Genomic DNA, 72,089 nt, shown 5'->3' with positions numbered 1-72,089 from the left:
GGCAGGTATATCACCTACACTGTGCATTGGGTAAACCTGCTGACGGCTGCCAAGCATGGAATGCGTGGCTCTGCAGAGGAGTTGGTGACACCGCAACGACTTGCAGGCAGGCCTGCTGCCACCTCCTCTACTCCTCCTACTCCATCCTCTTCCATAACCTCCTTGGCTGAGTCCTCTTCTGCTGCTGCATCTTGCTCCACATCAACGGCACCCCCCCTGCTCCCCAGGTACTGTTCCACATGCCGGATACGGCAGTGTCACGCCGTCTTGGGGTTGACTTGCCTGAAAGCAGAGAGTCACACCGGACCAGCACTCCAGTCTGCCCTGAACGCACAGGTGGATCAGTGGCTGACTCCTCACCAACTGGAGATCGGCAAAGTGGTTTGTGACAACGGAAGAAATTTGTTGGCGCCATTGCATTTGGGCAAGTTGACACATGTGCCGTGCATGGCACATGTGTGTAATCTGATCGTACAACGCTTTGTGCATAAGTACCCAGGCTTACAGGACGTCCTTAAGCAGACCAGGAAGGTATGTGGCCATTTCAGGCGTTCCTACACGGCCATGGCGCACTTTTCCGATATCCAGCGGCGAAACAACATGCCAGTGAGGCGCTTGATTTGCGACAGCCCGACACGTTGGAATTCAACACTCCTAATGTTCGACCGCCTGCTCCAACAAGAAAAAGCTGTTAACGAGTATTTGTATGACCGGGTGCTAGGACAGCCTCTGGGGAGCTGGGAATGTTTTTGCCACGTTACTGGACGCTCATGCGCAATGCCTGTAGGCTCATGCGTCCTTTTGAGGAGGTGAAAAACCTAGTCAGTCGCACCGAAGGCACCATCAGCGACATCATACCATTTGTTTTCTTCCTGAAGCGTGCCCTGCGAAGAGTGCTGGATCAGGCCGTAGATGAGCGTGAAGAGGAAGAGTTGTGGTCACCATCACCACCAGAAACAGCCTTATCAGCATCACTTGCTGGACCTGCGGCAACGCTGGAAGAGGATTGTGAGGAAGAGGAGTCAGAGGAGGAATGTGGCTTTGAGGAGGAGGAGGAAGACCAACCACAACAGGCATCCCAGGGTGCTCGTTGTCACCTATCTGGTACCCGTGGTGTTGTACGTGGCTGGGGGGAAGAACATACCTTCAGAGAGATCACTGAGGAGGAGGAACAGGACGTGAGTAGCTCGGCATCCAACCTTGTGCAAATGGGGTCTTTCATGCTGTCGTGCCTGTTGAGGGACCCTCGTATAAAAAGGCTGAAGGAGAACGATCTGTACTGGGTGTCCACGCTACTAGACCCCCGGTATAAGCAGAAAGTGCCTGAAATGTTACCAAATTACGGCAAGTCGGAAAGGATGCAGCAGTTCCAAAATCAATTTAGAAGTATGCTTTACACAGCATTTAAGGGTGATGTCACAGCACAACGGGAATCTAACAGGGGAAGAGGTGAAAGTAATCCTCGTCCTCCCACGACCACGCCGGCAAGGACAGGACGCTTTACAGACGTGTTGATGATGAAGGACATGCGGAGCTTTTTAAGTCCTACGCATCGCCACAGCCCTTTGGGGTCCACCCTCAGAGAACGACTCGACCGACAGGTAGCAGACTACCTCGCCTTAACTACAGATATCGACACTGAGGACCGATGAACCCCTTGACTACTGGGTGTGCAGGCTTGACCTGTGGCCTGAGCTATCCCAATTTGCGATAGAACTTCTGGCCTGCCCCGCTTCAAGTGTCCTGTCAGAAAGGACCTTCAGTGCAGCAGGAGGTATTGTCACTGAGAAGAGAAGTCGCCTAGGTCAAAAAAGTCTAGATTACCTCACCTTTATTAAGATGAATGAGGGATGGATCCCGAAGGGACTGACAGTGGGCGATACATTCGACTAAAAAAGGCCTGATGAGGGGAAGTACTTAACACACCACTCCTATCTGGTGGCACATTAGATTGCACGCGCAGTGCCCCAAATTTGAAGTAGGAGGACCGACCAAGCATCTTTTTCCATCTCCCGCTTCCTGGGTGGAGGAAGAGAGACCTTCAATGACATCAGTGAGGACAAGGAACGGGACATGGCTAGCTTGGTATCCAACCTTGTGCAAATGGGGAGTTTGCGGTTTTGCAAATGGACTGTTTGCGGTTGTTTGCGGAGTGTTAAACGGGGAGTTTGGTCTGTCACTGTGAAGCAGGCGTAACCCTTACACTACCTGATCGATACAACATCATACCTGATGTTTTAAAGCACGTTATTCCAAACAATTTAGGAATGTTAGGTGATTTATGCCCTTTTTGGATTAAAACCAGACTCTGCATCAACTATGTAATTTTCCATGGGAGTTTTGCCATGGATCCCCCTCCGGCATGCCACAGTCCAGGTGTTAGTCCCCTTGAAACAACTTTTCCATCACTATTGTGGCCAGAAAGAGTCCCTGTGGGTTTTAAGATTCGCCTTCCCATTGAAGTCTATGGCGGTTCGCCGGGTTCGCCCGTTCACGAACATTTGCGGAAGTTCGTGTTCGCCGTTCGCGAACCGAAAATTTTATGTTCGCGACATCACTACTGGGAGTAGATTTATTAGGATTAGTTTAATTGTATAAACTTTTCACTGTAAATGTTTGGGACGCATAAATGCTGGATGAATGTGGTGGGAATTTCCAAATTCCTGCAGTCCTAGAATTGGAAATTCAAATATTCCATGTAGCAGTGATGCACACACATCTGAAATGCCAGGTATATCATATTGCCCTATGATGCAGAGCCATGTTGTTTGTGATGTAACTATTTTAATTTAGAGGATGATGACATCACAGAGTACATGCAAATATATATCCAGTATTTAAAGGTAGGACCTTATTATTTTGAGTTTTATCTTGTATTTGTAGCTGTTGTTGACTTTTTACTATTGTAAAATTCTAAATAAAAAATTAAATGTAAGAATTATATGTGCTCTGTTTTAGACTTATTACATACCGCCCAAATTTACAAATAGTTATAACTTAGTTTTAGGGGTTTGAATGTGGCAAACGATGAGGTTGTTCTGAGAAATTTTAGTTGACTTATTAATAATTTATGCAACTAAAATGTAATTTTAGGGGTTTGAATGTGGCAAACGACGAGGTTGTGATGAGAAATTTTAGTTGACTTACTAATAATTTATGCAACTAAAATGTAATTTAGATCAGGAACAATATATTTTATTAACACAGACCGATTTCTAAATGCATTTATTGTAGTTTGACACATTACTGATATGGACACTCAGGGGCACACACAATATGAAGCTCCTGGAAAAGAGGGACATCCCTAATCTTGGGAGGGGCATTGATAGATTATTTAAAAGAACAATCCAGGCACAATAACCACTACAGCTTAAGCAGAGAGGTTGTGGATCCACCAAGTCAATTAGTCTCACATCTCGCTGTCCAGAGAGACCATGTCCACATAGGAGGCGCCGTTGCAGAGGTGGATCTTCAGTCGCTGGAGGGGACGGTAATGAAGAAGAACCAGGAACACCGCTTGGATTGAGGATGCCAGCAGGATAATGATCCGTGCCAGATGGCGTAGCATGATCTGAGGGCGCGCCAGTGCGCATCGTAACTCCTTGTGGATGGTTTTAATCTTGTACGTTGGAAGGTTCAGTGACTCCGCTCCGGAGTCCACGATGAAACTGAGGAACTCCATGCATCTCGAAGGAGTCAGGCAGGACTTCTCCCAGTTGAAGAGGAAACCCAGGCAAGAGAGGAGAGGAGTCCATTGCAGGTGCCGTAGGAGGATGGAGCGATTCTGTGCCATGATCAGGATATCGTCCAAGTAGACAATCAAATGCACACCGCGACTGCGTAACCAAGCCATGGCCAGGCGCAGCAGTTTTGTGAAGCACCGAGGAGCCCAAAAAGAAGACACGTAAAGTGCCAAGTTTCACCCCTCCAAAAGAAATGCAATAAGTCTCTAGACGTCTCGGCCACTGAGACCATCAAGTACACTTCCTTCAGATCCAGTTTTGCAATCCAGTCATCACGAAGGAGTAGGTCCCACATAAGGTGTGGATGCCCGCCATCTTGAAGTGGCGATAGCACACCAAGGCATTAAGGGGATGGATATTGATAATGGGGCGCATCTGCCCGCCTTTCTTTTCCATCAAGAAAATTTTGCTGAGGACCCCGGCAGGGAACGAAGGTGCTAGTTCAATCATCCCTTTCTAGTGTGGGCCAACAATTCTATGTGTATCAACTCGCAATTTTGTAGGGAGAACGGGATCAGGCGAGGTGGAGGGATGTGACAAGGAGTACCGTCCAACTCTATGTGGAAACCCTGAATGGTGGCCAGAACTCGAGAATCGGAGTGATGGCTGACCAAGCTGGGAAAAAATCACAGAGTCTGCCCCCTACACAAACCTGAGAAGAAACATGAGATAGATGTAAGCTTACCGTTAGGGCGTCTGGAGCCAAAGTTCCATCTGAAGCATCTGGACCGCCATGGTCTTCCACGTGAAGCGGAGAAGGGGGACCGGTCTCTCGCCTCCTGATTTGGGGGGGTCACTGGGTGTAGGAGCCTCATGCCAAGCCATGGGAGTTGTAGTAGTTACGGACGGACAGGCGACCCCCTGAATCTGCTGGCCCTGGTAGAGACCCGCCCCTGAAATACTATCTTCATGGAGGACTGGGCTTTATCAAGGGTGGTAAAAGCCCCAACAAAATGCTCCAGGTCTTTTGTAAAGGAGTCCTCAAACAAGAAGCCTTGAGCATCCTTGCCTGCCTCAGTAAGGGCAGGATTGCCCAATTTTGGCGCTATTTAAAAAAAAAAAAATATTTACAACGTTCTATTGACAGGGAGGCATTAACTCTGACTGCAATGCAGATAGCCCTCTGAACCCAGCCACAGAGTTCTTCCGGGTCAACCAGTCTGTTCTCAGCTGTGGCATCTTCTGCCAGGTCAAATAGCTTAGCGAAGGGATCAAATACGTCCAAATGCTTATTTTGGCACGACTTAAGTGCCGAATCCAAACCTTTATGAAGGTTCCATCCCAATTTGGGAAGGAATTGGGTCATTTTAGGGTCAACAACCCGGGTATCACAGAATTTATTGGGCACCAAAGGCCGTGGGCATTCAGCCCTGAGCTTACTCTGGGCTGCCTTGCTGAGGGGGCACCGTACCCAGTTTTCCAGGTAACGTGCCACATGGTCCGCTGGGAGCCACTCAGCCAATCTCGGGTGATGGAGATCATCCGGGTCGAACATAGGTTCTCCAGACAGATCCAGGAGAGTGGAGCCCGAAGTAGCAGGGTCGAGAACCACTCACCACCACCCCCTACTGAGCAGAGATCAAAAGGTGAAGTCCCTGCATAAAGGATTCATCATCAGAGTCACTCAAAGACTTAGCACCAGCCTCCTCACTAGACCCAATTTCTGAGTCAGTCGCTCTCAGGCTGTGCTCTATCACATTTCCATTACCGTGCCTGTTCTGCCTGGCGTGGAAAGATTATTTTGCATGATACAGACACGCTATTATGGGTGACCTCAGGTTTACCAGTTATAGAGGTTCTGGAGGCAGAGGGAGTTAAGTGCCTGGATTTGGCAGTAGCTTTCTTGGGTGCACCCCCTGAAGGGTCCAAACCAGAACACGGCTGGCGCATTGGCAGGCCCAAACTTTCTGTGTTAAGTGGGTGCGAGAGTAAGACTTGGGAGAAGGTCTGAGAGAGGGCAGAGGACGTAGAGCCCATAGCTGCCATAATGGCGTCAGTGAGTGAGCGTTGCAGCACCAGGGACTGAGCCTCATAGGGCCAACTACTGATGGAGGGAAGCCAGAAACTGAAAAGAGGTTCCCTAGGCCTTGAGGCATATCCATCTCACCAGGGGAAGTGGGGCAGGCAGGCACCTTAGGCTTGGGCATATTGCAATGTGAGATCCACAAAAAAACAGCACAATACTAGACCCTTAGACAAAAAAACATGCCAGCAAAAAAAAACACAAACGTGTCCAATTCGCAACTAAAACTCGGTGAATGGGACAGATTTGTGTGAACAAACTAATGAACAGCCAGTTTACAGCCAAAAAACTGCCTGACCGCATACCCACCCTGCACGCATCATAGAGCACAGCGGCCAAGAAGAGGATCCCACGGGGCCCCCCAGCACACAGATGCATCAATCAGCCCACAAACATCCTCCCTAATGGACACTCCTCTCCGGACGTCCAGAGGAGGCACACTTGGCTGGCTGGGGAGACAGCTCATGGGTCACCTACAAGAAGTATGAAGACACCCCCCTGGAGCGGCTGCGGCACTACTCGACCACCGACGGACACCCGCACCCGGTCACACCATCACAGTAGATCGGGCATCGGTTAAGCACAGGCCCGCGACCACAAACAAGGCCTCGGGAGCATAAACCAATCCAATAATTCAGAATCAGCCAGGGTGATATACCTCTGCTATACTACTACTCGTAGACTATCATTTCTTACCAGCGTGTTTATAGCCTAATCTTTCTGGTGTGATATATCGTTTAGCATATATGTAGGCATGCTTCCAGTCACCTAACTCATTACTGTACTCATACTCAGAACGACATGTAGTCTTATAGGATAAATGTATGATCACTTAGACCAGATATCACTGTATATAATGCAAGTTCATCTCTCAAGCATTGACAAACATAGCTGAGCATAACCAAACCAACTTCGAGAAACTAAAACGATGATACTCGCCACGAATCCTCACCTTAAGCTACTGAGTCAAACGTGTCCATAATTTAAATTAGCACTGCACACTCAAAGTTAAGAGAATTGTACCTCGCATGTCATGTAAACTTTTCTCACTGTAATCGATGTTACCAAATGTGATGTTCTGACTCCTGAAGCTATAGCATGTCTCTATAACTAATGACACATAACTACACTAAATAGATGGCTTATAACGGTTATTGCTACGATCTAACTTAACTATACTTTCAATCTTTGTTAAAATTCACTTGTTTAAGCCTGATAAAAACATAAAAATTGTGCTTGTTATCCATGTGCCCCACATGTTCCACGTGGGAAAAGCCAGAGGAATGCCTCTGGGGCACCTCTCACCTACCTGTATTATGTATCTGCACGTCAAAAATAAAGATTTAAAAAAAAAAAAAAACGTACTGCTTAGAGTAAAAATGTTGGTACTTATCTTGACTGTGGAGCAGCAAAGAAAGAGGAAGATTTAGAGGTGGTGCTTGCTGTTATACTGTGACTTGGATGGGGATTGGCTGGTGTATCACTGTATGTTCTATTTTTTCTATTTGTGTTCTTTGCTCCTATTGGTGGACAGTAAAGAAAGGGTTAAGCAATATCAGCTCCGTGTCTTCATATAAAATTGGTTTTAGACGGCTTTGTAAGTAAGGACAAGAACATTGAACTGAATCCTAGATGAAACAGAAAGTAAGTGTAGAGACTGACAGAGTTGTGAGAGTGGCTGGAGGTAAGGTACGTGAGTTGAGTCTTGCAAAGGCAATCATTATGGACAAGAGTGGCTATCTGGACAGAAATAATGTCTGTACAAGCATCAAGTTTTATCCTGAGTAAAAAAGGGTCTGTCACAGGAGATAGAACTTCTCATACGTGTTCCCTTATTTTTACTTTGTTTCGTCTGATATCCCCCTCCATTCGAATGGAATCACTACCAGATAATTGTTCCCTTGTCTTTGACTATCCATTCCGTTCTGTTTGGTTACCGAACAGACTAAGTGTGGTCCCCCTTGTTAACACCTCATAATCCCCAACCACCCCTGGCTGTTAACCACAAACGAGCAATCACCTCAAGTGCTTCCCTTGGTGGCTGCCATCCACATATACGAATAGACGTGCTATCAGGACTGACGGCCATCTTGTCGCCTGGACGCAGGCAGCTGTACATGGTCATTGACTGCATGGATCTCTGAGTCGGCTATGCAAGGTTGCGAACCCCGTGGAATCTCGTACCACTGCCCATTCGAATTCCCGATATGGATATGTTGTGCGCTCAGATCGGGGCTTTTCGGGAATATGTACTGTTTTCATGTATTTTCGTGATATGTTAAAATTGTATGTAAGTTTTCTTATTTGAGAGATAATTGAGTTATCTTAATTTTCTCTCAAACACAATGGCTTGTGGGAAGGAAATCCCTGCCATTTTGTCTTAGAAACCCCATGCTAGGGGTTTTAAAAAAGCCAAGTGTGGCCTAATAAAGCTCAGATTGATTTTCTACCCAATACGGTTGCATCCCTTATATTAGGAAACCTCTGCACAGCAATATCACCATCACCATATGCAGTGCATCTGGAACTAGGACTAGTAGGGGATTGAAGGAATAATGACACTAGACTAGAGAACCCATGACAGGGGCGCATGTGAGAAATGTTTTCAAGGTGAAAGCAACATAATTTGGTGATGTATTTTATGTGGAGGAAAGGTTGAAGCCAAAGCAATGCATCTGTGTGATAGGGGTTATGATAGGTCTATAGTATTGACCTTGAATGGTAACAGGTACAGAGGCAGCAATAAGAAGTTTCATCTGGGAGAAGTTGAGTTTTAGGTCAGAAACAGAGGATAGGCAGTTGGTGACACATACCAGCAGACTAGATGAGTGATCGGGTAAGGAGAGGTAGATTTGAGTGTTATCAGCATACAGATAATACTGAAAGCCATAGGATGTTATTAGGTCACCAAGAGCAGTTTACATTTAGAAAAAGTCCCAGTACAAAGCATTGATAAACTCCAACCAAAAAAGGTACAGAAGGGGAGGAGGAACCATTGACGGAGATGCCTAAGGAGTGGTCAGAGAAAAAGAAAGAGAACCAGGAAAGATCAGTGTTACTGAGCCAAGGTTGCAAAGAAGTGGGTGGCCTACAGTATCAAAAGCAGCAGAAAGATCAAGAAGAATAAGTAGCGATAATAGCCTGTGGCTTTTGGCATCACTAAGTTGTGTTACTTTGGTCGGGGAAGTTAATGTGGAATGTTGGGCGCACAAGTCAAATTAAAGTTGGTCAAGTAAAGAGTTTGAGTTCACTTCAGTTAAGGGAGTTAGAGTTCCAATGCAGAAAAGTCTTTCAAGTATCTTCAATGAAAGAAAAAGAGAGTGAAGTTACAGAGGAAATCATCTAAAAAGTGCAATTAGGTGAAAGAAAGAGATCCACACCACCACCATTGGAGTCACCAGGTCTGGGAGTATGAGAAAACTAAAGGCCCCCATAATATAGAAAAGTAGCGGTAACACAGACAGTGGAGGAGAGCCAAGTTTCAGTTAAGTCCAGGAGATGGACTGAGTTGGAAATAGAGAAATCGCAAGTAAACGCTGATTTGGCAAAAAAGTGATTTGAAATGTTAACACTACTGAAATGTTAAAATAGGCAATAATTTCTTGTTACAACTTTATGGTCTAATTTTACTATGTCTGTTTTCCTTTTTTTTTTTTTTTTTTTTTTGATAGCTTATCAACGATTGTAAAATTAAATGTAAGTATTTACTCTAATTTGTTTACTACTCCACCTTGTCCTCCTATTTCAATTTTTCTGTAATAAAAAGTTTCTTCCTGCACTTTGTTAAATTCATTACTGAAATTGAACATTATATCTCTTCTTTCTCATCTCTCCTCCGGGCTTCTCTACCTCTTCTTGATGTTTTATTTTCCTGTATATCAAATATTATCAGACACCTTCCATAGGATCAGTGGAAACCTGTAACAGTACAGGAAGTAAAATGGCTATGGATTAGATGACAGATCCACTTTTCCCATATCCACTCTCATTTAGGAACAAAAACAATTTAAACAATTTAAGTACTTTTCTCGACTTATCATAAATGATGATTTAGTCATGAAGTAATGCCTGGGAAATACTCAGCTGGTGTATGATAAGTGTCTTTATTTCATGTTGTGTCATTATTTGTAACAATGATCTGCCTTTTAATTATTTAGCCAAATGCTGGAGGCATTTTTCATAGTCACAAACAGTTCCACCTGGAAATATTACAGATATCAGATACTCCTGTCTTTCTAGGATTTAGACACTGATGCCTTGTGGCAATGAGTCAAACTGTTTAATTGTCTGTATTAACGCAACATTAAAATGACTGCAAAACAAGCTTCCAGCTTCTTTTGAAAACTTCAAAAACTACTGTGCAAAATGACTAGATTATCCCTTAAGAAGTCATGAGTCAGGTAATGATATGTTACCGTTAACCCATTAAGCAATAAAAGTATTTACAATATTCATTATATGCTCTATAAATGTAAGGTTGCCCATCCCTGACACAGATGTTTTATTGGCAAGCTGGTGGAAATATTTATGCTATAAAAGGATTTTCCTAACACAGTTTCATGAAGAGGTTACATTTCATTTTTGACCATTGCTTCAAATAGAATATTCAAAAGTTAACCAATTATATTAATACAAATCTATTTATTTACACACTTTTTTCAGAAGTGGGCTCAAAGTGTTTTAGCACACATTAACAGATTTTAATAGAATCAGGAGTTGGTATCTGTTTTATGAATCAAGTAACAAGGAAAACCTGTGATGATAATGCTTTTGCTTTAAATCTTTTAAGCCAAATGAGTTCTCACTATTATGAAACATTAGTACTCCCCCAATTCCAGCGCCGATCACCCTCAACGCCGAGCTGACGTCACCCAACAGGGAGTACGCTTATGCGCATGCGTGGCGAGCGCTGTGAGCGTATTAGGCCCTCCCCATAGAAAAGCATTGCTGCAATGTTTTCCTATGGTGTTTTTACAGACGCTGAATGTACTCATGCAGAGCATGAGGATGTCCAGTGTCAAGCACTCAAAAGTTGTCTAGGAAACAGGAAGTGTCTTAAGGGCTGCCTGATTGACAGCTATTAGAGGCAGTCCTAGTCCTGTAATGTACTTATTGCATTTTCTCAGAAACCGCAATAATTAACATTGCAGGGTTAAGGGAACAGGGATATTGCACCCAGACCACTTCAATGAAGTGATCTGAGTGCCTATAGTGTCCCTTTCAGCGGAAATGTCAACTTTTCTCTGAAAAGGCAGTGTTTACATTGAAAAGCCTGCAGCGGCAGGATATAGACACCAAAAAAACTACATTAATCTGTAGTTGTTCTAGTGAACATAGAGTCCCTTTAAAATTGTAAAACAGATTTCTAAAGTCATAGTATCCTATGTCAGTTACAAAACAAATACCAGGTTGAGATTTTGTAACAACTCTTGAATGATAAGCAATGGGACAACAAGGCTTTTTAGATCATTTATGTGTCATGGAAATTTGAATTATTTTCACATAATTGGGATAAAAATTACAGGTTTTTATTAACCTGTAAACCTGGAGAAATAAAATGTGTAAAATAAGCTATGTACTGTTTCAGGTTTTTTTGTTTTTTTTAACCACTAGAGGGCACTTGTTCACCATGTGAAAAATGGTTTCTTCATACATTGACTTATTTTAAACCTTTGGTCAGTCATTGATTTATACCCTTGTTTCTTATTTATCTTTTTTTCGTTTTGTTTTAAGTTTTGTTTTTTATTATTTCATATGTCATCATTTAATTTGCAGAGTAACTTATTTTTTTGTAACTATCATTGTTATTAATTTCTGAAAAATCATATCGCAAACATCTGTCTAGAGTAGACTTGCTCTATTTATGCTATTGCGTCATTATTACAATTAACTTGTCATGACAGGTTCACTTTAGCTTGAATCCCCCCAATGCATTGAATACATTATATGTCACAGAGAGAAATTATGTATTTAATGTAAAGTTTTGATATAGAAAAATTCACCTTCCGTCCAATTCAGTGCTTCCATGTCCTTAGTTTTGTGCCTGTTACTCATCTATAACATTCACCTTGGGTCCCCTCTCACTCCTCCTGCAATAAATTGCCCTGCTTGAGGGAAATTCTCTAAACAGGGCAAACCTCCTCTGTGATGCTGGCATCTAAGTGAACATCAGTTACTCCATTCTTATACCTACTAGCGATCCCTAGCATTGGCTAGGGAGTTATCATAGCAACCACAGTGTATGTGCTGTGGTTGCTATATGTAGAAAACAGAAGGACCGCCTGTGGGAGGTTTCTTCTGTTTGCTCTTGTCAATCACTTGTTCAACATAGATCATTCTCCCAGTTGTTAGTCAATTCTTTTTCATAGACTATATTTTTAAATAGTTATTTATCCAAATCTATAGATTTACTAGCAAATTTGTAAGCATAACGTATAGATCAAATTGTATGCTCTTTCAAAAGAACATAAGTTATAGGTTCCATGACCGGTATCTTTGAACACAAGCAACGTGGTATACTCTTTGCATTCTGTCATGGCTCTATCTTTATCAACAATTCGAGCATTTTTAATAATATGTCAGCTTTGTCTTACTCTTCCAACATATTAACTAAACTAATATAGCATATAAAGAAAATGTTATATACCGCGGCTCTGAAAACAATAGTAGGTAATTGCTCAAAAAGGCAGTGTTTCACTTAGGCATTAAAGGAACACTATACTGTTATAGTGTCAGGAATACAAACTATCCCAACACTATAGTCCTGAGGTTTCATTTTATGTGACCATCCCCACTCCGGTCATGCTGAAAAGGATTTTATTCATCTTTTCTCCCACTCTGTTGCAGTCTTGCAACGACTGGCCTTGCCTGGATCCACCTCCATGGCTGAGAAGATCATTTTTGACAATCTCAGCCAATGCAAGCCTATTGCACATGCACTGCAATACACCATGCTGCTCCAATCAGCACATCATCATAGAGATGCATTGAACCAATGCAACTCTATGGGGAACGTACAGTGTTTTCATACAGAGCGTGGAGATGCCATTGTTGCATCACTGACACAGGAAGCACATCCAGTGGCCATTTGAGTGACTGCCACTAGAGGTGTTTTTAGGCTGAAAACAGCTTTTCCATTGAAAAGCCTGCAGGGACAGGCTATAGACACAAGAACCACTAAGCTGTAGTAGTTCTAATGACTATAGTTTTCATTTTAAATCAGTGATGAGAAGTACCTATTAAATATGTTTACAAAAATCTCTCATAGACTGACTTGGAATTCCAACTCAGCCAGAACATACGGTATATGAGATACTTTTACGGTATACTTTGTCCCATGAAGTTGCTGATTTTTAGCAAAATGTGGCCATAGGTAAAGCTTGATGCACCTTTGGTTACTACTATCTTGCCATTACCCATTTACGAGCAAAAGTTTAAGTAAGTATATCTTTGTGTCTCTCTTCACTAAGTTGTAAGTGGACATTACCACCTTGGTAGAGCCCACAAGTGATAGTGGAGGATTGTATGATTTTCCTAACGTTTATGAAATTTGAGTTTTTTTTAAAATAAAACGCAAAGGCAAGTAACATGCTCATTTTCTTTACTGATTTTCAGCAGCAAAGACATTCATACATACAGTTCACACAAACATGAAAGAAATAAACAACAAAATATATAGGTATCACATTACAATCCCCAACCATTTTAATCTTGTCTAAGTCCTGGTGTCAACATATTGTCTTCTTTAAACAATCCATACAATGAAATCCAACCACGAAACGAATCATAGGAAAACAAACTTCATCCAAAAATAGAATGAAAAAAAGAATCCTCAAAAATAAGAAATCCATTCACACTGCAAAGACAAGAAAAATTGTAAAGAATTTGTCAAAGATCTGAAAATAGAACAAAATTTTCATTACAGAAGCAATTATGTAACACGATTGAAAAGGACCAGTTATCAATAGGTTTAGAGCAAAATGCTTCAAAAGTAGATTCTCTAGACTTATCTACAGACTCCATTGGATAATCGTATCATAACCCACTTAGAACAATACGCTCCAAAATGACATCTACTGTGATAAGAATTAATACACTTATAGAAAGAAAAACAGTTTATCTTCAACCAAAATTGTGTCCAGTTCAACTTAGATTTAAATTCCTGTTCGGTCAAGTTATGTCTGTATGTTCTTTCACTCAGTAGATCAGGAGGGTTTAGAAATGTATGCTCTCTTACAGGAACGCTCCAGTGGGAAAGAAATATATACATTACTATAACAATTTAGTAGACATACCTCCAATGAAAACATGCATGCATTTAATTATGCATTTTTTTGTTTTTGTTTATTGGGGATATATCTAAAACCACATTGGAGGTTTTACCCAGGCAAGACTTTGTGGCATTCAGAAGCCCCAGAAACATGACTTAACTTGGCCCCTTCATCAGTAAAAGGGGGGGCACAGAACTGGTTACCTGTCTAGGGTCCTGTCGAATCTTTATTTTTCATTGAACGGCACTGCTTTATTTTTGGAGAGTGCTTGCCCATTTTTTATTCGGGAATTTCTTACTGGTGAGGTAATACCGAAAGGGCTATACAGCACCCCAGTTTAGAAAGCGCTAATCCAATTTGTGTTGCAGGCGGGCAAATAGCTATAACAAAACCCTAGAATTAGCTAGATACATCTAACATGCCTTATTTTAAATACAGCAGTAACCTCTTTAGATAGATACAGCTTTGTTGGTACTGGAGCCGTGTGTGATCACCATAGGAATTCTAAAATCCAGACAATGCCTTTAAGCCAAATTATTTTCTTTTAGAAGAAGTCAAACAACAATATTTTTATATTGCTCAGATCTTGTAGACATATGTAAAATTATCAAATCACTTAGCATATCTTTACTGACAATTGTCAGCAGGACCGTGGCCTTCAACTTCCTAACCTGCAATATTGTCCTCAGCAAATGGTGAAAATAAGTAATTCCTTAAAATAAAAAAATTAAATAAAAAAAAACAACGAGCTAATGCTTTTGAATCTCATTTCTAGAAACAGCTTTGAGAATTGTTATTTAAGCAGATTGCAGATGCAAATGTTAAGAGTTCCCCATAGTTCCACCGTGAAGAAACATTCCGGTCTAATTGTCAGTTGTTATAGTCTTTAAATATTTGGTTCCAGTCCTGGAGTTTGGGCAAGTAGTCTGCTGACCAAATTATACCCCAATTTATTCTGCCTTAAAGTTAAACATTTCCTTAGAGTCATTCCAAATAGGTATATTCATATTGAACCCTACTGTTGACCATCCCCCATTGGTAGTCATGTTCGCCAAACATTTCTGCTGGTACAATCTTACAATAGTTTCTCAAAACATAAAAAATGTCACCATGTTAACTACTCTGTCACATCCTGAGGAATTAAATTTGGATAAATTAAATTATTCCTTAAAAGGGAGCTACCACTTTTCTAGAAATTAAACCAATAAATAAATCATTCAAGAGTACTTATAACATATGTTAAATTGCTTCTTATGATAAACTCTATTTTCTCTTAATACTACATTAAAGTTTTGGTAAATACATCAAAATCTGGTTCAGTTCAGGCAAAGCAAAAGGCTAACTTTGCAAATTAAGAAGATACATTGAACTATTGTTTCCTTTTTCCTCTTGTCTCTGTTTTTTTTTTCTATGCTGATTTTCAGGGGACAAAGGACAGGGCTTATTATTATTAATATTTATAAAGCGCCAAAAAAATTTGGAGCGCTGTACACTGGGTGAGCTAACTGGGTCAACAAACAGAAAAGTACTAGTCGGACGCACAAGAACAGATGGAGTTGAGGGCCCTGCTCAAATGAGCTTACATTTTAAAGTATAACAATGATTAACAGGAAGCTAAGATGGAGGCACCCAGTGCAGGATAAATAGGTGTAGATTTCTACATTTCATTTTATTTTTCACACCTCACAAACACTTACTTCTTAAATTTAAGGATAAGTAAACATAATATTCAAAACCTTGAGAACAGTTTCCCTTTAAATGTGTGGTATTTGTACTTTTAGGAGACATTGCAAACGTTGCAGTGTAACTGGACACAGGAAAAAAAAAATAACTGAATAGCTTGAAAAGGATTTAGAAAGGGGAAATGGGGGCTCATGCAGAGAGAAAAGGATTGAGAAGTGAAAAGGGCACATGTGGGATGCATTGGTGAGATGGGACTTTGATACACTCCTATCCCCTAACTCCTCATATCCACAACATCCACTGCCACTACTGCCGTTATTTATATAGCACCAACATAATCTGCTGATCTATACAATTTATAAAAACAAGACAAAGAAAAGTAAGTAAAAACAAGTTTGATGCATAGGAACATATCATCACAAGCAGAATCCCCCACAAGTAGCATGTACAGTGTAATTGCCAAACCTCTGCTCTGGCGCTGTGAGTGTACATGCACAATTGCAGCTTTTGAATGCTTCTGAATGTGGAAAGGCAGGCACATGCTTGTACAGTGTGTCTCGTACTTCCGATAGCTCCATGGAGCTAACAGAAATGAAAGAAGTCTCCATGGATTTCTGATTGACATCCAGGGAGGTGTTTATGCACCCAATTATAAAAGGGTAAATTTCTCTTGAAATTGGCACTTTTATACACTTTCACAAATGTGGCAGGCTCCAGACATATAAAACACTTCAGCAAGCTTAAGCCCTGGATGGGTTCTTAACTCACATGTCCACTTACCCATTTGGAGTACCTACCATTATAGAGACAATATCTCAATATTAGAATGACACCATTATTGCCATTGTTACACTGGTCAGCCACAGCATTAAAACCACCTGCCTAATATCATGCAGGTCCCACTCGTGTTGTCAAAATAATTGTGATGTGTCGAGGCAAGAACTCTAAACATGTCCTGTGGTTTCTAGCACCAAGACATTAGCAGAAGATCCCTTAAGCCCTTCAAGTTGTGAGGTTGATGGATCGGATGTGTTGTTCCAGTACATCCCACAGATGCTCAATCGGATTGAGAGCTGAGGAATTTAAAGACCAAGGCAACACCTTGAACAATTTTTGCAGTGTGGCAGGGGGCATTATCCTGCTGAAAGAGGCCACTGCCACCAGGGAACACCATTGCCACAAATGGGTGTACGTGGTCTGCAACAATCTCTAGGTAGGAGGTATTTATGTAAAGTAACATTTACATAAATGACTCACGGTCCTTCACAGCAGAACATTGTCCAGTGCATAGCACTGCCTCTGCCAGCCTGCCTTCTACCCATAGTTTATCCTACTGCCATCTCTTACCAAGGTAAACAACCAGTGGCGTCACAAGGGGGGGTGGGGCAGTGACGCCACTGGCCCCCCCCTAGATCAGGCTGTGCCCCCCTTTGTGCCCCCCCAACTGGAAATTAAGTTACTGCTCGCTGGGCTCCCTCCAGGATACTGAGAGCCCAGCCCCATAGCAGTTGGATCATGCAGGCAGGGGAATCCCCCTGCCTGTAAACACGCACAGACACTGGAGGGAGGAGGATGCAGGGAGCAGGCTGTGCTCAATGTGCACTGCTCTCCTGCTCCCCCAGCAGACACGAAGGGGAGACTTCCTGCACACTGGAGTATGGTTCCTCCTCCACAGCACTAGCACAGGTATTTCCCACATGGAGCCTAAGGGGGATGATTTTGTGTATGTGTATAAAGTGTGACTGTAAACTGGTGTGAGTGACATTGTGTGTGTATACTTTAGTAAGAGTGTGTGTTATTGAGTGTGTCAGTGACATTGTGTGTATACTTAATAGTGTGTTTTAGTGAGAGTGTGTGACATTGTGTGTATACTTAATAATAGTGTGTGTTAGTGAGTGTGTGTGACATTGTGTGCATACGTAATAGTATGTCAGTGACGTGTGTATACTTAACAGTGTGTTAGTGAGAGTGTGTCACATTGTGTGTATACTTAATAGTGTGTATTAGTGAGAATTTGTGACATTGTGTGTATACGTAATATTGTGTGTATACTTAATAAGTGTGTGTTAGTGAGAGTGTGTGACATTGTGTGTATACTTCAGTAAGAGTGTGTAAGTGACAATGTGCGCTTACTGAAGAGTGTGTGAGTGACAATGCAACCCATTATATTCATAATACATTTTATAGATAAGGAAAAAAGTTTTACTTACAGTGAACCTGTCAGACAGGTTCACTGTGACATTAAAGGGACGCTATAGTCACCCAGACCACTTCAGCTCAAGGTCCCTCAGGTTTTAACCCTTCAGATGTAAACATAGCAGTTTCAGAGAAAGTGCTATGTTTACATAGCAGGGTTAATTCAATCTCTAGTGGCTGTCTTCCTGACAGCCGCTAGAGGCGCTTCTGCGACGCTGGATGCGAAAATTGCATCCAGCGTGCAGAACGTCCATAGGAAAGCATTGAGAAATGCTTTCCTATGGACTGTTTGAATGTGCACGCGGCTCCACTCGGGAGCTGTCGTCGGCAGGCGAAGGAGAGGTCACCAGCACAGAGGGAGCCTGGCCCCGGATTAAAGGGACACTATAGTCACCTGAACAACTTCAGCTTAATGAGGTTGTTCAGGTGAGTGCTACAGCTACCCGGAGCCTTTTTCTTGTAAGCACTGTATTTTCTGAGAAAATGCAGTGTTTACATTGGAAGCTTGGAACACCTCTTGTTGCAGTCAATCAGACGGCCACCAGAGGGACTTCCGAGTTCAGAGGCCCTAAAAAGGCCTCTCGTCCGATGCATTCTGGGTGAATGCATCAGACGGGCTATCAGCACACAAAGCACTGTGAACGCGCTTTGTGTGCTGATAGCCTGTCAGCACTGCTGTGGGCGTGGCTTCAGCTGACAGCTTCAGCTTCAGCTGACAGCTGAAGCCCGAACCCACAGGGACGCTTACGGTCCACAATAGTGGTTGAAGGGGGGGGGGGGGAGACCTATTCTCCTCCCCCCCCCGGCCCCCACCGCTGTGCGGCGGGTGGGGGCCCTAAAATTATCAATAAGGGGGGGACCTATTGTCCCCCCCCGGCCCCCACCCCTGAGCGGTGGGTGGGGGCCCTAAAATTATCGATAAGGGGGGGGACCTACTGTCCCCCCCCCCCCGGCCCCCACCCCTGTGCGGCGGGTGGGGGCCCTAAAATTATCAATAAGGGGGGGACCTACTGTCCCCCCCCCGGCCCCCACCCCTGTGCGGCGGGTGGGGGCCCTAAAATTATCAATAAGGGGGGGACCTATTGTCCCCCCCCGGCCCCCACCCCTGAGCGGTGGGTGGGGGCCCTAAAATTATCGATAAGGGGGGGGACCTACTGTCCCCCCCCCCGGCCCCCACCCCTGTGCGGCGGGTGGGGGCCCTAAAATTATCAATAAGGGGGGGGACCTACTGTCCCCCCCCGGCCCCCACCCCTGTGCGGCGGGTGGGGGCCCTAAAATTATCAATAAGGGGGGGACCTATTGTCCCCCCCCCCGGCCCCCACCCCTGAGCGGTGGGTGGGGGCCCTAAAATTATCGATAAGGGGGGGGGACCTACTGTCCCCCCCCCCGGCCCCCACCCCTGTGCGGCGGGTGGGGGCCCTAAAATTATCAATAAGGGGGACCTACTGTCCCCCCCGGCCCCCTGGGGGGGCCGGGGGGGACAGTAGGTCCCCCCTTATTGATAATTTTAGGGCCCCCACCCGCCGCACAGGGGTGGGGGCCGGGGGGGGGACAGTAGGTCCCCCCCCCTTATCGATAATTTTAGGGCCCCCACCCACCGCTCAGGGGTGGGGGCCGGGGGGGGGGACAGTAGGTCCCCCCCCTTATCGATAATTTTAGGGCCCCCACCCACCGCTCAGGGTGGGTGGGGGCCCTAAATACAAAGGGGGGGGGGGACCCTAGTTAACCCTCCCCCCCCCCCCCCCCCCCCCCCCCCCAAAAAAAAAATTATCTCCCTACCTACCCCCCTCACCCTAAAAATAATGAGGGGGGGAACATTAACTAAAAACCTGTAAAAAAGAAAAAATGAGATAAAATCAACTTACCATTCGATGTTTTCTTTCTTCTAAAATCTTCTTTCTTCAGCCCAAAAAAAGGCCAAATAAAAATCCATAATAACCGACGCAATTAAAAAAAAAAAAAAAAACGAGCGCAAAAAAAATAATCCGTCTTCACCCATGGAGGGCTCCGCGCAGACTGAGCTCCGCAGGGTGGGGAAGGCTTATAAAGCCTTGCCCCGCCCTGCAATTAGGCTAAGAACACTCTGATTGGTGGGTTTAAACCAATCAGAGTGCTCTTTGTCATTTTACAAGCGTGGGAAAGTTCTTTGGAATTTTCCCACGCTTGTAAAATGACACAGAGCACTGTGATTGGATGGATTTCAAGCCATCCAATCACAGTGCTCTGTGTCATTTTACAAGCGTGGGAAAATTCCAAAGAACTTTCCCACGCTTGTAAAATGACACAGAGCACTGTGATTGGATGGCTTGAAATCCATCCAATCACAGTGCTCTGTGTCATTTTACAAGCGTGGGAAAATTCCAAAGAACTTTCCCACGCTTGTAAAATGACACAGAGCACTGTGATTGGATGGCTTTAAATCCATCCAATCACAGTGCTCTGTGTCATTTTACAAGCGTGGGAAAATTCCAAAGAACTTTCCCACGCTTGTAAAATGACAAAGAGCACTCTGATTGGCTTAAACCCACCAATCAGAGTGTTCTTAGCATAATTGCAGGGCGGGGCAAGGCTTTATAAGCCTTCCCCCGCCCTGCAGAGCTCAGTCTGCGCGGAGCCCTCCATGGGTGAAGATGGATTATTTTTTTTTGCGCTCGGTTTTTTTCTTTTTAATTGCGTCGGTTATTATGGATTTTTATTTGGCCTTTTTGGGGGCTGAAGAAAGAAGATTTTAGAAGAAAGAAAACATCGAATGGTAAGTTGATTTTATCTCATTTTTTCTTTTTTACAGGTTTTTAGTTAATGGTCCCCCCTCATTATTTTTAGGGTGAGGGGGGTAGGTAGGGAGATATTTTTTTTGGGGGGGGGGGGGGGAGGGTTAACTAGGGTCCCCCCCCCTTTGTATTTAGGGCCCCCACCCACCGCTCAGGGGTGGGGGCCGGGGGGGACAATAGGTCCCCCCCTTATTGATAATTGTAGGGCCCCCACCCGCCGCTCAGGGGTGGGGGCTGGGGGGGGACAGTAGGTCCCCCCCTCATTGATCATTTTAGGGCCCCCACCCGCCGCTCAGGGGTGGGGGCCGGGGGGGGCAGTAAGTCCCCCCCCTCATTGATAATTTTAGGGCCCCCACCCGCCGCTCAGGGGTGGGGGCCGGGGGGGGCGGTAAGTCCCCCCCCTCATTGATAATTTTAGGGCCCCCACCCGCCGCACAGGGGTGGGGGCCGGGGGGACAGTAGGACCCCCCCTTATTGATAATTTTAGGGCCCCCACCCGCCGCACAGGGGTGGGGGCCGGGGGGGGACAGTAGGTCCCCCCCTTATTGATAATTGTAGGGCCCCCACCCGCCGCTCAGGGGTGGGGGCCGGGGGGGGACAGAAGGTCCCCCCCTCATTGATCATTTTAGGGCCCCCACCCGCCGCTCAGGGGTGGGGAACGGGGGGGGCAATAAGTCCCCCCCCTCATTGATAATTTTAGGGCCCCCACCCGCCGCACAGGGGTGGGGGCCGGGGGGGACAGTAGGTCCCCCCCTTATTGATAATTGTAGGGCCCCCACCCGCCGCTCAGGGGTGGGGGCCGGGGGGGGACAGTAGGTCCCCCCCATATTGATAATTTTAGGGCCCCCACCCGCCGCACAGGGGTGGGGGCCGGGGGGGGGACAGTAGGTCCCCCCCTTATTGATAATTTTAGGGCCCCCACCCGCCGCACAGGGGTGGGGGCCGGGGGGGGACAGTAGGTCCCCCCCCTTATTGATAATTTTAGAAAGCGAGCTGAGCTGTCAGTCAGACAGCTCAGCTCGCGAACGCGCATTCCGCGCACCCCCCTCCCCTACTGCTCCCCCCTCCCCTACTGGTCCTTACCTTCCCCCTCCCCTCCTGGTCCTTACCTTCCCCTCCCCCTTCCCTACTGGTCCTTACCTTCCCCTCCCCTAGTGGTCCTTATCCCCCTCCCCCCCCTCCCCTACTGGTCCTTACCTTCCCCCTCCCCTCCTGGTCTTTACCTTCCCCTCCCCTAGTGGTCCTTCTCCCCCCTCCCCCCCTCCCCTACTGGTCCTTACCTTCCCCTCCCCTAGTGGTCCTTATCCCCCCCTACCTCCCCTAGTGGTCCTTATTCCCCCCCTCCCTCCCCTAGTGGTCATTATTCCCCCCTCCCTCCCCTAGTGGTCATTATTCCCCCCTCCCTCCCCTAGTGGTCCTTATTCCCCCCTCCCTCCCATAGTGGTCCTTATTCCCCCCTCCCTCCCATAGTGGTCCTTATTCCCCCCTCCCTCCCATAGTGGTCCTTATTCCCCCCTCCCTCCCATAGTGGTCCTTATTCCCCCCTCCCTCCCATAGTGGTCCTTATTGCCCCCTCCCTCCCATAGTGGTCCTTATTCCCCCCTCCCTCCCATAGTGGTCCTTATTCCCCCCTCCCTCCCATAGTGGTCCTTATTCCCCCCTCCCTCCCATAGTGGTCCTTATTCCCCCCTCCCTCCCATAGTGGTCCTTATTCCCCCCTCCCTCCTATAGTGGTCCTTATCCCCCCCTCCCTCCCCTAGTGGTCCTTATCCCCCCCTCCCTCCCCTAGTGGTCCTTATCCCCCCCTCCCTCCCCTAGTGGTCCTTATCCCCCCCTCCCTCCCCTAGTGGTCCTTGCTCCCCCACCTCCCTCCCCTAGTGGTCCTTATCCCCCCCCTCCCTCCCCTAGTGGTCCTTATCCCCCCCTCCCTCCCCTAGTGGTCCTTATCCCCCCCTCCCTCCCCTAGTGGTCCTTATCCCCCCCTCCCTCCCCTAGTGGTCCTTATCCCCCCCTCCCTCCCCTAGTGGTCCTTATCCCCCCCTCCCTCCCCTAGTGGTCCTTATCCCCCCTCCCTCCCCTAGTGGTCCTTGCTCCCCCCCCTCCCTCCCTCGTGGTCCTTATCCCCCCCTCCCTCCCCTAGTGGTCCTTACCCTCCCCTCCTGCCCGTGTAGCGTGGCCGGGCTGCGCGGAACGCGGGACAGGAACCTCTGTTTCCTGTACCCGGCTGCCGGCGGAATGAAAGGAAATGCTCACTGTGAGCACTTCCTGTCATTCCGCCGGCGGCCGGTTACCGGAAACAGAGGTTCCTGTCCCGCGCCGCTCAGCCACGCTACATGGAGAGACCGGCAGGAGGGAACGCTCTGCGCTTCCCTCCTGCCGGTCACTCAAACCCAGCTGCCCTCCATGCAGCAGTGCTGCGCCGCCTGAAGCTTGTAAAAGCGCTCAGGCGGCGCAGCATGAGGAGCGACACCGGGCACAGGGATCCGGCGCCCCCTGCTAAGTTGCGCCCTAGGCGGCTGCCTAGGTCGCCTTACAGGTAGCGCCGGCCCTGGCGGCAGCTCTGTGTGAAGCAGCGAGAAAGTGATAGGCTGTCATCACTTCCTCCCTGCCAGCTGATATCACAGGGGCCCGGCTCTTAATGGGCCAGCAAACCTCGGGGCCCTTGTTTAATGAGTTGTATGAGTTTAATGAGTGTTAGGGGGTGCAAATCATACACAATATAATGGAACTCATGATTTCCGGTATATTGTGTATGATCTTCGGGTGCCAGGGAGCTGCATTCAACATGCAGGAGTCTTCCAGGACTACCGGGAGACTTGGGATGTCTGGTATTAGGCAGTTTGTGTGTGTGTGTGTGTGTGTGTATGGGTGTATGTATTAGGCAGTGTGCATGTATGGGTGTATGTATTAGGCAGTGTGCATGTATGGGTGTATGTATTAGGCAGTGTGCATGTATGGGTGTATGTATTAGGCAATCTATGTGTATAGATGTATGTATTGTGCAATATGTGTGTACAGATGGATGTATTAGGCAGTATGTGTGTATGGATGTAGGTATTAGGCAGTATGTGTGTATAGATGTATGTATTGGGTAGTATGTGTGTATATATGTAAGTATTAATCAGTGTGCATGTATGGGTGTATGTATTAGGCAGTGTGCGTTTATGGGTCTATGTATTAGGCAATATGTGTGTAGGTATTGGGCAATATGTGTGTATGGATGTATGTATTAGGCAGTGTGCGTGTATGGGTGTGTATGTATTAAGCAATATGTGTGCAGGAGCAGAGCAAACAGAGGAGCAGAACAAGCAGAGAGGAGGCAGCGCAGAGCAAGTAGAGAGGAGCAGAGCAAGTAGAGAGGAGCAGAGCAGAGCAAAAAAAGGGGAGCAAAGCAGAGAGGAGCGAGAGCAGAGCACGCAGAGAGGAGCAAAAGCAGAGCATGCAAATAGAAGCACAGCATGCAGAGAGGAGACAGAGCAGAGCAAGCAGAGAGGAGGCAGAGCAGAGAGGAGCAGAGCAAGCAGAGAGGAGGCAGAGCAGAGAGGAGCAGAGCAAGCAGAGAGGAGGCAGAGCAGAGAGGAGCAGAGCAAGCAGAGAGGAGGCAGAGCAGAGAGGAGCAGAGCAAGCAGAGAGGAGGCAGAGTAGAGAGGAGCAGAGCAAGCAGAGAGGAGGCAGAGTAGAGAGGAGCAGAGCAAGCAGAGCAAGTAGAGAAAAGCAGCACAAGTCGAGAGTAGCGGAGCAGAGCAAAAAAAGGGGAGCAAAGCAAGCAGAGAGGAGCAAGAGCAGAGCACGCAGAGAGGAGCAAAAGCAGAGCATGCAAATAGAAGCACAGCATGCAGAGAGGAGGCAGAGCAGAGCAAGCAGAGAGGAGGAAGAGCAAGCAGAGCAAAGCAAGTAGAGAGGAGCGGAGAGGTGTAGAGCAAGCAGAGAGGAGCAAGAGCAAAGGAGGCAGAGCAAGCAGAGGGGAGCAGAACAAGCAGGCAGAGAGGAGCAGGTATTGTGGCCAGTGGCCTGTGCCACATCTAGGTTCTGATAAAAGTGAATTAATTGCCGTGGTTACAGTGAGTGCTGTGAGTGTGACAAAAGTGACTTACCCCTGAATGCAGACAGTGAGTGGTATGACAGTGGCACTTACTCTTGACATTGCCGACAGTGGTGTGACAGTGTAACCTTACTTACCAGAGATTGCAGACAGTTTGCAGTGAGGCCCCACATAAGGTGTGAAACCTTACCTACCTGAGAGTGCAATTTGCAGAGGGACTGACTGAGCGGAGCAGACACTCCAGACCGTGGCACTACTACTGTAAGTAACGTGAACTTATATTGCAGCTTTTGACTAAATGATATGTATGTACCCAGGATTCCATATTGTGAGCATGAGAATGAAACAAGTCATTTTAGTTTGTGTTGGTATACTATTCACCAACTATTGGTCAGCGCACAAACTTTAGTGCCATCCATTTTTAGTTGTTCATGGAAGTAGAGCTAAATCTGCTCTTCTTACAGGAAAAGTTCATTTGAGTTAGCCTTTCAAAATACAACTTTGTGTCACTTTAACTCCTTAAGGACCAAACTTCTGGAATAAAAGGGAATCATGACATGTCATGTGTCCTTAAGGGGTTAAAATGCTTTATGATGGTGGAAAACTGGCAGCAATCAGGAACAGGATTCCACAGACTCAAATGGAGACCTGCAGAAGGTAATCAGTACCAAGTTAAGATCCCAGGTTGGAACAATATTCATAGTTTGGCAGATCTGCAGAGCTGGGTTGCAGAAGAGCAACTTGCATTTTGCAAATAAATAGTCCTTCACGAATTAATATTTCTATTTAAGTGCTCTGAACATCCTTCGTGAGAGACGTATTTGATGTTGTTTTAATCAGCCACTCATCTAGGGCTTGCAATTTGTTGATAGGAGAATAATCTGAATTTCTGAACCATATAACAAAACTACAAGACAGACTAAATAAGAAATTATTGAAATTCTAACTATACAGTGAAAGTAAGAATAGTCAAGAATTCAAAGTGCATTTCAAGTTTGAGGCCAAAATAACAGATCCAAAAAAAAAAATATATATTTTTTCCCAAATCAAAAGGTGTTTCTTTTTTGGCCTTAAATTAAATATTTACTTTGAATACCTGACAATTCGCACTTTGGTGAATATTTTTTTTTCTTTCTTATATACCAGAAGTTGTTAAACTACTAGTCATATTTCCTATTCTTATCATCTGATTTAAGTTTCTAGTCAGTCAGAACATAGCAATGCATTTCTATGAGAATCGTTAATTTTCTTGCGTCCTGTGTTTGCTTTAGAAGTTCTTATCTCTTATTGTATCCAAACACGCTGTGCTATAAAAAGGTCTGTTTAAAATTGTACTTTTTTTTCTATATAAAAGCACACAAAAAAAAAAAAATATATATATATAGACAATAAAAACGAAATGTTGCAGAAAGGAGTTATTGACATATACATCATTCCCCATGCAATGAAAAGAGTAGAGTCGTGCATCCAGGACATTATTACGTTTCTATTTCCAACCACTGTACAGCAAGCATTGCAAAGCAGTTACTGGGCAAGGAAAGTACACACCACAGTTACTTACCCACTGAGATCGAAGGAAAGGATTTCACCAACACCAGTGTAAAATTAGTTGTTTTTGTTTTTTTTTATACTTTACAGAAAAAAATCACAAAAGGTTGCGCTAGCATTGCAATTAAAGATATTTTTTTCAGAGCTCTAGGTGTGGTTAGCAAGGCAGAATAAAGTTAGAATATTTATGGATGATCCAGGAGTCACATGGTTACCTAACTTTAAGAGAAAAATCTGAGTTGAGTAAGCTTTAAGGAGAAGGGTCTGGTAAAAAAGGTTTTGGTTTGATTTTTAAACCTTTATTATATTCAGACAGATATATGAAGCCAATACATTATCATGTTATTACAGGTTTGGAGGTTCAAAACATAAACAACATACATCTTATCAGGTGCTTATTAAAGCACAAGGCTGTGCTTGTAATCTTGTACACAGCTGTGAATATATCATCCTCCATCATATTTCCTTGAATATAGCATAAAATGTTTCACAAAGAAATTATTATCCTGTTATGGCTTTTAATCTTATACCAAATCATGTGCAGGGGTGTTCCATAAAACTTCATTTCTCAGATAAGACAGTTCTAGATTACTTTACAGTATAGAGTTTAGAGTATAGAGTTTTAACCCAGTCGGTGTTTTCTTGGACAGTTTTAACCTTGTGCATGAAGGCACTTATGGGATATAGGAATAGCAAATTGCACACTATGTGAAGTCACTTGCTGCCTAGATCAGAGAGCATGTTACCTGATCAATAGGTTGCTAGCCTTGTTCTGCATTCACAGGTACGATGTATATATTCAATTCAGTCACATTGCATGGGATATTATATGTCATAGAGTGCATTAAATAAAAATAAAAATAAAAAAAATGTTAAATGCCAAAAGCGACCTGCTTGAAAATGAATATCAGATTACAGGGAATCTAGGAGGAGGACATATTTAGAGGCTTCAGAAAAGATATTACTTTGATTTTGTGCCGCTCATTGAGGCTGATCAATGGATGTGATCCTCGACGGGTGAGCGCTCAGCAATAACAGACAGACATTTTCATCTGAAGAATTAACTGGTTTCTGTCCTGTTATTTTTTATGTGGCAGGAGGTTTTTTTACCTCAGGTGGGGGCCCACACGGAGGTCAGGTACTTATAATCTTACATGTAATGGAGGCACATGATTAAGGTGCCAGTCTCTGTTTCCCAGCACCCTTTCTCATATTTGTCCCATCATTATCGCTTGTGTGATTTTATATTTCTAGCGGTAGAATAATTAATTTTCTTGATTATATTTGATACCCCACAGCACCACACGCCAGGTTGCAACATGCTGCTTCATTTTTTAACAAAATGTTGCAACTTTCCTGGCCTGAGGTGCTTTGGTAGGAGTTTCTATTATTCTAGTAATATCAGCAGCCAGAATAGCTGTGAGTGTAATTTTTTATATTTGCTTATTTATTGTTTTTAGTAACACAATGTATATGAGATTGGCTTTATCACTAGTAATCTAGTGGCAAGTATGTGAGGAGCAAGGGTTTAGCTTTGATAGATACGCAAGAGCCGCGCACGCATTCAGCCAGTCCATAGGAAAGCATTCACAATGCTTTCCTATGGACGCTGGCATCTTCTCACTGTGAAAATCACAGTGAGAAGCGCCTGTCAATGAGACAGCCACTAGAGGCTGGATTTACCCATTTATAAACAGCAGTTTCTCTGAAAATGCTAGGTTTATAGAAAAAAGGGTTAAACCTAGATGGACCTGGCACCCTGACCACTTCATTAAGCTGAAGTGGTCTGGGTGCCTATAGTGGTCCTTTAATAGGAGGTATTTGTGATTGAATTAATGAGTGTGTTGGGATTTGAGCTAGAGAAACTGAGATTTGACACTGGTGACAGTCTACAAAACACACACAAAATTAAACATCCACCAAACTGCCCAGGAATGTTTTGGCCTTTGTCAAGCCTATGTGTAAACAGCCCTAGCACCTTTATGCAGGGTTTCTGAGCTTCATCATTCTTTGTTGTAAGTCTGCCTGTGAGACACTTACACAATCAGGGCTCAGGATCCTTCACAGTAAGCGGAAAAGGAGCACTTCAGGAGAGGTGGGAATTGTACAGCTGGCGCAACTACCACACACGCACCATTCAAATAACTAGACAGACAGAGGAAGAAGTACAATTTCCTTCTGTGACATGGGGTTGTAAGCTTATTTCAAAGTTATTTAGAGGGACTGCAGACTTCCTTACACCATAACATGTGCAAGACGCACACATTTTGGTGCACATGTGGAAGTGGTTAAATTATCCTCTATGTAAGTTTGACATTTCCATCACTTCATTTACTTGCATCATTCAATTTCTACTACCTGACTGGACATCACGTGGTAGGCAGTCAGCACCTTGTACATTAGGATTGTGGACCTCAGTATAAAGGGCTGATGCAATACAAAAAAGCAGGCACATTTAACACAAACAAATGGGCCCAACTAGCCCTCCTTCCACCACCTTTGTAAAACATCAATTGCTGCCCAATTTTTTTTAGAAGTATAGCAATTATTAAAGTTTATGGGCAGCTCCCCATTGTCCTTTATACCTTCAGAACTTACAGAGGGAGGTGGCAATGACATTGAGAAGAAACTAATATTCTTGAGATGGCAGTCTGACTGGACCTCCTTGAATGTAAAGAGGGGACGGGGGGACATTTTACTCATAAACTAATATTTTAATGTTGACACAATGCAGATCATGTTTGCACAAACTGAGCACATCTATTTTGACAACTTCACCACAATTATACAGCATTATAAAATGAAATTTAAAAAAAAATAAAACATTCACCCAATTAGCAACCTTGGGAAATTGTTACTTAGGAAAGTCAGTAAGAGAATTACCAATACAAAAGGTGGAATTTTAGATAAAAAGGTTTCTTCAAGCTTCATCTGTGTATTTTGTGGTGTTGTATTTTGCATTCATTAGAGGTTCAAATCCTTGATGTTGTTTCCTGTGCATGAAGAGGAGTAGCAGAACAAGGAGTACAAGCAAAGCAAGAAGTATACCACCGACAGTAGAGGCAACTATAACCCCTATTGCACGACTGTCTCCCGAGTCTGCATTGGAAGAAAAGAAAGGAGGAGAAAAAAAAAAAAAAGTAAGATTGCTTCATTATTAGGGAGTGACAGGAATACAATTGAAACCAAGCAGGCACGTGAAAGAAAGAAACCCAAAGTGACAGTCAAGGAACGGGAACACCTAAAGGATGTACAACCCGGATAGTAGCAACGGAGCTGATCTCAGTCATCTACAAGCCTCAATCTCCACCCCTACTCAGATTGGAATGATTTATGTAAAGCCAATGACATTTTTTTAAAAAATTACATTTAAAGTTCTGCATTTACTGGCCATGCAGCTTCTGCAGAGTGTCCAACAAGCCAAGAAACTTTCTATAGCACTTCTGAACTTAAGCGCATGGATTTTATTTTAAAACATTTGAAGAGTGTTCGATTCAGTTGTCAGCTTTAAGGGACTCTCCAGTGCCAGGAAAACAGGTCTGCAGGATCTTGCAGTGGTCTGAGTTGGCACCCAGACCACTCCAGTGGGCAGAAGTGGTCTGGATGCCTGGAGTGTCAATTTAATCCACAGATTGCCATGACAGCAGTATTTGATTTTTTTTTTTTTGAGAAAAACATTTGGAACAGCGGATTGGGATCGGGGCGGGGGAGAGTTGAATATAAACAATTATTACCTAGATATAGTTGCCAAGTGAAGTCTGTCACCCAAAAAAAAAAAAATATATATATATATATATACACATATACATATACACACACACACACACACATACACACCAAAAATCCTTGCACTCAAGCCAAATAGTAAATTAAAGCCAAAAATGGCTTTTACTTGCCGGGTGCCAGTCTTCAGGGGAATGTGGTATATATAATAAACTGGAACTGCACTCACGGTCTTCCAATGTAATAAATTCTTTATTGCATCAAAATCAAAATCGAAGTTTCGGTCTGCACAGGGTACATCAATGGGGACGGCTATGGCCCCCATGTACGCCAATGTATATATATGAAACAACACACATTTTTCCTAGTTATGGTGACAAAATTTTGAGGTTCTTCAGGTTCATCGATGATTTGTTTATAATCTGGACAGGAACCGTATTAGAAGCGCAAGATATGGTAAAAAAAATTCTAAATGAGGTGGACAGTCCGATTCGATTTACAGCAGAGATCATCATGGATAAAGTACATTTTCTAGACCTACAGGTCTGGATTAAGGAAGGAAGACCCACAAAACCCACTGATCGCAATACAATTCTGCATGCACAGAGTGCACATCCTGAGAGACTAAAATTCTCATTACCCAAGGCGCAATTCTTAAGAACAATACGTAACAACTCAAACGAGACAACAAAGGATGAACAATTACAACAGATGAAAATGACATTTTTGCACCGAGGCTATGATACTAAACAATTGGATGTTGCGTTGCAACAAGCAAGGCAACACATTCCAAAGGAATCGTCCTCATTACTAAAAAAAAAAAAAAAAAAAATCGGTTGATTTGTCCTTTGACATACAATGAAGCATCTATCAAATTATCTAATGTTGTCAAAAGTAATTCCCAGATTTTACTATTAACATGACGTAAAGTCTTGATTTTATTAAAGACACGGAGGCGAGTATTATGCATCTCTCTTTCTTTATTACTCTCAGCAGCAAAGAAATAGAGAAATAAATAACTGAAATGAACAAAAAAAATACAGTGCTCAAGCAACCAATCACATAACACAGGAAGTTACTATAATATGCTTGAAGCACCCACAATCCCCCTCTTTCTTGCGGATAACGAAGACCAAAATGTAGAACATCCAACTTCAGCTAACGTAGCCAACAGCATCTCCAACATGGAAAATCACGATGAATTCAGGCTAAAGGAGACACAGAAAAAAGAAGGTAATATCTGGGCTCCAACTGTATGTGCACAACTACAACAAGTAAATCACTTCAAGTCAAACCCAATGCTTCACACCCAAATACGGTAATACATCAAGTGGTAGCATAAACGCATTCCCCAACACATAGGACGTCAGATACTGAAACATAGAATCAAAACCTCAAATAGAGAACTTACCATACTTACCCACCATACCAGCCAATGTCTAACCCCATCCGGGTGGGTGGGTGGGAATAATACTCGCCTCCGTGTCTTTAATAAAATCATGACTTTACGTCATGTTAATAGTAAAATCTGGGAATTTTATTAAAGACACGGAGGCTCCTATTATGCAAGTTCAAAGCTTAGAAACCACTTGAGATGCAAAATGGTCAATCGGTCTGAAGTAGAAGTCACGAAAAGTCGATTCCCGTGACCAATCCGCTGCACGTAGAATATCTTCCAAGCGGCAGCCCATAGCCGAAGCCTTAGAGGCCATAGCTCCACGGACTGAATGAGGGGTGAATCTGGACGTATCGATCCCGGCCAGAGTCAACAACTCTCGTACCCATCTTGCCAACGTAGGTGTAGACACCGGAAGGTGTGGGGCTCGAAACGAAATGAACAAGGGGCATAAATCCAGGGATCGCAACGGTCGAGTAACCTCGAGATAGGCCTGAAGGCATTCGACCGGACAGAGAGCAGTATGATCTTGGAATCTAGGATAAATGAACACTTTCGAAGCCGACTTAGTCCTTCTGGATATGTTAAAGGAGATGCCTTCCGGGGTGAACGCAATGGCATTCCAGTCGAGTGCTCGAACATCCGACACCCTCTTACAAGAAATCAGACATAACAGCATGACCACCTTAGCCGACAGCTGTTTCAGTGTCAGATCCTGGTTAGGGTACCAAGATGACAAAAATCAGAGAACCACATTCACGTCCCAAAAACCAGTGAATCTCGCACAGGGTGGTCTAGTGAGACAAATCCCTTTGAGCAGCCGGCATACGAAGGGGTGACGTCCCACAGGCGAACCATCCAAACCTTGATGCCTAGCTGATATAGCGTATCGGCATAGATTAATGGTGCGATACGCTTTCCCAGATTCAAACATCCCAGTAAGAAATTCCATGATCATATGCAAAGGGGCAGATACGGGATCCACTGACCGTTCCACGCACCAACAAGACCAGATTCGCCAGGCGGATCGGTATGCAACTCGAGTACCTGGTGCCCATGCATTGTCGAGGAGGTAGAGAGTCGACTGCGGAACTCCTGCGATAGTCCAGGGTCCCCTGAATGGGGCCATGCCATCAGATGGAGGAGGCCGCGATCCACTAACTCGTGCGAGTTGCCATCCGGATTCCTCAGGAGATTCGGAAAGGTCGGTATTAGACGTGGGTAATCCGCGGTCAATTCCAGTAACCGAGGGAACCAAGGTCGAGACCGCCACAGTGGTGTGATCAGCACCATCGAGCAGCCGTGTCGAGTCAGCTTCGATAGCATGCGAGCCATCAGATTGAACGGGGGAAAGGCGTAAAGCCGAGCATTCGGCAATCCTGAAGGAATGCATCCGTCGCCACTGCTGCCGGATCTGGTCTCCAACTGAAGAACTTGGACACTTGTGTGTTGAGACGGGACGCGAAAAGGTCCATTTCGAATGGGCCCCAAATTAGGTCCAAGCCCTGGAAGGCCGCAGCGTGCAAGTGCCAATCTCCAGAGTCTCTCAAGTACCGTGAGTTCCAATCGGCCGTTGAGTTGTCCAGTCCCGGAATATGTTTCGCCTGCACAGAAATGTTGTTGCGAAGGCAGAACCGCCAGAAGTCCTTCGCCATGAGAGCTAGCATGCGCGATTTCGTGCCTCCCAAGTGGTTGATGTAGAGTCCATGAGACTCGTAGTCCATGAGACATGGACCTGTAATTGCTCTTTCGATTGGGCCATCAGCAAGATGTCGTCCAAATAAATGATCAGACGCACTCCACGGCTCCGGAGGAATGACACTACTGGCTTCATGACCTTTTTGAAGCACCAGGGGGCAGAGGAGAGTCCAAATGGCAGACAAGTAAACTTCCAGCGCTTTCCAGGTGAACTGGAGGAAATTCCTGTGGGCCGTGGTTATAGGCACTGTAAAATAAGCGTCCTTGAGGTCCAGTTTGGCCAACCAGTCAGACTCTTGAAGGAGGTCTCGGAGGCAATGGACGCCTTCCATCTGGAAATGACGATATTGGAGAAAGGCGTTGAGGGGGCGGAGGTTGATGACTGGACGCACACCCCCTCCTTTCTTTGGGACCAAAAATAGGTTGCTCGTAAACCCCGGTTGAGTAAACGGGACCTCTTGTATCGCACCCTTGGTGCAAAGTTCCATGATCTCCGAGGAGATCGATTCTTCTTGATCTCGAGCGAGTGATAGTTCCCTGGGGACAAAGAGCTGGACAGGAATGAATACAAAATCTATGTGGTAACCCTGCACTGTTTGGAGAACCCAAGCATCTGTTGTCAAGGCAGCCCACGCCTCGTAAAACTGGGCCAATCTGCCCTCCACCCGCTCTTGTGTATAAGGGCGTCTGCCCGACGAGGCACCTCTCGGATAGCGGGAATTCCAGGGTCTCCCTCTGGAGGGGAAGAACAGAGCCGGTCTTGGCTCCTGGAAATTCCTGGTAGGGAAGAAGGAGCCTCTCTGGGCTTGAGACGAACCCCGGAAACCACGGCTGGGTGGACGGCTCCTGTTGCGCCCGGCCCCACCAAAAACCCTAGGGGAAAACACCCATATTCATATTAGCCTGGGCCTTATCAATGTCTTTACGTAAGACCCCAGGTCTCTGACGAAGTTATCGCCAAACAGCCTCCTCTCAGCCGAGGGGCCAGGTTCCGATATGGCAATGGTAGCCAACTTCAGATCGATCTTAAGCAGGATCACTTTCCTGCGTTCAGCAGAAACGGCCATGTTGGCATTGCCGAGCAGGCAAATGGCACGTTGCACCCAGCCAATCACCACGTCTATGTCAAGTTCCGCCTCACCTGCTTTGGCGGCTTCCAGTACCTCATAGGCTTTAGACAGAGGGCCAAGGGTGTCCATTATCTTATCCTGACAGTTTCTCAGGGAAAAATCCAGGCCTCTCTTTTGTTTCCAGCCTGATTTGTTAAGGAACTGGGCGATCTGAGGATCGACCTCTGGCGTCTTACACGCCGATCCTGGGACCGAAGGCCTAGGGCATTCAGCCCGTAACTTACTGCGACTCTCCTTAGATCGGGGGGTTCCCACTCAGCGGAACGAGGATGGCGCAAGTCGTCTGGATCAAACAAGGGGTTACCCTGCGGATCCAGAATCCCTGCGTCGCCACTCGCCCCCTGGGCAGTAACACCCCTAGCAGGGAAAGCGCCCCCAGGACGGGGTGCTACGGCAGGGGGAGCTCCCTCCTCCGAGCCGGCTTCATCATCGGAAGCATAGTCCAATTCCTCATATTCATCCTCCTCACTCCGGTCACTCTCGGACCTTTCCTCACGGGATCTAGCCAGTTTCCATGATCTGGTCGTTTTTGCCCGACCAGGGGCTCTTTTGCGCGGTGGAAGCGCGCCATCCGTGACTGCCTCAGGCGAGTCTGTCAGGGCAGGTAAAACCTGCATCATGGAGTGGGAGGAGAGGTGTTTGACCTTCACCTTACGGGCAACGGGCAAGGCAGGGGCAGGACCCATACCCAGGAGGGTAGGGTTAGCTACCTGGGGCAACAAGAGAGACTGCGCTAGAATCTGGGAGAAGGAGGAGGACATAGCCCCCATAGCGGAGGCGAGCACTCTCTGGAGAGAGGACGCCATGGTGGAGTCCATCAAGGCTTGGAACTCCTCAGATACGGCCTGATTCTCAGGAATTCCCTGATGGAATTCATCAATGTGGCCCTCAGGCCCATCACCCTTATCCTGCATGATAGCAGGTGAGGACTAAAAATAAAACAGTTGTAAACAAAAAATGACAGGCAATCTGAAAGCAAAGAAAAAATGTATATAAGTATTCAGGATGAAAATATATACAGAAAAAAAGCTCAGGGTTTATTAACCCAAAGGAAGATAGAGAAACAGAAAATGAAGAAACATCCACAGAGAAAAAACAAGGAATAGAAGCAGTATAATGAAAATTATACATACACAGAGTAAATGATCATATGATAAACACAAGACCTACCCCACAGTGGTGTGTACAGAGGATGAAAACGGCACTGTGTGTCCGCAGGAGTAGAACAGCAGAGGAGCGAGTTCGGGAGGAGGAAAGATGGCCGCCGCATGAGGAGAGGTGAGGCAGCCGGCTAGAGCGGGGGAGGGGGCGCGCGTGCAGCAACAGTGCGGCCCGACCTTCACACGCCCGGGAGCCGCCGCCAAGCTAAGCGGAGGCTCACCGGTGTGTAATAGAGAGAACACGGGGACAGGGGATAGCCCGTGGCTAGCCGCAGTTCGCAGCAGGGAGGGAAGAGAGTGTGAGGCGGCACTGCCGCACGCGGCAGCAAACACCCCCCAGGGGAGCACACCACAGGGGGAGACCGCAAAAAAAATACAGTAACACGATAAAATATGTTAAAGTAACAGGCTCCTAATAAGCCCTAAGGTTAAAATAGGAGCAGTAAAACAGACAAAAACATAACAATTCTGTACAAATTACCGTATTTATCGGCGTATAACACGCACCGGCGTATAACACGCACCTCATTTTTAGAAAGAAATTCCAGGAAATTTCCCCCCCTCCCATAGTATTCCCCCCCCTCTCATCTCATAGTGTCCCCCCCCCTTTCCATAGTATTCTCCCCCCCTTCCATAGTATTCTCCCCCCCTTCCATAGTATTCTCCCCCCATAGTATTCTCCCCCCATAGTATTCTCCCCCCATAGTATTCTCCCCCATAGTATTCTCCCCCCATAGTATTCTCCCCCATAGTATTCTCCCCCCATAGTATTCTCCCCCCTCCCATAGTATTTCCTCCCCCCCTCCATAGTATTTTCTCCCCCCCCTCCATAGTATTTTCTCCCCCCCCTCCATAGTATTCTTCCCCCACCCCCCCATAGTCCCCCCCCCATAGTGTCCCCTAGTGCACTTTCCCTTGTCCCATAATTACTTACCTGTCTTGAAGCGTGGGCCGGCTTCACAGTGCGCACTGCGGTCCAGGAACTTCAATTTCAGGTTCCGGTTTCCGGCGGGACTGAAAGGAAGTGTGCACACTTCCTTTCAGTCCCGACGGAAACCGGAACCTGAAATTGATGTTCCAGTACCGCGGTGCGCGCTGAACACCGGCCCACGCTTCAAGACAGGTAAGTAATTATGGGATATCGGCGTATAACACGCACCCATCATTTTCCCCCTATTTTCAGGGGAAAAAAGTGCGTGTTATACGCCGATAAATACGGTACTTATGCGCTGAGATCAGAGGGCGGGTACTGGGATAGAGAGCTCAGACTGTACAATCTAAAAGAGAAAAAAATAACCTTTATTAATAACTAGATCATAATTACTGAGACCAAAAAGAAAAAACAGAAATCTACCACACGTTCAGGTTTCACCAGCAACACAAATTGAACAAGATGAGTTTCTAAATGGGAGGAGACAGCATCTAAATGTTTGCATACATTCTTGTCAATTATCTGTAACTATGAATCTATGAAATTAAATGTAGTCCAACAAGAACTGGACAAATAGGAGGTACAGAAATTGAAAACTGAACCATTGTTTGAAAATTTGGAAGTAGAGTTGAAATACAACTTGGACAAATGCTCATACCAGGAGAAGGTTAAAAAACACCAGAAGTTCTTACGCGATGTCTCATATTTTGAAAGGGGGAAAGTAATACCGCCCCTTCATTAGACGAACTAAAGTGGTTTCGGATCAATTTAGTACATCTGAATATGATTCCACGGATACGGACTGCTGAGAACCTGCAACCCCCCAGGTGACGATACAGACTAACCAACCAAGGAGCATTCTCAAAGAGGGGGTTGATTTATTTTTTTTATTTTTTGGGCCTGCAACAGGTGGAGGGATTACAGGGACCCCGGACCAGAAACTGGGCCCGGGGACAGAGAAGAAGGAAATGGGTACTAAAAACTCCCGGGGTAATCAACCGGTCTAGTGTAACTCTTACCATCTTTAAAATTAATATCCTATCGGTATACTAGTCCCTATGAGGGACTTTCATTTGTCCCTATTGCCTCCTTCAATAAATTCTTGTGGATACATTCTTGTTTGTAAGGAAGCTCGCCTTACATAAATATCACGCGGTGAGAAATGAAGCCAAAGCTCAGAATATGGACCTATCACTGAGGGACTTCGAGTGCCTGCAAACATTGGTGGACCTCCTGGACTTAAGCGATGGCTCAATCTGTAGTGACATCCCATATACAAATCTAATTACTAATGCCAGTGTGATAATAAAACCATCTGACAAAGGAAGTAATGTTGTGGTATTGAAGCCCAATACATTCGACCAAGGAGTCTACTCCACTATTTCTTGTGGAATTCTGACTCTTGACACAAGCCTTGGATTCCCAGTTCAACAATAAGGATGAACTAGAATTTATGTGCACAAAACCGCCTACGCTATCCACGTTTTATTGCTTGCCTAAAGTGGCCAAATTCCTTAACGGACCCGACAGGTAGACCAATTGTGTACGGACGGGAAAATTTGGGGCAAAATTGTGTATGTGGATAAAATGTTGTCTCCCTGGGTAAAAAAGATGCGTTCTTACCTCAGCGCCACAAAACAAATGCTGGGTTTCCTTGAAGATCTTACTCTCCCCAAGCACACAATACTATGCAGCCTAGATGTGGAAGCATTGTACAATTCGATCCCACATCATTTGGAGATCGAACACGTACATGCCTCTCTTCTCCTTGAGTCGAAACTATTGGAGACATATGTAGAATTTCTGTTGGACCTTTTGAGATTCATTTTGACGCATAATATCTTTTTGTTTAATGGCAAGATATACCAGAAGATTAAGGGGACTTCTATGGGTACGTCTTGTGCGCCATCCTACGCCAACCTGTACTTGGACTGGTGGGAGGCGCGCATCAGGACATACCCGGCTCTTAAACCTTACATATAAGATATATTGATGATCTCTGTATAATCTTGAGAGATTCAACAAATTCGTACAGCACCTAAACTCCATTTTAATCTGCATTTCATGAGTGAGATTGGTGGACTTGTCACTTGAAATTGTTAGGTGACAAGATCAAAACCTACTTATTCAGGAAACAGACGACCACCAATAATTTACTAAAATGGTCCAGCTTCCACCCAAATCCACTCAAATCGGGGATCCCTACTTGTTCACCAACAGTACCAACACAGAAACCTTCAAGTTCCATTCTTTCTTCAACTGCTGTTTGGTTGGTGTGGTATACCTTCTAATATGTTCCTGCCCATTTTCGCTATTTAAATACCGCATTCGCAAACATGTCAATTCGGTTAAGAGACGATTGGAGACTCCCATCTCCAGACACTTACACCAACTCCACAACCATTCAGCAACTGGCATTCGTTTTATGGGCTTGGAATCTGTACCCCAGCCACATCGACAGGACTTCGACAGGACTTCAGTGTGTTGCCTAGCAACACCCCGCTTGGCCTGGTGTGGATCTTGCCATATAAGCCCACCCCCATATGCTTATTGGTCTTAGCTTTAGTCTGCGACCGCTCTGTTTACATGCCACGGTTACGCCTTTAGGGAGGGGAGCTTGAGTACGATTTACTGTAGGGAGGTATGAGGTGTTATACTGCGATTCTGCCTTGTCTGGCGCATTCAGGGTTAATGAACCCAGTGATAAACACACCCCTTCTTTATTTGATCCATTTCTTCACCCAGTGAGACCTCAAAGTTTGAACCAGCTCTCTTTGAGTTGATTGACACACAGTCTTAACCAATAACTATCCGTCTATATGGAAGGCATGGCTTTTCTGTGGCCACATGATTGATGTTTGGCCGGCCTTGTTGGTACATTTCCCTGGATCCTACCTTGTTGCACTGATTGTCTCCCTAATTATGGGATGAGTCCACTATTGGCTTAGACACACATGGCTAATTAGTGAGCAGTATATTTAACTGACCTAGACGGCTTTGCTGATTCTGCCCTTGACGATGGTGTATTCACACGGCGAAACGCGCGTCGGGTATTTTTCACTTCACATTATTTTTTACTACACCTTTTTAGGGTTGCATTATACACCTTATTCTTATTTTTTTGTAATTTAGGTACTCTGAGGGTTTTTGGTTTAGGTAGGCACTAGTCTTGTGTGGTGCCGAGGTAATCAGGGATAGTAGCTAGCTTATATAATTTATGCTTGTTTGCTGCTTTTATTTTATTTTCTCAAGGCTCCAGTGGTTATGGTTGATAGACATGTAGTCGATGTGCCCCCACCCCCTCCTTTTTTTGTGTGGTTCTTATGCATACATGATTGAAGCATTTGATTCCCATTCTCCTTACCTGTATTTAGGTTATTTCTATAGGGAATTGTTCTCTCTCGATAATCCAGCTCTGTCCTGTACCTAATTGTTTGGTGGATACCATCTATTTCCCTATCTTTTTCGGTACCGTTTATCTCTATTCTTGTGTTTTTCGACAAGACCCCAGAGACGTTACACATGTGGTAGATTTCTGTTTTTCTTTTTGGTCTCAGTTATTATGATCTAGTTATTAATAACGGTTACTTTTTTCTTTTTTAGATTGTACAGTCTAAACACTCTATCCCACTACTCGCCCTATGATCTCAGCGGATGAGTAGTTGGGATTCTGTCGTTCTTTTGTTCTGTTATTTTAGGGTTTTCCCCTAGTTAAGAGCACTGGTTTAGGTCACCTTCCCAGATCTAAGAAGTTTGGACGAGTGGATTCTCCTATAGTCTGTGACTTGTGTCTAGGGTTCAGGGGGCATCTTGCCTTCTCTCCTGTGATCTTATATACCGTATTTATCGGCGTATAACACGCCCCGGCGTATAACACGCACCTCATTTCCAGAAGGAAATTCCAGGAAATTTCCACCTCTCCCATAGTATTCCCCCCCCTCATCCCATAGTGTTCCCCCCCCTTTCCATAGTAATCTCCCCCCCTCCCATAGTATTCTCTCCCCCCTCCCATAGTATTCTCTTCCCCCTCCCATAGTATTCCCCCCCATAATATTCTCTCCCCCCTCCCATAGTATTCTCCCCCCCCATAGTATTCTCCACCCCCCATAGTGTGTCCCCCCCCCCCCTCCCATAGTGTCCCCTAGTGCACTTTCCCTCTGTCCCATATTTACTTACCTGTCTTGAAGCGTGGGCCGGCTTCACAGCGCGCACCGCGGAACTGGAACTTAAATTTCAGGTTCCGGTTTCCGGCGGGACTGAAAGGAAGTGTGCACACAATAGTGTGCACACTTCCTTTCAGTCCCGCCGGAAACCGGAACCTGAAATTTAAGTTCCAGTACCGGCGGGACTGAAAGGAAGTGTGCACACAATAGTGTGCACACACTTCCTTTCAGTCCCCCTGGAAACCGGAACCTGAAATTTAAGTTCCAGTTCCGCGGTGCGCGCTGTGAAGCCGGCCCACGCTTCAAGACAGGTAAGTAAATGTAGGATATCGGCGTATAACACGCACCCATGATTTTCTCCCTATTTTCAGGGAGAAAAAGTGCGTGTTATACGCCGATAAATACGGTATGTCAATATCAGCACAGAGCAGAAAAAGTGTACTTAACTGGTCTGAGAGCAGCAAAGAAAGAGGGGGGTTGTGGGTGCTTCAAGCATATTATAGTCACTTCCTGTGTTATGTGATTGGTTGCTTGAGCACTGTATTTCTTTGTTCATTTCAGTTATTTATTTATCTCTATTTCTTTGCTGCTGAGAGTATTAAAGAAAGAGATATGCATAATAGGAGCCTCCGTGTCTTTAATAAAATTGGAATATGTTAGCACGCGATTCTACATTACCCAGTATATTTCAACAAAAAACAGTGGCGTGCTACAAACGGAACAGAAATCTTCGGGACATGTTAGTCAAGACGGATCCAACAAAGAGTTATATACGGACAAATAAAGCTCAACTTCAAGGGGAAGTATCAGATGTTTAGGCTGCGTAACATGTAGCCATATGGTACCTTCACGGACATTTAATCATCCCCATTCTAACAATTTTTTTTTATCAATTATACTATTACCAGCAAAACTCAGTTTGTGATATACAAACTCAATTGCCCTTGTGGCTTATCATACATAGGCAAAACGGAAACACCTTTGTGTGAACGTATAAGAGGACACCGGCCCAACATATGCATTGCCAATAGAGATGGACACAGTGACAAACCTGTTGCCAAAAATTTTTTGGACAAAGGACACCCTCTTGCATCACTCAAGTTCACAGCTATAGATCACATCCCGGAATCCCGTAGAGGTGGGAATAGAGGAAAAATGCTTTTAAATAAAGAAACGTATTGGATCTTTAAACTGGATACAGTTTATCCGAAGGGTTTGAATGAATTATTAACGTATCATTCTTTTCTGTAACAGTTTCAGATTATTTTGTCTGCAAGGTTCTCGCTTGGTTTAATTGTTTTTAATTGTGTATAGCTGATATACTGAGCTACCTAGACGGCCCAATATTTAGTAGCCTATATTATATTTAAAGTTAGGGGCATATTTAGCCTCATTAGCTGATAAGAAAGCAAAGTAATGCTCAATCAGCCATTTAAATTATTATTAACATTATGGCTTAAATTTATCATAATAGATTTATATCTGGTCACACTAGGAACTCTTAGTTTCAGTTTTGTAAATAATGCATTAGTAAAGTCAGTGAGATTAAAAATGGAATACACTTTGTTTATACGATAGCTAAAGGCTTCTTTTCACTTTTATGTATTACTACTTTTGATATAGTATTTTTTATATATACATTCACACACTAAACACAGCATTAAGAGCTGGTACAAGTTGACATGTACACAGATGAAGGTAGTAATTATTCACTTACAGACACTTACAAAAAATTCAATATATCACACAGTCTCTTTTTTACCATATATAAGTCATGATAAACATAGTAAGGTAGAATGTTTGTATTGATAGATTAGAATTATTAATATGAATTTATTGTATATTAACACATTGTTACACGAAATAATTCATCACCATGAGGCACATGTATTATAAATATTATCGGGTGTATGTAATCATCAATTTTGCTCAATGTAGACTTAGTGTTACTTAATCAGAGCGATAGATTAAGTGCTTTCTTAAATATGTCCTGTTTCTAATGTATGTTTTGAAACTTAGTGTCATCAATACTTTTAACTTATTATTATGTCTCATTCAGAAAGGCGGATTTCCCCAATTATATTTTTGTTAGCCACCAAGGATGCCCGGCTGTCTAAGTGTATACAGCGGGTTGCCTGGGAGATGGCATCAACATCACTAAGGTAACGGCGTTTCACCACGTCATCACGTGGGCGTTAGATGTCGACGTGTCGTAAGCGCACATGCGCAGACACACGGGGAAGACGCCAGACTGAATGACACACACCTGGGGTAAGTTATTGTTTTATGTTTTTGGGGGTATATATGTGGGTTTGGTATGTATTGCAATTGTTACTTTATCCTGAGGAAGGTCCCTGTGCGGACCGAAACGTCGATTTTGATGCAATAAAGAATTTATTACATTGGAAGACCGTGAGTGCAGTTCCAGTTTAATAAATATATATATAAATATATATATATATATATATATATATATATATATACACGCATTGGAACCTGGAATGCCAGGAGATATATCTATATCTATCTTAACAAAGAAATCACATTTTTGCACTTGGATTCCTTAGAGTCTGTGTTTGCAATATACAACTTTGAAACACAACTTGGGAAAAGATGCAAAGCCAGTAAACCACTCATGGACAGCTGTTTCATTGTTAATGCAAATCATCAGCATTAGGTTGGTTACTGGTTTGCTTATTGAGACTTGGTAGTGCTTGGGAAGCAAAATCCAAATAGGTTATGGTGGGGAGAAATTGTGATTGAGAAACCCTTCCACCTGAAGTCTGTGGAAGTCTGTAGAACCTATTTGGATTTTGCTTCCCAAGCCTCAATAAGCAAACCAGTAACCAACCTCATGCTTATGATTTGCATTAACAATGAAACAGATGTACATGAGTGGTTTAAATGTGACTCTATTAAACTAGTTTGCATATGCCCACCCAGAATCCTTTGCAGTAGTAACCACTGCAGATTTGTCATTTCTGTGGGAAAAGCAAGTCTTATTGCTTACAAAACAAGGTAGTACTAGCGCTAATTTGCAAAGTGAAGAAAACGGATGAGCAGCTGTAACACCAAGTTCTTATCTTAAAAGTAGGTCTAGTGGTAGTGTGCTGGTGCAGCGCTAAAAGTTTATATAATTTTAACAGTTGTGGATATTACTGGTAACACTTGTGAATCAACTTAAAATGTGGGTATATACATGGACAGTACCTTTTGGTATACAAAGAATGTCCTAAGTAGATATTCAATACCTTAAAAACAAAATATACAAAACATAGTGTAAACTGTGACAAAAAAGTGAATTTCAATTAAGAGTGAAAAGTTCCCACTCACACTTTGGAGAGCTAATAGTATATAGCTCAATTTGATAGCTTGTGGGGTCCGTGAAGGCGACCCTATCCCTTCTTTTTGGCTGGATATTCTTTAAATTCTGAAATGTTGAAACATATATATGGTGCAGTACCGTATGGTTCCAAATATGTATAAAAAAGAAGAACAGGTGGGTACTTACAGACACAGAGCCATCCACATCGGCTCTGATCAAGGGTATATGTGGTTAAGGACCACACACCTTCTTTAAAAGAGCAGGAACAATGCCAGCAGTGTTATAAAAATATAAGTATATTTATTAGCATAAAACTATATATAACAATATAAAAAGCTATGTATAGCAATATAAAAACACTGGATAGGCATATAAAAAGTCCAAATATATAAAGACCGGTGTATTCCAAGCTCCAGGACGCGTTTCGCTGTAACAGCTTCTTCAACTGGATAAAAAAGTCTTTATTTCTTCTTAGGGACCAGTTCCTGCTTTTATACCTCTTTAAAAGTCCAATCCTAGATTATGAGTCCGTAATTCCGCGGGCTTTCTCCATGGAAACGTGACGCCCTGCGATTCACGTCTCGTTTTCGTTTGTTTCCTGGTTTTTCGCATCACTTCCGGTCACGTGTCGCTCGGCCGATACGTCATGCGTTCCACCTTGCGGTTCACTCGGCCGATACCCGGAAGTGTGCGAAATCATTTTATAACAGTGGGAGGTAGACATGGGAGATTGATTAGGCGTTTTAAATACATAGCAGTACAAATAGTATCTTTTTGTTCCTCTCGATGAGAGGAATCTATGGGTATCTAGTAATTTATTTTATCATGAGGGAAGAAAAACCAATATATAATTTCTATTTCAAAAAATATATATTCAGGAGATCTTATATGTATTAAGGGAACATGAATTATAAACATATAGATATGTAAATAAATGTCAAACAAGTCATAAAGTGCATATGTGATGTTGTAGGGGATCCTAACTTAAGGCAGTAAGCAAAAGCATTTGTTAATACATCTGTTAAATACAATATACAATATAAAGGAACTATAAAAGGCATATAAAAACCCCAATATAAAATGCAACGTATAAACAGTACCTCAATGAGAAATAAAACATATATTTATTTTAAAAAATGGCACATCTCAAAGTCCGTATTAAGACCATATGGGATGAGCGTATTTAATTTAAAAATCCATTCCATCTCGTTCTTACTCATTTTTGTATCAAAGTTTCCTCCTCTCCAATCTCTTTCTAGTTTTTTGATCGCAAAAAATTGGGTACCAACCATTTCACAATTGTGGTGAATTTTGTAATGGGCCGAGACACTATGGTTCTCAAATCCTTTAGTTATATTTCTTCCATGCTCTTCTATTCTTATATGTAATGCCCTTGTGGTCTTACTTATATATTGCAAACCACAAGGGCATACCACACAGTAAATAAGGTTATTAGAATGGCAAGTAAGTAGTTCTTTAATTTTATATTTGGTTCCGTCTTTGCTAAAAAAATGGTTTATATGTCTCTTTCTGCTGGTAGTTCTTTTACATGCTAGACAATTTCCACATCCAAAAAAGCCTTTTTCTAAATTTAAAAATGTATCATAAGACCACAAGGGCATTACATACAAGAATAGAAGAGCATGGAAGAAATATAACTAAAGGATTTGAGAACCATAGTGTCTCGGCCCATTACAAAATTCACCACAATTGTGAAATGGTTGGTACCCAATTTTTTGCGATCAAAAAACTAGAAAGAGATTGGAGAGGAGGAAACTTTGATACAAAAATGAGTAAGAACGAGATGGAATGGATTTTTAAATTAAATACGCTCATCCCATATGGTCTTAATACGGACTTTGAGATGTGCCATTTTTTAAAATAAATATATGTTTTATTTCTCATTGAGGTACTGTTTATATGTTGCATTTTATATTGGGGTTTTTATATGCCTTTTATAGTTCCTTTATATTGTATATTGTATTTAACAGATGTATTAACAAATGCTTTTGCTTACTGCCTTAAGTTAGGATCCCCTACAACATCACATATGCACTTTATGACTTGTTTGACATTTATTTAAGTATCTATATGTTTATAATTCATGTTCCCTTAATACATATAAGATCTCCTGAATATATATATATTTTTTGAAATAGAAATTATATATTGGTTTTTCTTCCCTCATGATAAAATAAATTACTAGATACCCATAGATTCCTCTCATCGAGAGGAACAAAAAGATACTATTTGTACTGCTATGTATTTAAAACGCCTAATCAATCTCCCATGTCTACCTCCCACTGTTATAAAATGATTTCGCACACTTCCGGGTATCGGCCGAGTAAACCGCAAGGTGGAACGCATGACGTATCGGCCGAGCGACACGTGACCGGAAGTGATGCGAAAAACCAGGAAACAAACGAAAACGAGACGTGAATAGCAGGGCGTCACGTTTCCATGGAGAAAGCCCGCGGAATTACGGACTCATAATCTAGGATTGGACTTTTAAAGAGGTATAAAAGCAGGAACTGGTCCCTAAGAAGAAATAAAGACTTTTTTATCCAGTTGAAGAAGCTGTTACAGCGAAACGCGTCCTGGAGCTTGGAATACACCGGTCTTTATATATTTGGAGTTTTTATATTGCTATACATAGTTTTTTATATTGTTATATATAGTTTTATGCTAATAAATATACTTATATTTTTATAACACTGCTGGCATTGTTCCTGCTCTTTTAAAGAAGGTGTGTGGTCCTTAACCACATATACCCTTGATCAGAGCCGATGTGGATGGCTCTGTGTCTGTAAGTACCCACCTGTTCTTCTTTTTTATACATATTTGGAACCATACGGTACTGCACCATATATATGTTTCAACATTTCAGAATTTAAAGAATATCCAGCCAAAAAGAAGGGATAGGGTCGCCTTCACGGACCCCACAAGCTATCAAATTGAGCTATATACTATTAGCTCTCCAAAGTGTGAGTGGGAACTTTTCACTCTTAATTGAAATTCACTTTTTTGTCACAGTTTACACTATGTTTTGTATATTTTGTTTTTAAGGTATTGAATATCTACTTAGGACATTCTTTGTGTACCAAAAGGTACTGTCCATGTATATACCCACATTTTAAGTTGATTCACAAGTGTTACCAGTAATATCCACAACTGTTAAAATTATATAAACTTTTAGCGCTGCACCAGCACACTACCACAAGTCTTATTGCTTGACTGGTGTGCAGATTTCTGTTTAGCATTGTATTAACTATCCACAGACTTCAAGTGGAAGGGGTTTTCAATCACAATTTTCCCCCAACATAACCCATTATTAAAAACGGGGGAAGGATCAGCGCTGGGTGGTCTACAGGAGGAAAAACAAGGAAGAAGCTGCAACCTATGGGTATGAGGTTCCCTCTAATAACCTCAAGAAAATTTGTATAGCGCGACCTATCACTTTGTTTGCCATAACCCATTATTAAGTCTGTAATTTTCACTGTGCATCAGATGTCTCCAGGAAATATGATCAATGTGCGGACTACACCACATTTCTCCAAGAATCAAATTACAGCAAGCATTAGGAAGGTTGGTGCATAATATATAATTTGCAGCTCCTGCCTAGGACCCCAAGAACACCCTCCCCATCGTCAAACATGGAGGTGGAAACATTATGCTTTGGGGTGTTTTTCTGCTAAGGGGACAGGACAACTGCATCGGGTCAAAAGGACGATGGACGGGGCCCATGTACTGTCAAATCTTGGGTGAGAACCTCCATCACTCAGCCAGTGCATCGAAAATGGGCATTCCAGCATGACAATGACCCAAAACACACAACCAAGGAGTGACTCAAAGCACATTAAGGTCCTGGAGTGGCCTAGCCTTAACCTTAATCCTATAGAAAATCCGTTGAGGGATCTGAAGGTACGAGTTGCCAAACGTCAGCCTCGAAACCTTAATGCCTTGGAGAGAATCTGCAAAGAAGAGTGGGACAAAATCCCTTCTGAAGTATGTGCAAACCTGGTGGCCAACTACAACGAACGTTGGAACTCTGATTGCCAACAAGGGTTTTGCCACCAAGTACTAAGTCAAAGACTTATTTCACTCATTGATATGCAAATCAATTATAACTTTGACATCCGTTTTTATCGATTTTGTTTTGTTATTTTGTCTCTCACTGTTAAAATACACCTACCATTAGAATTCTAGACTCATCATTTCTTTGTCAGTGAGCAAACGTTCAAAATCAGCAGGGGAATATATACTCCCCTCCCCCCCCCCCCCCCCCCCCCCCCACCACCCGGTAAATATATTAATATATATATATATATATATATATATATATATATATATATATATACATACATATACACACACACACACACACACACACACTTACCTGGTAAGTCTATAGCATAGGAGTATCCCAGTTGTTCAGCGGATTTGAAAAGCTCATCGTTTGTTACTGGAGGAAAGAATGGTACCATATTGTACATGCGATTGTGCCCTATTGGGGCAAGTTCTGGTGGCCACACAGCATCAGAGGGCTTATTACGTTTCATCCATTCATCAAAAATTGCGTCAGTAAAAGAATGAAGCACCTGGAAAGAATCTTAAGTTTAGTTTTAATTTCCAATACTGTAGAGGAAAGATGGTGCAATTCAAAGGAAGCATATAATGGGGTAAAATAAAAATAACACAAGTTACCACAAATATGGGATCATTCGCAGCAGCGTGAGGTAGAGCGCTGGTTCCATTTAGGAAGGCATGTACCAAGTTATGGAGACTCACAGCAGGAAAGTCAAGGGTTCCATCTGGCTTGTCAAATCCTTCAAGTGCATTTCTATGAATGATATTGTACAAGGATTAGATACATTTCCTGCCACCATAACCAAAATATTCTGATGATTAATAGAAAACCTACTAGCTTACCGAAAACTGAAAGTGGAATTTGTGAAAAAGGGAGCATTGTCAAAGTCTTTAAGTGTGAGGCATTTCTGTACGTCTTCCTTGGAGGGCAGCTGTCCACCAGATCTATCTATTGGACTCCTCTGCAGAGGGCCTTCATTGGTTCCATTGCACAGGGTAACCAGGCGATTGTAGTCATCCAAACTAAAAATACATTTGAAATAAAATATAAAGAGCTATTTAAAAATGCAAGTAGCCATGTTACAGTTTATAAATCTCCCAGTAACAGACTTACAGCATTTAATGAATCTGATCAAATTGGTTGTGTTTAATTTTCCATTAGTTTTTCGTGAGATTTTAATACTTGACACACAGACATTAGTCTGTCATTACAGTGACACCTTAAAATTTAAAGAAAAGCAATATTTTTAAAACCAAAAGGGAACTTTAATCATTGCCTCTGAATCGAATGTCAGGTGCAGCCTTGCCAAGCTTTCTAACAGATTAGATACCCAATTGGTGAATCTGAAGATAAATCTGCATTAAATTGCATGTTTTCCCCTCTTAAACACCCAGGCCTTTCTGTTCCCTCCCTTACTATGGGTTTGATATGACAACTAGTTAACGGTGGGTGTGATATACAAAAGACATCACGTAGCATACAGCCACTGGTACAACGAATGTAGAGAGGGCCCTGGTGCATGAAAGGTAATTCCCCAACGGTTATACAACACCTACAATGTTATCCCAGCTGGGGGATCTACCATTTTGGGCTTCCTACCCGGTTGTATTTGTGAGCAATGCTTATGGGTTTGAATGGGAGCACGTAGGGGTATATTGGTGTGTACCAGTGAAATTGGAATGCAGTGGTGTACTTCTACATAATTGTTTGAATGCAGGGGTATAATGGTGGCTTTTAAATGTGTGTGTACATTTGTGTTTGAATAAAGAGGTGTTTGTAAGTAATGTTTGCATTTGATTGCAAAGTTATGCGTGCATGTAGGATTAGAATGTATGCACATACATACGGATACATGTAATAATAGGTTTAGCCAGCCTCCTTTTAGCATACTGTTTGTGTGCAGGAGGGTAGCTTCTATGGATCCTGAAGCTGATGGGAGTGTGGGGTTTGGAGTACTCTTTGTTTCTCCCTCCTTGCAGTCTGTACCTGCTCTTCCTCCTCTATGACTCTGGCGTGGCTCTCGGAATCTGAGCAGTAGTGAACTGCACCCACTTCCTCCCAGACAGCCGATGTGAGAGGGGCCTGGTCATGCAGTTAGTGGGGTCCCTATTGCCAATTGGGTGGCCTTAAGTGCAGGGGCTCGATGAGCCACCTGAAAGTGTGGGCCCCGGGTACTGCCATACCAGCAGTATTTCCACAGCTGTATACATCTAGTTAGCTGTAGACAAGTATGAGTGGGTGCGTAGAGAAAAGGCAAGAAAAAAACAAAACAAAACAAAGAAAACACATGCACTTTACGTAACAAAACGATACACCTGAGGCAGGAGCAAAGAAGTAATAAACCACTTAAGTTAAAGGATTACCTGTTGCACACAATTTCCCAACGCGAAAATCTAGAGCCACCACTAATTAAATTTGGATTATCCAGTCTTGGGGCACCAAACAACTCATCTGTACAGACATCACATTCATTACTGCCAGTGGCAAAGTCCCAGTATGGCAGAGCAAAAGAGTCATTGCCAAGCATTTTCTGTTAGGATAAGAAAGAGCGATATTTAATCAGCCATACAAATACATTTAATACGTACAAGGAGTAACCACAAACAGGTTTGCTTACATCTAGGTGGAAAAAGTGCAAAGATGTCAAGAGGTTAAAAGTAATAATCCAATCACCATAACCATTACAGCCCTCTCTAATAGTTATGGTGTCCTGGCGCCCCTACCTCAACAAGAAGACAAACCGTTTGAAAATGGCTTAACTTCCTGGGTACCCGCTGCGGCCTCCTCTCCTCTAAGTCAGTTGGAAACACTTAGTCCGTTAATTCTAGAGTAAAGTATAGGGAACTATAGCTAGATGGGTATGTCATTGGTACGCATGAGCAATTCAAGCAGCTTTGTCATTGTCTGATGTCTATCACCACACTGCCAGAGGAGCAGTTATACAGAGGGGTTTATCGTAATAAAATACTCCATTTGGAATGGTGGAGGTGCCAAAACCACTTTAACCGCCATTGATTTCAGAAGAGGATTTTGTGCCATGGTTAAAAAAAAAAAAGACAAGAAAAATCAGACAAGATGTCAACAACCTTTCTTCAAGTTGAGCAACATGGTATTTCCAAGGCGTTTATCAAAACATCTTTGTGGCGTTTCTCTCTCATTGCATGAGTATCATCTTAGTTGTTATACAATACCTAATTTTTCCTCAAGCCACAAAGTCAAATTAGGTTTATATTAAACATCAAGATAAAATGCTTTGTATAATAACCTGAATATCTCTTTCCAAAAGTAACAGGTGGTATCGATGCCAGGTAACAAATGCAGGTCCTTGATGAGAAAAATCTATTCCTTTGAATGGACGTCCAGGCGCTGCAAATCAGATAATATTCAGTATAGCTCAAGAGACACCATGGGCTGAATTTGACCCATATTTTATTGCATTAAAAAAAAAAAAAAAACATATGAAGTTTCTGTATTTACTGGAGGAAAAAAAAAAATAATTATCCAGGTTAAGGTTTTATAACAAGCTCTAACCAAACCAATAATTTCTTCATAAACTTTCTAGAAATTATTTTTTATATAGAGTACTCACAGCGTTAACCTTTGGCCCTCCAGATGTTATGGACATCATCTCCCATAATGCTTTTAAAGCCAGAGTGCTGGCAAAGCATCAGGGGAGATGAAGTGCATAACATCTGGAGTGCCAAAGGTTGCCTACCTGCTGAATTTCCCCCAAGCCCTTTAAGGTATGAAATAACATGCTGCAATTATTTGTATTCATTCTTGAAACAATGCAAGATGGAAAACCAGGGCAGAGATGGTGGATTTATATATCAAAAACTAATTTGTACCAATTCAGATTTCAAAGACACAGAAGTACAAAATGCAAGTCAATGTTTATTAAAAGGAAAACATTATGGTGCTTCTATTGGATATGGGATTAAGAGGGATTATTTAAGACACTTAGTTTATTTTGAGAAATTGTGGTTTAAAGTTATTTTTGTTTTCAACTTGGTGATCAGATAATGTGTTTGTTGACCAAAATGAAAACCAATTATCTATATTTTATCATCAACTCTGTTAAAGGGACTCTCCAGTGCCAGGAAAACAGCAGCCCCTCTCCCTCCCACCCCACGTCGCTGAAGGGGTTAAAAACCCTTCAGTGACTTACCTGATTTCAGCACAGATTTCCCTCTGCGCTGGGTCAGGCTCTGCCCACGCTCCTCCCCCACCGTCAGGGGTGACCTAATGAACATGCGCGGCAATCGCCACGCATGTTAGACCTCCCCATAGGAAAGCATTACTCAGTGCTTTCCTATGGGGATTTCGGCGACGCTCGATGTCCTCATGCATAGCGTTTAAAACACGGATGTCTCTCTAGTAGCTGTCTGATAGACAGCCACTAAAGGTGCTTAGGGGGGGTCTGCCTTGACGTTGGCAGGCGGGCATTCCCTCCAATGGCCATTGGAGTAACTAAATGACCTCCATTTGTTTAAATATACATAGGGATTAAGGAGAGAGCGCAGGTAACTTTTCTTTGGTTTTTAAACTATATGCTGGGACTGATGTGTACTGTGTTCATTTCTGCCGCCCAGGAGTGATGGGAGTGAGCGCAGGACTTCTCTTTTTGGATCACATAGCTTTGTTACAATGCAGCCGCCCATCCCATGTGTTCCCTATTAAGCGTTAATAAGTATATAGGGGTGTATATAAAAAAATACCCCTCTCTGTCTCAGTGGAGATATCTTTGCCAGAAGCTCAAGGAAGCAAGGTGAAGGGTCAGTGTAGGACCCGCTTAGGGGGGGTCTGCCTTAACGTTGGAAGGCGGGCATTCCCTCCAATGGCCATTGGACCTCCATTTGTCTAAATATACATAGGGAGTAAGGAGAGAGTGCAGGTAACTTTTTTTCCCTTCGGTTTTTAACTATATATTGGGGCTGATGTGTACTGTAGTAATTGCTGCCGCCCAGGATTGATGGGAGTGAGCGCAGGACTTGTCTTTTTGTAAAAGGAGGACTTAACCCTGCAAGGTAATTATTGCAGTTTATAAAAACAGCAATAATTACACTTGCAGGGTTAAGGGTGGTGGGAGTTGGCACCCAGACCACTCCAATGTGCAGAAGTGGTCTGGGTGCCTGGAGTTTACATTTAACTTATACAAATCTTATAAATGCTAAAAGGAGCAAGTTTTTTGTGAAGAAATTGGTCCATTTAGTTTTTCCCAAATCCAATATCTTACAATGTTTGCGCATTTATAAAGCAGCAGTACAGCTCAGACACTGCATTATCAGTACCAAATTATGTCCACCCTGGATGACATTTATTTGACTGATGTGGCAGGTTAAACCAGGTAGATTAGTATAAACCAAGTATGAGGTGGTGCTAAGTCAGAAAGTTAAACAGAAACAAGGAGAAGAGGTTTTTTGTTTTTTTTTTATAAAATCTTCTGAAATATAGCTGTAGATAATGGCTACATGTTTGTGTTTTTTTATGCCCATAATTAGATGGGACAGTCCAAGCATCATAACCACTTTATATTAATTATAGGATACTTTTACCTTATCCTCCCTTCATTATAGTTGTTAGAGTTTCAATGATGTGCATGTGACAAAGCCAACAAACACAAATGACGCCACTTTATAAGTTAATAGAATCCAACTGGCTTACAATAACTTGCTGAATATAGTCTCAATCGTGTCATTTCAGGAGTATGCTTACTCAGCCAGGTTTGCCGATTACTGCACATCTTTCAACTCCTCTGCATATCCCCAAAACATGACATTCTAGACTACACATAGAACTTCCATTGAAAAAATAGCAGCTATGGCATTGACCGAGAAATTTACTTGAAAGTATTTTTTTTTTCTGGTCATCTCTGTGAACCCTGGGGATTTGCAGTAAGTAAAGGAAAAAAAAACAAAAAACAGTGGTAGTTTCTAGTTTTTGGAAGATGGGCCTATATTCTGGGAAGCATATTGAAAAGTAACAATTTACTCTAAAAAAGGCATATGCATTGAATAACTGAACACAAGTTCAAGAAGAGACATACACAAACACACCTAGCAATGTATCCCTCACAGAGTAGTAATGAAGCCACACAAAGTAGTTATAGATGCTTGCATTTTCGATTTGTGGTTCAGTTCCATTGGGCCCGAGAAGACTTAACCAATGCTGCTTGGCAATCACATATTCTGGATGAATTGTAGTCTTAGCTTGATCCAGTGCGTCCAAAAACTGGGCTCTTTCCACAGCGGTTAAAGAATGAATATTCTTGCGCACAACAAGGGGCTTCCTTTGATCGCAGTTGGCTCCAGTCCAACCAAACTTGCACTCTCCACAGTTATATCCTCCAAAGTTACCTGTTTGAACACAATATTTTAGACAAGAGTTTAAAAAGAAAAAAAACACATCGAAGACATTTAAAAATGTCACATTTGGGCAGGGGGAGGGGGAGGAGATATGCAGGTCCTTTTATATATTTGTTTAGGAATCTTGTATTGGTCTACGGACTCTGGTTTTCAAATGCATGTCGTTATGAATTGCTTGGTATTCATTTTCTTACATTTTGCAACATGTGCCTTTTAGTGGAAATTGTTATAAAAAGCATCCCTAGCACCTACTGTAATAGGAAAGATGGACAGCCAACTGTTTGCCAATGACAACAAGTGTTCTAATGTTGAAGGACACATAAGCCACATTTAGGGAAGCATATCAACCCTTAGACATTAACAGAGTCCTCTCAGAGCACATCACCAAATCAGGATAAAACTAGTTCGCTTATTGGCCTACTACATAGATTTGACCTTCACACAATAATTGCATATGTTAAAAATCAGTGATACACTTTCTATTAAAGCAAAAATATTTTGTTTGAATGTTTGGCCAAGCAATTAATAAAAAGGGATCAAGGTACCAGTGCAGTCTCTGTTCAGCAATTTAGTTAATCTTACGTATACATACTTTAAATGGATGTATCACTCTAGACATGTCCCGTTATATATTCAATAAGACTGAAGTTCACGATTTAACCTTAAAAGAAGGGGATTAAATGCCAAAGTGTTTTCAAAGCTCGTTTGTGATCACGTGTTTTAAATCTCATGACCAACTTTTTTCCCCAGGCGATAAGCCTTTATTACAGATAAGTGAGAACTCTTGACAGCAAAGCATTCATAAAACTTATAAGGAGGAATTGTGATTTTTTTTTTTTTTTATTTATTAGAATGATGGTTGGGAAAAAAAAAAAGAAGAGAATCCTTAGATTGAAGTCATAGCAAAGGCAATGATTTGATTTGTATTCCTAATGCAACAAAGAAAGAAACATTATAAGAGTTAATGTAGCGCAATATATTTCAGACCAATGTTAATGTCAAACATTAACCCAGCCTGTGAATTGAAAAAGTTTTTAGATACAGTTCTAAACACTATTTGTTGGCACCAATGAGCCAAATGTATCATTAAGCAATCATGTATACTCATAAAATAGCCTGCATTGTTGGATTATTTACCTGAGATGTACAGGTAGGCTAAGGCGTTTAGCACTCAAAACATAAAATTTGCCCAGGATTAGAAAATAAATACATACAGTTTCAGAGGAGACTAGCCCTCTTTCACAGTCTGTCATATACTCTTCAATGGAGCATAAGAGGAGAACAGATTTACGGTGTTACTGTAACCCTTTTCAATATTTTAAGTTATACTGCTCTATATTGGGCACTAGTTACTATGGCCAGCCCTTTTCTACTGCCAAAAGCTGAAAAAAAAAAAAAAATAGATAGAAAGATAAATAAAAAAAATATATATATTTCTCAATGCAGGGAGGTTTGAGAGGAAGCATACAAACTCGCCTATGCAGGTTATACCCCAGCGCGGCCTGCAAGGCTAGTAATTATTGCACAGAATTAACATTAGGCATCTCGGAACAGAGTCCTGGGCTGCAACTACCAACTGGCACAAAAGTGCCAATTTTAAGCAGGAACACTATATATTTAATATATACACAGATTTCACTTATTTTAACCCCTTAAGGACACATGACATGTGTGACATGTCATGATTCCCTTTTATTCCAGAAGTTTGGTCCTTAAGGGGGTTAAAAAATAAATAAAACAAAATTAAAAACCAATTATGTGGTCATGGAGGTTGAAGTAACCATAGACTAGTGAAAAGATTCATGATACATAACATTCTTAGAGTTCACTAAATGTCACAAAGCAATAATAAGTATCCCCGCATTACGTTGCAACAAGAATGCAATTAAATAAAGAACATGTCACCAGAACACTTGAATGAAGTCACAATATGTGGGGTGTCATATACAAAAATGCATGGTGCCTTTATAAACCAGTCTGTCATATTTAAACTATATATACACATAGAATCAGTAAACAGTCTCAATTAGCAAAATAAAATAGGATAAATAGATCCTACTGTTTAAATAACTTTGCTATATAGAATTATTACTGAATTCATTGGAACATCTCACATAGAGCAGAATAACAAACAGAATATATGCAAGGTTTAACCCCTTAAGGACCAAACTTCTGGAATAAAAGGGAATCATGACGTGTCACACATGTCATGTGTCCTTAAGGGGTTAAAGAAAAGACTAAATTAAGTTGTTATGGTGCCTGGCTCTGGCTTTCCTTTCAGGTAAGCCTTCTCTCCAGTGCCAGATCACTCTGCCCCCTTCACCATCCGCTTGCTGAAAAACTTCCAAAAAAAAAAAAAAAAGCCAAGGACTGGACATTGCTGATTGGCTTAGATCAGTAAGCCGATGCAGATTTGCTCATGGGCAAATTTACGGCACCCCAATCATAAAAACGGCTTTAGAAAAAAAACAAAACAAAACGACATGTTTCTTAAGCCATTTTGTGAAAGCGGCGCTACTGATTGGCAGAGAGCATCAGCTGACCACTTTAAGCCATTCAGCGGCAACCCTGCCTCCAGTCCTAGGCATACATTTTCAAGCAATTGGATGTTGGAAGAGAGAGCAATAACGTTCTGGAGAGGAGACTTGGGGGTTAAACCGTTCATGAACGGCTAAACCACTAAAGGAAAGTTGGCACCAGGGACCTCCTGGAACTAGAACATTATTTCAATGAAATTGTTATAGTTCCTGGAAGGTCCCTTTAACCCCTTAAGGACACATGACGTGTGACATGTCATGATTCCCTTTTATTCCCAAAGTTTGGTCCTTAAGGAATAACTGACACATACAGGGGTTTCACCAAATTGAGAATGGTCAGGAATTCAAAGTAAATTTCCAATTTTATTCAGATTGAATTTCAAGGTCCTCATTTAAAGACTGTTCAATTACACATTCCCATCCCCTCCCCCAAAAAGTTGCCAGGTCACCCCTGTTAACACTTATATTTCTTAACTGGTGGTCTTAAGGAGAAAGTTTAAATAATCTATCATTTATTAATACTTGTGCTGTGCCAGAATAGCACTAGCAGTTAATTTTAGAAATAGGCACACACATACACACCCTACCCCTAAATGTTTATTTTCTAAAAACAGAATTTTGCACCCCTCCCTGTTACAGGTGCCTCATCTCAGGTCCCTATTTAGCCTTGAACTGCAGAGAGCCTCAGATGGATTTTTCCCCCCAAGTAAGTGGTTAATCTCATAAGAGCAGACATTAGACTGTGAGAGTAGGACCTGCCAAAGATGGGGTACATTGACGTTGTGGCAGGCTTATGCAACTAAATCCCAATTATTTTTTTTGCCTAGATTAGGTGTTTTTAAAAAAAACTTTTAAAAACTAATAAAATCTCATTCCTGGGCTGCCATACGCTCTCAAAGGCAACATAAACCTGCCCATTTTCAATGTAAAAATATTTGACCCTGTAACTTTCAAAAATGCTATAAAATCTGTACATGGGGGGTACTGTTGTACTCGGGAGACTTTCCTGAACACAAATATTAGTGTTTCAAAACAGGAAAACATATCACAACAATTATATCAGTAAAAGTGCTGTTTGTGTGTGAAAAATGCGGGAAAAAAAGTCACTTTCACTGACTATCATCGCTGTGATAGGTTTTACTGTTTTGAATCACTAATATTTGTGTTCAGTGAAGTCTCCGAGTAAAACGGTACCCCCCATGTACAGGTTTTAGGGTGTCATAGAAAGTTACAGGGTTAAATACAGTGCTAGCAAATTAAAGTCTCTGGAATTTCGGCCTGGGTTGGCAGGCAGGTCCCTCAAATTGCAATTTAATAAAATTACTTAATTATATAAAAATACTACATAAATATGCACGTAGAATTTATATATTTGAAGTCTACGTGTATATTTATATAATTATGTAATTTTGTATATGGACATGTGTATTTCGTATTTTTTATTTATTTATACATACATAGATATACAATTTCATTCTAAGTGTATTTTGAGATATATATATATATATATATATATATATATTTTAATATCAAAATACCGTTAGAATAAAATTTCATATAGATATGTAATTTTTTTTAAAACTTATTTTTAATTTAATTTACTTATTTGTATTTTATAATATATATATATATATACATACATACACACACACACACACACACACACACACACTATATATAGTTATTATATATATTATATATACGTGTGTAATTTAATTAAGTATTTTTATATTAATATATGTACATATTAATATAAAAATACACTTGGTATGACATTATATATATATATATATATATATATATATATATATGATATAGACATATTATATAAGTATAATATATGTCTATATATCCTATATATACACACATATAATAATTTTTATTAACATGTACCTTTATTTATTTTTTCTGATTTTACACTAGCAGGGAGACTGCCTGTCAGCACAGACTGTCCCCCTGCAGGCAGACACATGGACACCTATTGTGGCCCTGTGATCGCCCTGTTGAGCGATCACATGGCCCCAGGGGCCCTAATCCGCCATGGGGAGACTGTCTGGGCTGCAGGCAGTCTCCCCTCACCGGGAGCACCGCCGATCGCCGCCGGGGGAACGACGGCGGTCCGGTAAGTACATTGCACCGTTAGGACGGTTCAGGACAATCATCGGTCGGCAATGCAAAAATGCCGATGACGGTCCTGAACCGTCCTCGGTCGCTAAGAGGTTAAGCATGTTCAGGTGAGTGCAACCATCCCCCATGTTCCATATATATATATTTGGGAGTCTAGCCAACTCCTTGGTTTTGCACCCCTCCCTGTTACAGGTGCCTCATTTAGCCTTGTACTGCAGAGAGCCTCAGATGGAATTTTTTTCCAAGTAAGTGGTTAATCTCATAAGAGCAGACATTAGACTGTGAGAGTAGGACCTGCCAAATATGGGGTACGTTGACGTTGTGGCAGGCTTATGCAATGTATGATCATATAATGTAACTAAATCCTCATTATATTTTTTGCCTAGATTAGGTGTTTTTAAAAAAAAAAAAAACTTTTAAAAACTAAAAATCTGTCAACATTGAAGTTGCTGTTTAGTAGATAGGAGAGTGCGCTGGATCTTGTGTATTGTATAATGTGGCCCCCAGCAGCACCCCATTTAAGCATGTTCAGGTGAGTGCAACCACCCCCCATGTTATATATATATATATATATATATATTTTATTTCAAGATAAATTTTGAATTATTTCGTCAAGGAATTACAAGTTTTAAGACAAATATAAGAGCTAGAACCATCCACAAACTCAGTACCTGGGCCGTTTTAGCCTAACATTCACAGTTCCTGTCTCCATTTCAAAATGTTGCCTACACATAAAAATACTCTGTCAGGGATTGTCAGGAATTCAAAAGGTTTTTCATATTGATCACCAAAAGTAGCTAAACTGGAAAAAGAAATACCCAAGACAGCAATGCTTCCAGTTCAACTACTTTGGCCTTAACTTTGAAAGTCACTTTGAATTCCCAACACATTTCAATTAAATATATAACCCCCTGAGAGTTTAATTCATATTTCATGTACCAATAAGAAGCCGCGATCACTGAGTTTGGGGCAGCGAACTGACACTTTAGAATATATTTAAGCAAAAAGTTCCTGCTCTTGGTTGCCCTCGGTGTGGTCCAAACGTGGTATGGTAGCCCGGCAGAGATGGCCCCTCCCCAGTTTTCCCCTGTAGAGCACTTACCTGCACACCTGCACGTAGCGTTGAAGAATTTGAGCGGCCAGCGCTCCCGGTCATCCACATTGCGCAGAGTATACGGTCCGCTCCACGGCCGGTCATCCACTACCACGTTCACACACTGCCCCCTCCCCTGCAAGGTGCCACACTCATTGGCCGGATCAGAGCCCGCGGCCGGGCAGCACCGCTTGGCCACCAACGTGGGTACAGTCATACACACCCGGGGGAACTGAGCCTGGGCCAGCTGGATACAGGACACGGCCACCAGCAGCACAGTAGCCACATTCCAGGAACCCATCATATACTGTACTCACACTCACTGCAGAGCAATACCCCCACCGGCTGCAGTAACACTCCAACTGCAGACAGCTACAATCCCACTCAATTAACACCTTAATATTGGGAGGACAAACTCCACGCCTCTTGTTTTCCACGCTTATTAAGCTAATTTCCAAATTATATGCTATATAATCCCTACTCCTCACTTAATCTCAGGTTCAGACTGTATAACTGATTTACTAGTCATTATAAAGATCCCAATTCCAACTCCCTTGCTCATAAAGCAGCTGTGTGACCCATGCCTAGCAACTCATTAGTTTGTACTGGTCTTCTGTCCCTATGCGAGTAGCCCAGCACCGGGATTATTTATATACACACTGGGGGTGCTGCTGGGGAGAGTGGGATTAGGGATGAAGGCATTCTCGTGCAGAGCATATGACAAGGAAAAGAATGGATGTGCCTGGTGTGGAGTGGGAGATGGACATCATGTGCCTGGAAGTTCTAAACATTCCTTAGAGCATTTACTACAAAGCAAAATGTTCATAAATGGTTACTGGCAAGATGAGTATAATTGTCTTAGTGTGCTATTAACTCCTCCAAGGTACAAAGAAGACGTTTGGCGCTTAAAAGAATTTAGTGACTAAACTAGGAATTGTTAGGAATTCCTGATCAGATTTAAATTTTTTAATATAATCTAAAACATGGATTTCCCTTGATCCACAATTCTCAATTTAGTGTAAAGAGGCAGTGGAGTTAAAGGACCACTCTAGGCACCCAGACCACTTCAGCTTAATGAAGTGGTCTGGGTGCCAGGTCCAGCTAGGGTTAACCCATTTTTTTTTTTTATAAACATAGCAGTTTCAGAGAAACTGCTATGTTTATTAATGGGTTAAGCCTTCCCCCAAAGCCTCTAGTGGCTGTCTCATTGACAGCCGCTAGAGGCGCTTGCGTGATTCTCACTGTGAAAATCACAGTGAGAGCACGCAAGCGTCCATAGGAAAGCATTGTAAATGCTTTCCTATGCGACCGGCTGAATGCGCGCGCAGCTCTTGCCGCGCGTGCGCATTCAGCCGACGGGGCAGAACGGAGGCGGAGAGGAGGAGGAGAACTCTCCGCCCAGCGCTGGAAAAAGGTAAGTTTTTCCCCTTTCCAGAGCCGGGCGGGAGACCCTGAGGGTGGGGGCACCCTCAGGGCACTCTAGTGCCAGGAAAACGAGTATGTTTTCCTGGCACTAGAGTGGTCCTTTAAATAAAACATAAGTAACCAGCCATGCATTATTTCATGAACTATACATGATACGTGGCGACAAACATTGAACTTGTGTCCTGATTTGACCATCCAATGTCCCGCTAAAGCTGATTACCTATAGAAATTGGTTATCTTATGTAGTGGAACAACAAAGTGCTGTAGCACCAGGAGTTAATACATCTTGGGTTAAAGTTAATGGGACACTATAGTCACCTGAACAACTTTAGCTTAATGAAGCAGTTTTGGTGTATAGAACATGCCGCTGCAGCCTCACTGCTCAATCCTCTGCCATTTAGGAGTTAAATCCCTTTGTTTATGAACCCTAGTCACACCTCCCTGCATGTGACTTGCACAGCCTTCTATAAACACTTCCTGTAAAGAGAGCCCTATTTAGGCTTTCTTTATTGCAAGTTCTGTTTAATTAAGATTTTCTTATCCCCTGCTATGTTAATAGCTTGCTAGACCCTGCAAGAGCCTCCTGTATGTGATTAAAGTTCAATTTAGAGATTGAGATACAATTATTTAAGGTAAATTACATCTGTTTGAAAGTGAAACCAGTTTTTTTTTTCATGCGGGCTCTGTCAATCATAGCCAGGGGAGGTGTGGATAGGGCTGCATAAACAGAAACAAAGTGATTTAGAAACATAGAATGTGACGGCAGATAAGAACCATTCGGCCCATCTAGTCTGCCCAGTTTTCTAAATACATTCATTAGTCCCTGGCCTTATCTTATAGTTAGGATAGCCTTATGCCTATCCCACGCATGCTTAAACTCCTTTACTGTGTTAACCTCTACCACTTCAGCTGGAAGGCTATTCTATGCATCCACTACCCTCTCAGTAAAGTAATACTTCCTGATATTATTTTTAAACCTTTGGCCCTCTAATTTAAGACTAGGTCCTCTTGTTGTGGTAGTTTTTCTTCTTTTAAATATAGTCTCCTCCTTTACTGTGTTGATTCCCTTTATATAATTAAATGTTTCTATCATATCCCCCCTGTCTCGTCTTTCCTCCAAGCTATACATGTTAAGATCATTTAACCTTTCCTGGTAAGTTTTATCCTGCAATCCATGAACCAGTTTAGTAGCCCTTCTTTGAACTCTCTCTAAGGTCAGGGCCGGTGCAGGGATTTTTGGGTACATAAGCGAATATGCATTTTTCCGCCCCCCTCCCCCCCCCCCTCTAAAATTAACATCTTCACCTATGTGCCTCCTAACCAGCCCATCCCTCTTCCACGTCCCTTAGTGTTCCTCTCCCCTCCCCCCTCCTTTCCCTGTCTCTTGGTTTTTCTCTCCTCTCCCCTCTCTGTCCCTTTGTGCAACCCCCACCCTCTTAGCGGTCACACTCCCCTTCCTGGTGTGCCTCCTACCTGTCTTGTAGCATTGCGGAGCAGACCCTCTACAGGAGCTTCAGTTTTCTGTACCTGGCTGGACTGACAGGAAGTGCTCTCTCAGTGAGCACCTCCTCTCAGTCTGGCCAGGTACAGGAAACAGAAGCTCCTGTACTGCGCTCCGCTCCGCCACGCTACACTCAGTGGTGTATACACACTAACAGCCACACACACTCAATGACAAACACACAGACGTCACTGACAGACACAGACTCACTGATCTGACACACACTCATTCATTGACAGACACACACTCAATCACAAACATACTCTCACTGATTTGACACACTCATACACTGACAGACACACACATTCATACAATCATTCACAGACACACACAGACACATACACACAGACACGCACACTCACAGACAAACACATACACAGACACACACACAGAAACACTCACAGACAAACACATACACAGAAACACACTCACAGACAAACACATACACTCACACACAAACACATACACATAGACACATACACATACACACACTCACACTCACACACACAGACAAACACATACAGACACACACACAAAGACAAACACATACACACACAAAGACAAACACATTCACACACACACACTGACAAACACATACACACACACACACACACACACACACACTCACAGACAAACACATACAGACACACACACAAAGACAAACACATACACACACTGACAAACACATACATACACACTCACAGACACATACACACACACATACACACACACACACAAAGACAAACACATACACACACACATACACTTTCAGACTCACAGACACACACACTCACAAACACATACACAGACACACACACTCACAGACACTCACACATACACTTTCAGACACACACACACACACACTCACAGACACTCACACATACACTTTCAGACACACACACACACTCACTCACACATACACTTTCAGACACACACAAATTAATAATAAATATCCACCCAGCCTCCCTACCTGGAGAGCTGGTGTGGATGTGTCCCTGGGGTCCAGTGGGGCTTCAGTGCGGCGGGCGGCAGCGTTCTAATGAGAGGCGGCGAGGGAGCTCTAACCTGTCTGCTCTGCTCCCTCGCGGGCTGTCTGCTGATGCCGGGAGCCGGAATATGACGTCATATTCCGGCTCCCGCAGAATCAGCACACGGCGCGCGAGGGAGCAGAGCAGACAGGTTAGAGCTCCCTCGCCGCCTCTCATTAGAACGCTGCCGCCCGCCGGGGGTCCAGAAGGTGACCTGGCAGGAGGGAGCGCTTCCCTCCTGCCGGTCACCGAAATCTTGCGCCCCCAGAGCCGGTGCGCCCTAAGGCGGCCGCCTGTGCCGCCTTATGGACGCGCCGGCCCTGTCTAAGGTATCAATATCCTTCTGAAGATACGGTCTCCAGTACTGCGTACAATACTCCAAGTGAGGTCTCACCAGTGTTCTGTACAATGGCACGAGCACTTCCCTCTTTCTACTGCTAATACCTCTTCCTATACAACCAAGCATTCTGCTAGCATTTCCTGCTGCTCTATTACATTGTCTGCCTACCTTTAAGTCATCAGAAATAATCACCCCTAAATCCCTTTCCTCAGATGTTGAGGTTAGGAGTCTATCAAATATTCTGTACTCTGCCCTTGGGTTTTTACGTCCAAGGTGCATTATCTTGCACTTATACACATTAAATGTCAGTTGCCACAACTCTGACCATTTTTCTAGTTTACCTAAATCATTTGCCATTTGGCTTATCCCTCCTGGAACATCAACCCTGTTACATATCTTAGTATCATCCGCTAAAAGACACACCTTACCATCAAGACCTTCTGCAATATCACTAATAAAAATCTTAAAGAGAATGGGTCCAAGTACAGATCCCTGAGGTACCCCACTGGTGACAAGCCCAAGCTTCGAATATACTCCATTGACTACAACCCTCTGTTGCCTGTCACTCAGCCACTGCCTTACCCATTCAACAATATTGGAATCCAAACTCAAAGATTGTAGTTTATTGATAAGCCTTCTATGTGCAACAGTGTCAAAAGCCTTACTGAAATCTAGGTAAGCAATGTCTACTGCACCACCCTGATCTATAATTTTAGTTACCCAATCAAAAAAATCAATAGGATTAGTTTGGCATGATCTCCCTGAAGTAAACCCATGTTGTCTCTGATCTTGAAATCCATGTGATTTAAGATGTTTAACAATCCTATCCTTTAACATGGTTTCCATTAATTCCCCCACTACTGAAGTAAGGCTTACTGGCCTATAGTTGCCCGACTCCTCCCTATTACCTTTCTTGTGAATGGGCACAACATTCGCTAACTTCCAATCTTCTGGGACTACTCCTGTTAACAATTATTGGTTAAATAAATCTGTTAATGGTTTTGCTAGTGCACCACTAAGCTCTTTTAATAGCTTTGGGTGTATTCCATCAGGTCCCATTGACTTATTTGTCTTTTCTTTTGACAGTTGAAATAGAACCTCTTCCTCTGTAAACTCACGTGTAATAAATGACTCATTTATCCTTTTTCTTAACTGAGGTCCCTTTCCTTCATTTTCATCTGTAAATACCGAACAAAAATATTCATTGAGGCAGTCAGCTAGACCTTTATCCTCATCTACATACCTTCCTTCTTTTGTTTTTAATCTAACTAATCCTTGTTTTACTTTTCTTTTCTCATTTATGTATCTAAAAACAGTGAATGACAGTGAATTGAGCAGTGAAATTGCAGGGGAATGATCTATACACTAAAACTGCTTTATTTAGCTAAAGTAATTTAGGTGACTATAGTGTTCATTTAAAGAGATTCGACACTTGATGTTAGGGTTAGAATAAAGTCATGTTAAAGAGTTTCTCCAAGCACCATAAACACTTCAGTGATTTGAAGTGGTTATGGTGGTAAGAGTCTTGGTGTGCAGTATTTCTGCTTGAAACACGGCACATTCTGTGCTGGGGGCTAGTTATATTTGCACTACTGTGCTGGGGGCTAGTTACACCCCTGGCACACATGACTTTGGTAGCCAAGAACTCCGGGTAGCCTAATGTCAAATCTGTGCAGAGCACCTGCAAGGGGAAGATCGCTTTTCCTTCCCACCCAGGGGCGTACCTGGAGCATTTTGCACCCGCGGCGTATCCTATATTTGGCAACCCCCAGCTTAAAAATGTCTAAAAACACTGACACATTTTTTACATGTATTGAGCACTGAGCAGTGTTTGCATTTTTTTTTATATGTATATATATTTAGCACTTTGTGTGTTTGAATGTAAGCATCTGTTTTGTGGAGTATGTGTGAGTGAATGTACAAGTGTGTTTGCACGTATTGGCATTTGAATGCAGGCGTGCATTTTTCTGTAGTATGGTTTTTGAATATGGTGGTGTGTTTTTATGTAGTTTTGGCATTTGGATGCAGGGTTGTATTTGTGTGTAGTGTTGGCGAAAGTGTTGGCGAGATGTATGCACATAGACATACATACATATGCTTACATATACACACACTGGCACACAGACACATACGCACACACATGCAGTTACGTAGAAACACAGTCATACAAACATACAGACAAACACTGACACACATACAGATAGACACACAGATACAAACACACACATACAGATACACATACACACACTGACACATACAGATACACAGACATATAGATACACAGATACACATGTATAAGTGTGTGTGTGTTTGTGTAGTGGATGCAGTGTGTGTGCTTGTATAGTGGATAATGGTGGGAGGGAGGGGGTAATACTGTGAGGGATGGGGTGATGGTGTGAGGGAAGAGGGTGATTGTATGAGGGAGGGGGGAAGGTGAGAGGGGGGTCATGGTGTGAGGCAGGGGAAGTAATACTGTGAGGGAGGGGTTGGTGAGAGGGAGGGGATGGTGAGAGGGAGGGGGTGGTGAGAGGGAGGGGGTGGTGAGAGGGAGGGGGTGATGGTGAGAGGGAGGGGGGTGATGGTGAGAGGGAGGGGGGTGATGGTGAGAGGGAGGGGGATGATGGTGAGAGGGAGGGGGGTGATGGTGAGAGGGAGGGGGGTGATGGTGAGAGGGAGGGGGTGATGATGTGAGGGAGGGGGTGATGATGTGAGGGAGGGGGTGATGGTGAGAGGGAGGGGGGTGATGTGGTGAGAGGGAGGGGGGTGATGTGAGAGGGAGGGGGTGATGTGAGAGGGAGGGGTGATGGTGAGAGGGGGAGGGGTGATGGTGAGAGGGAGGAAGGTGATGAGAGGGAGGGGGTGATGGTGAGAGGGGGAGGGGTGATGGTGAGAGGGAGGGGGTGATGTGAGGGAGGGGTGTTGGTGAGAGGGAGGGAGGTGAGAGGGAGGGAGGGAGGTGATGAGAGGGAGGGGGTGATGGAGGGAGGGAGAGGGGGTGATGGTGTGAGGGAGGGGGTGATGGTGAGAGGGGGTGATGGTGTGAGGGAGAGGGGGTGATGGTAAGAGGGAGTGATGGTGATGATGTGAGGGAAGGGACTAAATATCTTATTTAATTCCCTGGTGGTCCAGTGTGGGCTTCCTGGTGATCCGGTGGTGAAATCCGGTCTGCAGCTCCGCAGTGTGCAGAGCTGCAGACCATGAATCTCGCGAAACCCAGTCAGAGCGTGGCCGTGGTAACCTGCGGCAACGCTCTGATTGATCGGATCTCGCGAGACACATAGTGTGCAGAGCTGCAGACCGGTGTTTGCGAATGGCGCAGGAGGGGCATCGCACACGGAGACATATCGAGCAAGCCGCCGGGCCCCCTCCTGGTGTCGGGTCCTCGGTCAGTGACCCAGGACCCGACACAGTCTGACCCGGGCACCCCCCTAGTAAGTGGCACCCGGGGCGGACCGTCCCCTCCGCCCTCCCCTTAGTACGCCACTGCTTACACCGCTGCTTAATTAATAATTTTTTTCTTTGATTAAACCTCACAAAGCCCCCTATGAAGTCAGACAGGGAGATCAGGGCAGTGGGCTTTGCATGGGATTGAACTGCAGGTAAGTTTGAACTTTATTTTTTTGCGTTTTGGGGGTGGGGACTAATAGCAATGCCTTATTGGGCGTTGTAAGCCTAAACAGGCAAATGCTGTAACTCTTAACTTTAGTGTAGATTGGATTAGCCGTATTAGTCCAGCTGTAAAAAGGTATTATTGCACACTGCATCTTTTGGCATCTTTAACTTTAGTATTAGATTTAGAGTTAGAAAAAAGAAGAAAGCTAAAAGTTACCTCTGTTCCCACGCCGAGGCAATGTTCTCCCTGCAATCTGAACTTTATTGGCTGACATCACTCCCCCTCGCTGGGGATAGACATATGAGTGGGGATTGACTGTAGGGAGGATATGGGTGGCACAGAGTCAGATTACAAATTTGCACTTAATTCACATTAACCAGCCCAGAATTCTGGTTCTGAGTTGGCTAGTAATGCCTCAATGTTGCGTCCAAACGTGGAGTTACACTTCTGGCTTCAGACGGATTAAAACTCTGTATGTTCATAGAGAAACGCTGCACATACTGACTCCAGGCACCATGACCACTTCAAATCAGTGAAGGGATAGTGGTGCTTGGGGTGACCTAAATTCTTTGCCTAATTTGTAAACTCCCCTTAACATTAAATTTCCAAACTTTCTCAAAAAACTCACTCACTCGCTCACAAATATTGTTACTCACTTTACAGAACCTCTTCAGTGTGCATAGGTACCAAACCTTGAGTACTGTACTTTCTTTTTCACATCATAGATTGTTCTATAAAAGTGTAACCCTTTTCTTAACTTGGGTAGTTTTTCTTCATTTTTCCATTTATATGTAATTGGTTAACATTTGGTGTTTATTGACTAACCCTGAAAGGGTAGAACATTGAGCATACCCTTCATTTAAAGGGACACGATAGTCACCAAAACAACTTTAGCTTAATGAAGCAGTTTTGGTATATAGAGCATGCTCTTCTGTCTCACTGCTCAATTATCTGCCATTTAGGATTTAAATCACGTTTGTTTCTGTTTATGCATCCCTAGTCACACATGGTTTCCTTTTTAATCAGACATAATTTACTATAAAAGTGTTTATCTCCTGCTCTGAAAATTGAACTTTAATTACATACAGGAGGCACCTACAGGGTCTAGCAAGCTAATTACAGAGCAGGAGATAAAAATTCTAAATAAAACAGAATTCGGAATAAAGGAAGTGTAAACATTAGATGACTCTTTACAGGATGTATATAGGAAGGTTTCGTAAGACACATGCAGGGAGGTGTGACTCGGTCTGTATAAATAAAGTGATTTTAACTCCTAAATACAAGAGAATTGAGCAGTGAGGCTGCAGGGGCATGATCTGTACACTAAAACTGCTTCATTGTGCAAAAGTTGTTTTGGTGTCTATAGTGTCCTTTTAAGGACCATTAAATTCACCCAGGCCACTTCACCTCAATCAAGTAAATGAAATAATGTGGGTGCAGCAGCCCTTTTGTGGTATTTTTTTTTTTTTTTTTACAAAGTTAAACACGCCTTTAGTGGCCGTCTTCTAGACAGCCACAAGAGGCGCTTCTGCAGCAATATCTTGGTTTCACTTTGTCATATGATCAAATGCTGCTCAAAGGAAAGCGTTGCGATCAATGCTTTCCTATGAGAGGCACTTGATTGGGCAACCGCACACCTCAATGTTATGAGGAGCATTGAATTTAAGAAGAAGCAGGAAGAGAAGTATCATCAATGACATTCCGGGATGTGGCGCAGGCAGCAGCAACAAGGAAGTCTCTGCACAGGAAAAAAGGTATTTTAATTTTTTTTCCAGGTGAAATGGGGGGGTATGGGGATCTGAATTTAAACATGTGTTCGGAATACAGGTTTCTATTCTTAATACTATAGTTTTTCTTTGAGATTACAGTGATAATATGCAAACAATGTAAATACAACCATACAGAAGGGAAATATCCACTGATGGCTCATATAATGGCACTGAATGTGTTACTCTAACTTATAAGGATGTGCACTTATGCAAAAAATTCGGTTCAGCACTTCTGAAATCCAGGACTTTGGCACTTTCCTACCCCTAACCTTACCCTTACCCCTAACCCTAAGCCCTAACTCTAACCCCACCCTAACCTCACCCCTAACCTTAACCCTAACCTTCCTCTAACCATACCCATAATCCTTGTAGGGTTAGGGGTAGGTTTATGGCTAGGGTTAGGAGTAGGCTTAGATTCCTGTCATCATTCCCTTAATTTTCCCTCCCTATCCTGTTTTGCCACTTTTCGGACATTCGGAAGCATCCGAATGTCCGAATTGCCAAAATTTGGCCGAATTTAAATTCGGATCGAAACAAATTGCACATGTCTACTAACTTATATGCCTAATTGAACTCCATTTGTTTTAAATGGTACATGATATTTAGTAAGTGTGAACTAGGCATGTGCATGGGAAAAAATTTCGGTTCGGTTCGGCATTCCGAAATTCGGGACTTTTGCAATTCGGGACTTCCGAAATTCGGGACTTTAACACTTCGGAACTTCGGCAACTTCGGAACTTCGGCACTTCAGCCTGTGGCTGCTCACTGTTAAAAAAAAAAAAAAAAAAAAAAAAAAAATTGAGCGGTGGGTGGGAGCCCTACAGTAAAATAAAGGGGGGGACCTAATGTCCTCCCCCTGGCCCCCACCCCTGAGCATTGGGTGGGGGCCCTAAATACTAATAAGGGGGGGACCTAATGTCCTCCCCCTGGCCTCAACCCCTGAGCGGTGGGTGGGGGCCCTAAATATTAATAAGGGGGGGACCTAAGGTGCTCCCCTCTTGCCCCCACCCCTGAGCAGTGGGGGCCCTAAATACTAATAAGGGGGGCCTATTGTCCTCCCCCTCGGCCCCCACCCCTGAGCGGCGGGTGGGGGCCCTAAAAAAAAAGTTTACCCCCCAGGTGACTAGGGGTCCCCAAACCCCTAGTCACCCCCTCCCCAAAAGAAAATTAACCCCCTACCTACCCCCCTCACCCTAAAAATAAGTATCTGTACAAAAAATAAAACTTTCCATTCAATGTTTTCTTTCTTCTAAAATCTTCTTTTTTCAGCCCCAAAAAAGGCCAAATAAAAAATCCATAATAACCGCCGCAATTAAAAAAATAAATAAAAAAAATAATCTATCTTCACCCATGGAGGGCTCAGCGCACTCTGATGGGTCTCTACATTTAACTGTCACAGCACTCTGATTGGTTGGTTTGAAATCCACCAATCAGAGTGCTCTGTGTCATTTTACACAGCATGGAAAAGTTCTTTGGAATTTTCCCACGCTGTGTAATTTGACTCATAACACTCTGATTGGTTACTTAATCTACTTAATCAGGGGTGGGGGCCAGGGGGGAGGACATTAGGTCCTCTCCTTATTTGGATTAAGGCCCCCACCCAGCGCTCAGGGGTGGGGGCCAGGGGGAGGACATTAGGTCCTCCCACTTATTATAATTTAGGGCCCCCACCCACCGCTCAGGGGTAGAGGCCAAGGGGGAGGACATTAGGTCCCCCCCTCTTATTCTGAATTAGGGCCCCCACTTGCCGCTCAGGGGTGGGGGCCAGGGGGAAGGACATTAGGTCCCACCCCTCTTATTCTGATTTAGGGCCCCCACTCGCCGCTCAGGGGTGGGGGCCCGGGGGGAGGACATTATTTCACATTAGGGCCCCCACCCGCCGCTCAGGGGTTGGGGCCGGGAGGGGGGGGTCTTTTTTTTTTTTTTTTAACAGTGAGCAGCCACAGGTTTACTAGACATGCCCCTACTCGCGGTATAGCGAGTAGGGGCATAATTTACTAATACTAAGTAATCTTTACTTAGTATTAGTAAATTTGGCTGAAAGACAATTTCAGTCTTTCAGCCTTTTAGTAGATAGCTCCCTAATACCGTGGGAATTAGGGAGTTATCTACTTATTCATTCCTGTCATTACATTGTCAGGCTAAGTAACTTCCATTTTAAATGAATGTATGTTACTTGATTGTTGTATGTGTTGCAAATGCTTACAGCTGAATCCTGGCTATGTTTGTATACTTTTTATTTAAAATTTTATACAATGTAACATTCTTCTTCTTTCACTGGGTAAGTATATTAGTACTTAGGCAATACTGTGCTTCGGAACTTTGGCAACTTCAGAACTTCGGAAATTCGGTAATTTCGGAACTTCGGACCTCGGCAATACGGCACTTCGGCAATTCGGAGA

General features: G+C 43.2%; 1 protein-coding gene across 2 annotated transcripts; it reads right to left on the bottom strand.

Moving 5' to 3' along the window:
- Positions 1-13,349: 13,349 nt before the first annotated feature.
- Positions 13,350-60,624, bottom strand: DCT (dopachrome tautomerase). Of its 2 annotated transcripts, none has more exons than XM_063425793.1 (8): positions 60,021-60,624; positions 53,946-54,245; positions 51,155-51,255; positions 50,253-50,419; positions 48,732-48,911; positions 48,507-48,642; positions 48,199-48,400; positions 13,350-13,621 (listed from the first exon to the last, which is right to left on the bottom strand). In XM_063425793.1, exons 1-8 carry the CDS (start codon positions 60,313-60,315, stop codon positions 13,617-13,619), a joined length of 1,386 nt encoding a protein of 461 aa, XP_063281863.1. In that variant the 5' UTR covers positions 60,316-60,624; the 3' UTR covers positions 13,350-13,616. The 2 variants fall into 2 exon arrangements, with proteins under 2 accessions (XP_063281863.1, XP_063281856.1); XM_063425786.1 differs by lacking the exon at positions 13,350-13,621 and adding an exon at positions 28,688-29,375.
- Positions 60,625-72,089: the final 11,465 nt, after the last annotated feature.

Source organism: Pelobates fuscus, chromosome 1, assembly GCF_036172605.1.
Source record: "Pelobates fuscus isolate aPelFus1 chromosome 1, aPelFus1.pri, whole genome shotgun sequence".
Lineage (NCBI taxonomy): Eukaryota > Metazoa > Chordata > Amphibia > Anura > Pelobatidae > Pelobates > Pelobates fuscus.
The sequence above is the reverse complement of the archived record's forward strand: the minus strand, read 5'-3'. Positions and strand labels throughout refer to the sequence as shown.

Coding starts and splice junctions, on each gene's coding strand:
- DCT (XM_063425786.1), bottom strand. CDS start 60,315: ATGATGGGTTCCTGGAATGTGGCTACTGTGCTGCTGGTGGCCGTGTCC. Junction 51,256..53,945: donor TGTGAGGGATACATTGCTAG/GTGTGTTTGTGT, acceptor TCTGATTTGCAG/CGCCTGGACGTCCATTCAAA. Junction 29,376..48,198: donor CTATGCTATAGACTTACCAG/GTAAGTGTGTGT, acceptor CTTCCAATGCAG/ACTCGGGAGACAGTCGTGCA.